General features: G+C 31.2%; 2 protein-coding genes and 2 long non-coding RNA genes across 4 annotated transcripts; all 4 read right to left on the reverse strand.

Moving 5' to 3' along the window:
- Positions 1-7,870: 7,870 nt before the first annotated feature.
- LOC139906978 (uncharacterized) lies at positions 7,871-9,557 on the reverse strand. The gene is made up of 2 exons (XR_011783261.1): positions 9,350-9,557; positions 7,871-8,383 (listed from the first exon to the last, which is right to left on the reverse strand). It is a non-coding gene; the product is annotated as an uncharacterized lncRNA (long non-coding RNA).
- Positions 9,558-19,825: 10,268 nt separating this feature from the next.
- LOC121127714 (uncharacterized) lies at positions 19,826-22,667 on the reverse strand. The gene is made up of 2 exons (XR_005867897.2): positions 20,841-22,667; positions 19,826-20,783 (listed from the first exon to the last, which is right to left on the reverse strand). It is a non-coding gene; the product is annotated as an uncharacterized lncRNA (long non-coding RNA).
- Positions 22,668-34,988: 12,321 nt separating this feature from the next.
- Positions 34,989-36,221, reverse strand: LOC121127888 (lactosylceramide 4-alpha-galactosyltransferase-like). The gene is made up of 3 exons (XM_040723491.2): positions 36,086-36,221; positions 35,469-36,024; positions 34,989-35,411 (listed from the first exon to the last, which is right to left on the reverse strand). The coding sequence occupies exons 1-3, from the start codon at positions 36,170-36,172 to the stop codon at positions 35,008-35,010; spliced, it is 1,047 nt and encodes a 348-aa protein (XP_040579425.1). The 5' UTR covers positions 36,173-36,221; the 3' UTR covers positions 34,989-35,007.
- Positions 36,222-59,533: 23,312 nt separating this feature from the next.
- Positions 59,534-60,844, reverse strand: LOC121127713 (lactosylceramide 4-alpha-galactosyltransferase-like). The gene is made up of 3 exons (XM_040723156.2): positions 60,709-60,844; positions 60,092-60,647; positions 59,534-60,033 (listed from the first exon to the last, which is right to left on the reverse strand). Exons 1-3 carry the CDS (start codon positions 60,793-60,795, stop codon positions 59,630-59,632), a joined length of 1,047 nt encoding a protein of 348 aa, XP_040579090.1. The 5' UTR covers positions 60,796-60,844; the 3' UTR covers positions 59,534-59,629.
- Between the last annotated feature and the right edge of the window lie 11,245 nt (positions 60,845-72,089).

Here is a 72,089-nt window from a genome sequence, read left to right on the forward strand (position 1 = left end):
TTCCACTTTCCACTGGGGGGAACGTATTGAAAAATGCAGCCATATAAGAGAGAAGAACAGATTATTGTTGTGCCAGTCCTTATTTATCCGGTTCAGTCCATTTTTATGACCTGTCCTATCGGTCCTTAGGACTGTTGGTCATTGGTATCAGTCCTTGGAATCGGTCCTTAACTTTGAGTTCTTGGAATTTTTCCTAAATGAAATAAGTAATCAGAGCATTGCACATATGTAGCCAAAACTATACCTCTTCTTACTATAATACAAACATATTATATTGTTACTTAGTTATATAATTTATTTTAATTATTTAAGTGTCGACAAACGGGACTTGACTGGATTGGGCCAGACTGGACTGGGGTCCTCAATCCTAAATAAGGACTTACACAAACAAAGATTATGTGTACATCGATATGGAGGGAAGAAAAACCATCATAGCCAATTTAATCTACGCCAGGAGGACTACTTCCGACATCATAAAGACCTTAAATGTCAGCATGGCCACAGTATAAAGGGTAAAAATTGTTCGTCTGATAGGGACAACCTTAAAGGCAATCCCAAGAGTGAAAGACCCACCAACGCGGGGCCTGAAGACATCATGGAGGCCTTTAAGGAAAATTCTACGATGAAGATGTGAGAGTACACCAAGAAAAAGAAGGTGCATCGTTCTATTGTGATAAGGCCATCCGAAATGTTGAAGGAAGGTTGCTTAGATGAATTGAGAGGCCGCTCCTGTCCTAATCTCAAAAAGAACTCCGTCTTCAGCGATGTCAACAACTCTTGAAGGATCTGAAGCACTAAAGCAACCGGGTAATTTTTTCCCTCTGATGAAAAGGCCTTTACCGTTGACACCGTTTACAACAAACAAAATGATAGGTTGGTATGCATTGGCAAGGCGGACAACAGTACCAAGACATTCACCAAGACGAAACATCCGGCCTCTGTGATGATGATGGGGGCTGTGGCATCAACTGGAGGAAAAAATACAAACAATTTGGTTAACTGTGTGATAACGGTTACCCACAGCCGACTACTTGATGTTGTTGAAGGGTAATGTGGTCCCATATATCACCAAGACCATTAAGAAGTACAAAAAGGCTACGTACGTATTTCAGAATGACGGGACTCTGGCCCATACTGCTAATATTGTACAAGAGTTGATTGGTAGCCACATAAATATCTGGCCCATGAACCTTTAACCCCTCAAAGCCAGATCTCAATCCACAAGATTACTTCATTTTGTGGTAAATTGAGAAAAAGGCCTGCAATGTCCACCACTCGAATATTAATGCCCGGAAGACCTCCTTTAATCTATAGTGGAGGATCATGAAAAAGGACTACATTGCCAATGTGTGTAAGGGGTTATGGAGGCTTTCATTGAGGCTGATGGTGGCCAGATTCATAATTAATATGCATTGTTATAGTAAAAATATATCATTAAATAAAATATTCTGTACAACTTGATACTGATCAATTCTGAGTATTTTAATGAATACTTAGAGGCAGGCCTCAGTACTTTTTCTACACCCGGCAGTAGAGTGCTGACCATCCAGATTAAGACTGGACTTCTTCCTTAAGGATTATCTATCAATTATTATATATTTTATAACAATGGGTATATTTCAAGATTGAATATTTAATGCATGAAGGGATCCATTCACGGAAAACAGTAAATCATATTTCAAATATAACTTAAAATTCAAATACTTAATTATTTGAATTCATAAGATAAAATATAATATTTTCTAGGGAGGTGTGACGTCCTTTTGTAAAACATCTAATTAATTATCTACGCACATTGTCATCAACAACCATTTGAGATTAGAAAATAGGTAGGTTAACTTTCAAACTAAGTAGAAATCATCAACGCCGTAATATATATACGTATATAAATATGTTTATTTTTTAAATATATATATAGATACACTAAGCTTTTAAGGGAACTCCCCCCTTCCAAAAATTGGGACTTCTAGAGTAGAACTTGATGGATTATTTAAAGTTTATTGTTCAGTTTTCATGGAAAGAATACCAGTCGGATTTTATATTGTTACATCAAATCTTGAAGAATCACAAAGTTTGAATTTTTGAAGCCTTACAAATGATGCACTATATACATTATGCAAAATGTTTTTAATGATTGAATTTTTCTACAAATTTCGTTCCTAGTCTCTTTATACATATATATCCAATACAAAAAGTTCAAATCATGAACAAAATAAAAAACAGCACAGTTCATTTAAAATAGAGTTTTTCCTAAATTCATCATCCAATTTCAATAAAAATCAATATCAAAATAAGGCTGAATAAAAAAAATTCAACAATTATTAAATATAATCGCATTTGATGTGCATTTGATGACAGTCCTTCTAGGCAGACTGCGGCATTCCTCCTGGATACTACACATCAACTCAAATTTTGTGTTGCAGGTGAATCTGTTGCTGTGTCACTCAACTGCGCCCATCTTAAATTTCACAGTATTTGTTATTTACTAACGGGATCCCAAATTTTAAAAATGTGTTGGCCAAGAAATGAGAATACTAATGTATATTCACTTAAAATTCTGAATATTCTATTTAGATAATAATGGGTAGATAAAATAAAGAAGTAACAAAAAAAAAAGTAGGGCAAATGAAGTTGTTGTTTAAAATCTTAAGAAAAGGGGAAACAAAACTGAAATGTTTAGTAGATATGTACATATTATGTAAATATATTCAGTGAGGGGTAGAGGAGTAATTATCATTATCTTTCTTATTACTTTTTGTTTAAAAAAAAATTTTTTTTAACTTTGATACACATTTTACTGTCATCTTCAAACGTAATGATAGAAATACATACAGTCTTGCCTTTTCAAATACGAGCAACATCCGTGTTGAGGGGAAAAGCATGTTCCACATTACCCAACATTTTAGATTGGTTCCATGTCACACCGATACATCATTTACATACAAATTTATAATTAATTTTGTTTTCAGCTGTCGATGTTTTTCCTTATCCCCAACCCTTATCAGAGTAACAATATTGATTGATCAATAACTTGGGAATAATTGATTAACTAACAACTTATTTTAGGCCTTTTTCTGTTACTTGCTGGAAGAAAGGTAGGTTTTGTGATACAACAAAGGTAGTAGCCTTCAAAGGTAGTAGCCTTCAAATGTAATTACTCGAGTCTATATCGATCTCATGACACAAAAAAAATTTTTTGATAATATAATTTACAAATCAACAATAGATAAATCAAAAGAGTTAAGGGTTGTAGATGTTTGAGAGATACCATAATGTTGATGGACTCCCTAAAACTGGCTTCTCTTATAAATGAAGGAAAAAGGTTTGAAAAGGAGTTGTTCATTGGCCAGTTAAGTTGTTACTTCTCCCAATTGATGTGAAACTATTTTTATTTTTGTAATAGTGAATTATTCAGAGCATCTGGAAAAATACTTATTGGAGTTGGGTACGAAAATCAATGTTGTTCAAAGCATTTAAATATAATAAGGAACTGCTCATGGAGTCATCACAGTTGAAAAATGAATATCTCACTGTACGAGAATTTACTGTATTAAGCATTAAAACGACATGCTGGGTAAGGGAGGCGGGGGAGTGGGGAACAATGTTAGGTAATTAAAGTATTTATGACAATGGTCAAAATCTACCTTGACTAAGAAACAAAGAAAGAGAAATTATTCATCCTATTTATATATAAATAAATGATGACGTCAAAATTGTAACTAATAATTAGTTTTGACAATATATAAAGAACGATCTCATTGAAAATGACCTTCATATATGTTGTATGTTGAAAGGTTAAGCAAATAACTTCCTCTAGTATATTTAAATTCTGCGTCGACATGAACAATATAATACTAAAAACCTGTAAGCAAACGCTCAAGCGTGCCCACTACAAAAGGGGTAGAAGAACTAAGAAATTACTACAATGTAATTATACGACCATTTGTTATATTTTTAAAGAAAAAAATTATTTATTAGATTCAAATAGTCAGATGTATATCTATACCTAAAAAGAGGCCTGTAATAAGCATAATATTGAAAAACTATGATTAATGAATTTCACATATCCGTTTTTGATCATCAAATCTACTCTGAGTCCAACAGGGGCCTACACTTCATCACTGTTTCTATCCATCATTCGTGAGAGCACACATTCACGGGAGGAAGGATGGTACGCTTTATAATTAGATGCCCAATTCTCAAGAATGAAATAATCTATAAACATTATTAGAGTTGTAAAATATATGGCATTGGACGAAATCAATACTTTTTGTGGTTGCATCCTGAACTGTGATTTTTTTACTTTTAATAGCTATTATTTAATTTTTGAAGGGAGAACATAGAAGTATAAAGTAATCGTTAATGTGCATTCTCATGAAATACGGAAAGTAACACTGAGGATTTAAGTCTTTAGTGGAGTCAGATTAGAATTGAGGATTGAAATCTAAGTCATTCAAACCTTGTTGGCCTTGCTATATAAGGAGTAAGATTTGTGTTTATTTTCATAATCTTCTAGTTGCTCAATGCTAATCAATGAAACATCATGACAGCTAAGCAACTATTCTCCGAAACATTCTTCAAATTTTTCAGAATTACTATGTTAATATTCGATTACTTTTTATTAGACTACTGACAGGTCATATTTTTCACAACTCTATACATCATTGGAGTTCCATAAAATATGAGTGACCTTAACGCTTACAAGACTTTTTTCTAGTTAGCAATCTGTATTTTTTAATTTTCCATAGCTTTTATCATTATTCTTCCATTCTATAAGATTGAAGATATTAGTATAACGTAATCTTTAGTGAGCGTGCTTATGAATTATAGAGAGTACCGCTCAGAATTTGTTGGGTATTTATATATCAGTACCCGGATTGAAGCGGTAGAATTGAGGATCGACATTGGGGTAATTTCTGCTAGAATTTATATACAACTAACTCTATTTAATTGATCGTACTGATTAAGTATAAGTAAACATTGAACTACTTCAACTACTAACATCTCACTTAGCAATTTCCTTTCGTGTCCTTCTACATTCCTTCTTCTTCTTTAAAAGTGATTCTGAGTCGAATTCACGTACATTGAGTTCGAGAAAATAATTCCTCTTGAGCGCATTAACTATTGAACTCTCCATTATATTATTATTTAATGGAAACTCTTTGGCACCTATAACTCATGTATTTTGAGAAATCGTTTAAATATATTGGAAACATTTTTAACTTTACATTACTTTAAATTTGATCGCTTCTCCTATGCCCGTTATTGGTTAGATCCTAGCCAACTTTGGTCCTGTGACTTTGCTTGTACCTCTATACATTAAATGAAAAATAGGTCTTTATTTCCTTAGTCTTATAGTATATTCTAAATACAATCAAACGCAAAAACATAGCATACAATACCAATGGGTTCATTGATCTATTAAAATCTTATACAACTATTTATAAAACTTAAAAACTATTATAGAATAAGTAGAGTAATAAAAGTTAACTAATTCAACCGTTTGTCCAAATTAGCGACAAATGCTAATAAGGAATTATCTACTAACTAGAAAAAAAACTATCAATCTATCACAACGCAATTTCTTTGTTCTTTTGTTTATAAATCGATTAATTAATAGTAGCCTATCTCACTTTTCGAGAAAATCTATTTGACAAGGAGCCCGGGAAACAAACTTTTAAATTACGGGAAGGGATTATTAGATAATGAAGACTGTTATATTTAAATATTTATTTTGTATACTTTAGAAAAAACATAAGGTCTAAGGATGTTTATCCTACATTATTCTATGTCAAAATATATATATTATAATTAAACTATGGATTCCAAGTAAAGTTTTGAGTCCAAATTCTCATCTCTGACAATAATTAATCATCAATTACATATTTATTATTATGAAAATAAGTAACAAATCATAAATGTGTAAGTGAAAACTCCTCTTCTCTTTAGTGGGATATTCGAAAAAGGAAAAATTAAAGAATAGAATAATTTCTTCTTTCCCCACAGCTATTTTAGAGTGCGAGGCGTGCTTCATCAATCGACCATAATCCCACCTATTATATTCCAGTCTACGTCAGTAAAAAAATATCGGAGGACGTCTTATTAAAAGCAACATCTTGTAAAACAATGTTAAATGCTGCACCATTGTATCTCCTCAGGCTAACAGGGGCGTTTTGTTACTTGGTTTAAAACTTTAGTTTTACCAATAAATGTATTCTCAAATCTCATGCTCTTAATTTTTTTCGTTATCAGTAATTGTCTGTTTTTTTTGTGGATTTAACATAATTGAATGAAATTTATATTATGAAATAATTAAATGTAATGTTTCCTGTAGGCGTAAAACACAGGATCATGTATATTTAATCGACTTCATGATGAAAGGCTAAGAATAGTTTATTCCTGCTACTCACATATAACACATGGGCTAAAGGTTCCGGGCTTCACATATAAATGGTGCTATATATATTTTTTTTTAATTCACCTCCTTTTTTTACTAACAACCTTCAAAAGACAGCTGTAAAAATTTCATAACAATTATTTCTTTAGTTTCTGGGTTATTGTGCTAAGTGTGACACTAGTTATGATATTTTCAAAACAATGGATCAAAAGAAAAATTATTTTAATTTTTCACTGCTTCTTTATAGAAAAAAAATACCATTAAAACTAAACAATGACTTGAAAAGTGTTACAGAGACCTTTTTCATAATAGTCATCATCAAATAAAAAAATGATAGTTTTAAAAAGCCATTTTTGAACGAAGAATTTGCTTGTTTGTTAAGCCCGGGACATGTTTTAGGAATATGTGTAGCCATAACATAAAAGCAAGCTGGGATACTTTTATCAACATTGCGACAGTAAGATAAATGTATCCGTTGATATGAGTACTATAATTTATACAGGTGTGCGTGTCTAAAAAGGAACACTCCTTCAAATTTTACGCCATGCACTATTCGTGATTTTATTGAGTTGAAACCGGTTTATGCTTGGAGGCAGGGGTCTTGACTAGTTATAATCAAAACTCCAGCAAAATCTAAATAGCAACAGTGAAACAACAGCCGTTAATATGGACAGACGTCGAGTTGCAATTTTGGAACTTTCCACATGGGGAAAAAATCCCACTGAAATTGCCAAGGTTCTGAACTGCACCCGCGCCACCGTTTACAGCGTGGTAGCCAAAGGGACTCCTGAGGTGACCACAAGATCTGAGTCAATGCCTCGAAGGTTGGACGAAATGGTTGCTGCCGTGAAAAAGTATGTCGAGGACAAGAGAGGCAAGCTACAGTCAGCAGCCTCTCCAGGGAGTTCAACGTCAGCAGAAGGACCATGGACCGTCTAGTTAAGAAAGATCTTGGCCTTAAGGTCTACAAGAGAACCCCTCGTCAAGCCCTCAAGCCGTAAAATTTAAAGGAGTGTTCAGTTTTAGACGCGCACACCTGTATCAATTCAAAAAAGTGCTAAAGTCCTTAGGAGCCGCGGATTTTAAGGTTAACTGAACCTGATAAAAATTGGTTATTTGGTAACACTGATCATAAAAGACTGAGACATCATGACGTGAAAATTATTTTGAAAGAAGATATAATTCTTATTAACCACTTGTTGGACAGTTTTTCAGTGTTTTAATATTCTTGATTACTAACAAAAAATCGATGACAAATCAAAAAAAATATACATATATATTATCCCTATAAATTACCTTGGTCTTATTTTCTATGTGTCAAACATAAAAGCATACTATATCAATAGCTCACTAACTTTGTAAATTTTTTAGACGAAACATACATACACAAAAATTATATAAATAAACATTTTAGTTTATAATTAAATCTCTAAACTAAAAGACATGATTACTATAAACATGATAAACAGATAATGTATATTATTACATGTATTTTCTCTAAAATAGTGATAAAATATGTCCATATTTATAAAACAAACATTAAAATAATCCTAAGAATTCATATTAAAATATCAACAAGAAAAAAAGGGAAACAAGAGCTTAAATTTCAATGGCAATAAAAAAAAGACAACTATTGAACTTTTGAGGCGCAGAACTTCTTAAACTGTCTATGGCTGTGTATCAGGGGACGAAGAAACTTCCTATTGTCATTCGAACTTGAAGGGTAGTAGTGAATAGGATCCCCCACATATTTCGACAATAGACCATCCAGACCAGAGATTTTGATGGTGAATACTGAATACCTTGTAGCGGTCTCAATAAAAATAGCACTCAGTTCTTCCTTCCTAACTGGTTTGCCTTCAGTTAACATCCCAGCTATTCTAATCCTACAGCTGGGGAGAGAAAACTCCAAGGAACGTGTCATTGTTGGAGCAATAACGACATTTGATGTGACCCCGAATAATAGCAGAGGAGTTACGAACTTATCTAGATATGTTAAGGGAAATAAATTCATAATGCAAAGAGCAGGGCAGTCAGCAAAAGTATGTATTGCTGTATTAAATAATTTTCCACAATCTTTGCTAGGAGCATTAAAAAAAAGACATGTTTTGGAGATTTGAAATTGCAAAGTAAAACTTTTTTTATCTTTATGAAGTTAAGTAAAATCTATTTAAACAAATTAAAATAATTTCGAAACTTGGGCATTGTGGGTTACTAATTTGAATTAGTATTGTGTCAGCCTTATTTAGGACTAAAAACCGCGGTCCCATACAGTTAAATACCATTTGCCGATCCTTAAAGAAGGTAAAATGGATCCCTCGTGACGTCATAAACCGGTTTATTCTTATTCAGTTATATAATAGAAAAAATATATTGCCAAGTAAAAATATAATATTGACACTAAGAAAATTGCCCAAACAGATAAAATTTTACTGGAAGAGGGCTTTGAAATAAAATAAAAATTGAGATGCAGGTCTATTCAGCTTAGTTTTTTTCATTCTGTGCATTTTTTAAGACTCCAAAATAAAAAATTGAAACTTGTCACTATTTATGAATTTGTGAATCAAAATAAAGATAAGATGTTTTGTCCAAGGGTAAAGATAAATATGAATTTTAGCCATCCTCCTTTGTTGTCAAACAAACGCTATTCAAAAGGAAGAAAAAATATACAAACATCTTAAGAAATTGTGTGTATCTTAATACTTATTTCACTCTCTCAAAGGGAAGGTGATGATGATGCACAAATTATGAAGTTGAGTATTTTCATTTTTTTTTTTGGATTTTTTGCAATTTTTGCAATATTTTTTTAAACCTTCCCCTTAGTAAAAAAATATAATGCTTTTAATATTTTACATTATTATGCACAATAGACGTTTGCAATTTATACTATGTTTTTTTTTTCCTCTCGTTTTTGCACTCACAATATGTTATTTCATTGATGTGGAAACTTACGCTGTATTTTGTTGTTTGCTGTTGATTTTTCTGTTTTCCCCTTCTCTAATTAGTGTTTAGAACATTGATTGGTTAAATTCAAAATAAAAATGATCCACAATGAATTTTGAATATATAATTTCATAGTTTGAAATGATCTGTTTAACTACCAATTGAATTTGGAGCTTTTTCTGTTTTTTTATGAAGGAAAAGTTTGGAGCTACAATAAACGTAATTAGTTGTTGGATTGCTAATTTGTTGAACTCAGCCTATTTTTTCTCAAGCTGTGGACGATTTCCTACTATTATATACATATATCTCAGCTTCAATATGACATGTCTTCAGAACAAAAAATCCATTCGGAACCAGGGCCTTATGTGTTATAGAGTCTATCCTCCCATTTTTGTGGAGAGGAAGGAGCGGTTCAATGCAGATTCTTACATCAAACTTCAGGATAAGAAAGTGCTACTTTCGGCCAGAGAAAAGATCGAGACAACTTTGTTTTCATTCAAGACATGCCATCGCGTCGCTAAGACCCAGGCCTTCAACTTTCCGGATTTTTGGAACCTCAACATGTGCCCGTCTTCCTCTTCAGACGCGAACCCCTTGCACTACTATACGTAGACGCATCTAGAGGATAGGGTGCGTGCTACTCCTCACAGGAGTGTCCAGTCTCTCGAGGCTTCCATCAAGAAGGAGTGGATCAAGCTTGAGTCAAGGTCTACAATAGATTTAGGCCTTCGTACTGTGGCAATTATTAGAGCTGAGGGCTCAAATATCGAATAAAAGATGTGTCGAGCACTATTTTCAGATTAGTTCCAAAAATAAATGTCTTCAGAAAATCTCAAGTTGAAATTTTACTCTTGAAAAATAAAATGTGTACCGAGAGATAAGATCAACCCATTATATATATTCTAATCTTCAGAATCATCAAAATTGACCATGTCGCAATCTCGGACCACGGTACCAAAGACAATATTCCCTTTCTTATCCATATGATAGACCTACAAACAGAAAATGAAATTAGAGTCTGATTGACAACTTGCATGGGTAATGAACTCATCCTCATGGAAGTGCTGTGTTATCTCTTCTTCCCTTCCGGAAATCAACTCGGCCACCTCTTCACGTTGTTGCACCTTCGTGATTCTCAGCAAAACAGAAAAGACACAATTACAACTAGTAAATACTCTTGTTCTTCAGTTCCATAATATTATTTCACTCAACCTATCCTTCCTTCCATGAACTTAAAAACCCTATACGTGAAGTGCTGTGGACTCTCGGATTTGCTATGTTTTCTTAGGGCTCAGGCTCGTCTAAGTTTAGTGCCTCCTTCCTTCATTTTTATATTATTTATAAATGTTTATTAAGGTCCCTGTCAGCGTCGTGCAAGAGAACAAAAATTCCAACCTAGGTTAAGAAAAATAGCACTGGAGTATGTGATCATCAATGTCGAAAATGGACCTCGACTCTGAGGAAATTAGCCTTTGACGTCATATACAAATATCCTTCTATACATTTCTCGGACGTTGGTGCATTACATGCACATTAATATCAATGGCATTGTCAGAAGTGAGTGTCCAACGATTGTTCTCTACTATGAAATTCGTTTGAAGTGACCAGAGGGTATCTATGGAGAAGTATTCAATCCTTTTCTTAAGAGTAGACTGGGATATGTAAATACTTGTTTGTTGTTTTTTCTTATTATATAGTGTTTGTAAATATACATAATCGAAACGATATGTTTGTTTTGAAGATAACGTTTACTTTCAGTTTTTATGATAATCAAATTTATATTACTGAAGTTTCTATTACTCAAATACTTTTGCGTGTGAAACACATTGCAGAGTATGAGAGTGTTTTTATCAATTATCTTAGTAACTGTTTTGAAAAGTCAATCATAATACCAATGGTATAATATTTCACCATTTGGTAAGAATTAGCCTACTTTTTGAGCTTTTTAGAGGAGAGAAAATGAGAGGGATAATAGAAATTAAATTGTGATATATTTTTTTTTTATATAGTAGTGCAAAAACATATTGCTTTAGTTTTTTCCAAACAAAGTAAATTACGAAAAAAAATGTCGATTAGGGTCTTCATTTTTTTTTTTTTTTCGTTTCTCAATTTTTCCCTTCCTTCTCCCTTATCCCCCCCAAAAAAAACAAGAAGGAAGGAAGGAAAAATAAAAAGAGAAAAAGTAATTTGCAAAATAATTTAATTTATTTTCCGTTAAAAGAAAGAAGTCAAAAGTTGTTACATTCAAACTAATTGTTTTTTCACTATTTACGCCTCATTGCCCTTCTCTTTCTCACTGTTCCATATGTTTAATGTACATGGAAGAAGGATTGGAAGAAGAGGTACTCATGCTCCTATCTAAGAGACACACATTCTCGTAGTACAATGCAACTATGACAAATATGTTGAATATTTGAAGCTACATTTATAGATGACTACACATGTATATATGCCCAAGTCATTGAATCCACCTTAAATTACAGAAGCAAATACAAATAATTACACAAAACTATGTATTTATTACTTTCTACTCATACATATTTTGTGCACAAGAGAGAGAAAGAGAGAGATCGCACGGTACTTTCACTGAATGCAGAGACTGTATTCTTCGAGGCCATTCCTGGACAACAAAAAATGTGATAGGGAGAAGAAGAAGAAAAGAAAGAAAGAATTAAAATATAAAGAAGAAATAACTTAATTTTCAAATAAAAAATGCTCAAATGTAAAATGACATTATTATGTATAATTACGATAGTCTCTTAATACTCTCCCAAACCCTCATATATATATATATATATGTACAGGGTGGGTATCTTAAATTTGGAATAAGTTTAGAACTCAATAGCTTTGCAACCTCATATATATTTATGAAACTTTGCTCATTAGATTCAATACAAGATTAGATTAGAACAGTATAAGTATCGGGCCGTCAAAAAGTTTTGGAACATGACTTTAATTTTGCTTTAAGAGGTTTTGGTTAATTTTATGCAAAAGTTGCGTTTACAAAAAAGAACAACTGATGGTCTTCTTTTTGAACGCTTTATCTACCAAGTCTTTGGGATGAATATAAGAGAAAATGGAGCAAAAGAGGTAAGAGGTGGCTTTTTTAGCCAGTGCTGGATTTAGCAATTATGGTATTTTAAATCTCTCAATTTCTGTAGAACCACTATCAGGGGTAAGTTCAACAATAGTGAAGAAATCAGTTATTGTCATAAAAGCGGAAGACCGATCAAATTAAAGCCTGAAAAGCTAATTGAAGTTTTTTTGGAAAATCTGGAGATGACGATGAAGGGCTTGGCGAAGAAGCGGTCGATGAACCGTTCCACGGTGTGAAATACCATAAAGTAGCTGGTTGCAAGTCACTCCAGCATATTAAACGACCCTTGCTTACTCAACAACAACAACAACAATTACAATTTGATTGGTGCAAAAATATTTACAATAACCTGATGCATCATAGAAACCGAATTTTGTACTTATCGGACGAGGACACATTTACTGAAGATCCCGTGTACAATAGACAAAATGACCGGATCGTATGTTTTGGAGAAGTTAACTGCAATCTTCGTGAATTGTATACCACCTTACATCCGGCCTCAGTAATTATTCTCAGCATTGTTTCATCAAAAGTTCTCAAAATGAAGCCAATTTTTTTACCCGTTGGATACAGATTGACTAGGATTACTTGATGATTTGTCAAATAAAAATGTTTTCCTAAGTTCGTAAGATCACAAAGCAATCTAGGAAAGCCGATTATGGCTTTTTCCTGCACATATCGCAAAAATAGGGAGGATTGGATTGCCCAAAAAAAAAAAATTAATGATGTTCTGACCGAAGGACTTCTGGTCACCGCAGAGCCCGATGTGAGTCCCCTCAATTATAGCACCTAGTGAAGAATTGAAACCAAGACATGTAGACAACGTGACAGCAGTATTAAGTCCTTAAAGAAATTGGTTGAGAAAGAGTGGCGATCAATGTCGAAGCACTACGTTGTCAACGTGTTAAAAGCAGTTTGGGATCGCATGGAGCTTGTGATTTAGACTGAAGTTACTCAAATTCATAGATATTGTTCTCTAATGAATCATAAACAAGTTTTTTTTTTTTTTTTTTAATTCTCTACAATTCTATTTAAAGTCGCTATGTGTTAAGTAATTGTTCATCATTCACTATGTTCCAAGACTTCCTGACGGCCCGGTAAGTATACAAAATACTTGAAATGTTTTCCGAAAACGAACGCTGTACAGTTATTATTGTTTATTTTTGTGCCGATCGTACGCTCAAGGTGATTATTGAGTTTAGAAATCTGCCCAAATCAACTGTATACGATGTTGACAATGCTTTCAAGGAGTCTGATGGGTCGGGAAATCCTGCAAGAAAGACTCATGAGAGTAAAAAACTGCACTCCAGACTTCCTGAAGGCCCTGCAGGACATGAAATGTGGCCTCTTGGTTCGCCGAGTATGAAACCCTTGGACTATTACTCGTGGTTCGTCTTGGAAAGAGAGACCAATATACGTGCACATAACACTGTTGACTACTTGTAGACTTCCATTCTCGAGACAGAGTCCAACAAGGAATTCCTCATCAAGTCCTGTGCCAGGTTCGAGTCAAGTTGGAAAATGTGGTTGAAAATGGAAGTGATTGGTTCCGTGGGATTGACTTCACTATGGAACACTACTAGTCAGAGCAAAGATTTGTGAATTGCTAATATTTTTGGAAATTACTTTGAAATACCTTATATTATTTTTATTTTTTTGGATCCCCACCCTGTATATATGTATATATATGAGTAATTCCATGATAAACTTTCACGAGGATACGGATTTGATTAAAATTTACTCTATGGTATTATTGATCGGAGGCTACCTAAGAAAATAAATTTCAGAATTAGAAATTAATCCATCTCAGAGGTCTGAAGCCTTAAAGATGAAGAAATTATCATTTTGAGAAATATGAGAATAGTCATATGTCATAAACCAATGCCATTATAGCCAAGTATAATATTGAATTATTAAAAAACATGCAGTTGGGCGAATAAAATTTAGGATATAATTTTTTTGGATTATTTTTTTAAAATAATTAACCTATATAACTTTAATTATAACAAAAGTGTATATTGGAATGTTAATGGAATTGGGAGTAATGGTGTAATTGACTGCATTAACAAGATTTTGATTTGTATAAATCAAAACTTTAATCCCATTTCCATGAATTTTCTACTCTCCAGTTTTTTTTTTTTTGTTTTTTTAAGTAACAAGGGTTCTACTTTTAAAATTTAAAAAAGATAACAGATTCATGATTCACTTCTCTTTCTTTTTTTTTTCCAGAACAATAATCTAAACAAAATATTATCTAAATTTTGATAAGCTAACTGATACTTTTTTAATGTTGTATTATACTTGCCTATAATAGCTTAGGGCTAAAATATATCACAAATCAAAAATTTATCAAAATACCAGTTTCTTTATAAATAAAGTTATGATTTTTATAAATCATAACTATATGAATAACATTATTATTGTTTATACTTTCAATTGTACCCCAGTATTGCACAGAGTAATTAGAGGTCGGTTAAAATACATATTTTGCTGTAATAATATATAAAACAACTCTTCCATAAATCCTCTTAGTATTTCATAACTACTCAATACTTATATCCATTCATATGACGTGTTATATCCACAACAATGAAAGAATCATAATAAGAGTCAATTTATGATAATTAGTTGGAAATGATATTAAATTTATTGATATATACGCTTGCATTTTTTAATTCAATTTAGGATGATATTATAATAAATAGGTATTCTTCATATGCTATAGATATATAATATAGGTAAATTGCAAGACATTATCATGTACAATTTTATTGGAATTTATATTATATTTCGACAATAAAATTATTGAATGATGAATAAACTTGCAATGAAATGGCCCATTTAATATACCCAGCCTACAGGTTGTACAGGTGAAGTGCTGGGCCCAAATCAATTTAAACTCTACCGTCACCGCATTTCTAAGCATATATACCCCTTTTATAATATGCTAAACACACCTGTGCAGGTGAATAGCTGGGCCTTTATGTAGGTCAAATTCTTTCGTCGCAGATTATCTCAGCATTAAACAAAGCAAATTTATATCCTTAGAAATAAAATAGGTATGTTATATACTTGTATTCATTATCATTTATTGGACTAATTAAGTAATATATACAGTATGTCCAAAAATTGATGGGGGTTTTTTACAAAAATCATGAAATAACCTAAACAAGTGATTTTTTTGGTGAAAAACTTTATTTACTTCCAAATATGACGGCATTTAAGCTTAATACATTTTTTATGCGTTTTGGCATCCCTTCATACAGATTATTCAAAGTATCTGGATAAATTTTTTCTCAAGCTTTTGACAGTTTTTTTTATTCCTCCTATGAAGTTGTGTATACATCCGGGATATATAAGGGATGGATTGTGCATAGTTCGTAAACTATTTAGCTGATGGATGTAGATAACACAAGGGAACAATTAGAGGGGGAAATTGTGTACAAGGAAATTAAAACAAATAAAACTGCACTTTGAGTGCAGAATCCAAAACTGATCTCAGTTTTTCTTTCAGTTGTCTAAATCTTGACATATCTGGAACTATAATAATTCAGAATTATTTTCGTGGAGAGTCATTTTTTACCCATAAGACAATCATTAAATTAAAAATACGATTAATAAAAGTAATTTAAAGTGTTTTATAATTACAAAAGTATTTTTATTGATTCTTTATCTTGTTCTGAACTTGATATATTTCCTTTTTTAATGTAATAAATGATAAAAAATGAAACTCTTTGCTAGATTCTTATAATTCCTTCTTCTTCTTTTTTTTTTTTGTGCAAAATTTCCACTCTAATTGCTCCCTTGTGTTATTTACATCCATCAGTGAAGTTGTTTACGAACTACAATCTAAAACGCACAGGTCTTTCAGACAATTTTTGATCAAATTCATCATGAAATAGAGTTCAAAACTCACAGTATCTGAAATTTCATTTTTGAGTTTTCTTATAATAAATGATTTGAGATACAACATTTTATTCCAATCGGATAAATAGAAAAAAATAAAGAGCAAATATTCCATGGAATAACCGATTTACACAAATGTACAATACATGCAACAGCTTACATAAAATTCTGTGATAGCTACACTCTCAAACAATCTATATTTATCTATGATTTATAACTTGTAAATGATTAGCGTTAAACAAATCAAGCTTTTTAAATCACTAATAAGAGACACACACTATGACCATATGACTATCCCATGATTTATATATAACACTCCGAAATCGACTATAGAAGAATATATTTGTCTAATTCTTCCAAACTATTGAACTATTCTATTTCATTTAATACTTAGGAGGGGAAAGTGACGAAACGTGGCTGCTAGCGAGATAAAATCTTTTTACTTTATGAATCTACACATTTTTCTTTATGATCTAGCTTTTTAAGTTGATTACAAACACAAAGTGTGTGACATTTTCATTAGGTAAATTCATAAAGAGTGTGTATTTAATTTCAACAATTCACCTAGCCTACAAAAGAGTCAACTTGTAGCCATGAAATTTTTGAAGTACTTTTTCATATGGCTAAAGTAGGAAATTATTAAATTTAAGAAACTCTCACTAGGTATCCCCAACCTCAAAATTACCTTCTTAACTATGGTATTGAGTTAAATTATTCCTAGTAAGGCTATGAGGTTTTTTTTTGTTTTTTTTTGGCAGAAAAGTTGAGAGATAAAATGAAAATTGATTTATGATCTAAAGAAATTAACGGCTAGCAAATCACTTTCAATATAATTCATTTGTATTATAATATCGAAATATTTTTATGTATTAAGTTCATTCTTCGTTTGCATCATACTATTCAATTTTTGTAATTGAAATTGCATATAATGATTCACTTAAATGTAAGACAGAGGGTTTTCACGTTACGTGACCATTTTTGATGTCAGCCATATGGTGGTTCTAAACATCAAAGTTTTATTAATATTAAGGAAAATAATAATCTATTAGATGTGAAAATGGGACCAACAAATAAGATGACTTAAACCTGTCTATTGATATTTGTTGTTCACTGTTGTTGGTGGAATAATATTACTATTGTTTTTCTAATAGGTAACCATTAGTAAAAAAACAAGAATTGGCTTTGAAAGGAAATAAAATTATTTATTTAATTATTATTGGATCGGAATTAAGTAAAAGTATTGAATACTTGAATGGACACTCAGTTGACCGCAAACCTACGCCTATGATATTTTTTCCTAAATCAAATATATTTTCTTTCTCTATGTTAATGTCAAAAATTTGTTATGCTGAATTTAATGAAATTTCATATCTATTCCATTCATACTTTAATATGTGTTATATATGTATTGTGTCCCACAAAGAGATAATTTCAGCCCTATATCCTAATTTCTTCAAAAGTGATGGTAGATTATGCGCTTTGACCTTTTGTGAGACTTTGACCTGAAATCTTGATCTTGATTTTTTTGATCAAGATTAAACATTTGGTGTCAAACTACATACTGAAAACCAATTTGAGCCCCTGTAACTCAGTATGTTCTAAAAATTATTGTTGAATGTGTATTTTTAACGTTTTGTGCTACCTTGACCTCCCAAAATATAATGGCCTCTTACTGTATCAGGTTAAATCAAAATCAATTAGTAACATTTGATACAGAAGTATCCTTCGTTCCTCAATAAAGACCACTATGAAGGAGTGATCACTGATCCTCTTGAGTAACAGAGACATATGCTTCACTACAACGTGGAAGATCCTTAATGGGTTGGTATGTCTCTCATAGATTGAAGAGGTTGCCATAATTTTGTAATTAAAAATGAAGAAGCAGAAACAGACTCAGGGGAGAAGGTTTTCAATTCTTTGAAATTAAGGAGATTTAACTTTAATACTAATTATATGAGAACCTACTCCAGGAAACTAATGCCATTCACTTTATTTGTGGAAAAACGGATTCTTAATGTCCCAAAACATAGTGTGGATGAGAAAGATGATTGACCGAATAGAAGTAGACATGGACAGCTGATACTTTTTCTTTAGTCATTATCGTAGAGTAAGTCCCCCTTTTTATATCTTCCATATTAAGCCATTTTTCAAAAACTTACTTTTAAACTTTCTAGTAAAAAGCAAACCTTATTTAATTTGGGGAGGGATACAACCCATCCAGCCCACCAACTGCAGACCCCCTTGATAGTAGATCATATATATTGATCTAAGAAATAACAATCACAATGTAGTTATATTTATGGAATATTGCAGGTGTGTGAATGTATACAAGGATAAGTTGTTTCTGTTTGTTTTTGTTATTGCACTCTGATTTATATGCATTTACATACATTTAGTATATGTTAAGATTTGAATAAAATAGAATCACTGCTATGTAAAAATGAATAAACACTTGCATGCATTTATATTTACAATACGGGGTGCAATGAAATGTTTGTTTTTGTTGGTGAGTATTCTAGAGACTAAAGTAGTCATTTCATCGTACTAATCTTTTTCCTCAAACTCATATTTTTATTTTTTCATTCTTGACAAGAGAACACATATCAATTAATATAAATATTGAGTAGTTAAGCGTGAGTTTGTTCATAAAAAAACTGAGAGTAACATTCGATATTTTAAAACATTTTTTTTTTAGCTGACGCTTAATTACTCCGAGCAATGCCAATTACTATCGGTAGTGCATCTAAATATTGCCATGGAATTCTAGACACACGCGATAATCAAGCATGCAGCTTAGTCTGCTGTTCTTTTAATTTTTTCTCCTTGAGGAAAAATGAAGTTGACTCATCTTTTCCTTATTTTTCAACCAATCACTCCTTCTATATTACATCATATAGGATGCTTAAGTTTGTCTGGAATTCCACAAAATTGTCTATCTTTTTATTCTGATAAACAAATTTTGGCTATCATGTACAAATAAAAATATAGTGCTACGCTTTTAATAAAATGCCCCTTTACATATTAAAATTCAGTATCGAATAAAAAACTATGTAGGATTTTAATATTATAGAATATATATATATATATAGGGTAAGTTACGCATCGTCAGACACATCGAAGAGGTGTTTACGGTCACGTACTTTACAAAGACATCGTCCATTAGATTTTTTTTAACTAAACACATTGGCAAATATATTAAAAAGAAGTGTGAATCCGAATAGTTTCATTGGAACATCAAATAAAGGGGTTATTAAAGATTTAAAAATTCAATCAAAAAATGTCAAAGTTCATAAATTCGGACAAGCTTCAAATTATATTTCTAAATTTGAGAAATTATCTGATATAAAAAAATATAAATACAAGTGCAAATGCTACTTCGAATATTTATTTATTGGATAAAAAAATCAAAATACAGGGTATCTACTCTTGTACGCAGGGCAATTCCTGATTATTAAGTAATCCGTGAGATGAAGGATCGCATAATACTTTATCTGTTTTATTATATGACGAAAATGTAGCGAATAAATAAAACATTTATATCAAAACTCTTATTGAAGTGGAAAATAGCAATTTTTTTCTAATATAACCAAATGGAGGCAAAATCATCGCATATTTGAAAACATACAGGGTAGGACAGCAATACGTGGACTCGAGAGATTGATTTAGAAATACATCAATAATTTTATGCTTTCAATTATAGGAAAAAAATTATGTTAACAAACATCTAAATAATGTTTTTGAAAAACTTTTTTTCACTCAATATGGCCACTTTCATTATCAATCACATCCTTAACATGTCGCATGAAGGCCATGTTGTAGTAGTTGATGAAAAAATCATCTGACAAGTTGTTCCATCCAGCCACTATGGAGGACTTCAGTGAGTCCACATTTTGGTGTGATGTCCGATTGGTTTCTTTCTCCAAAGTGACTTATATAGAAAAGTCCAGTGGGTTCAAATCTGGTGAGGAAGGGTGCCATATCTCCAGAATAAATCCATATTATCTGCACATAGCTTTTGGCACTTAGCTGACGTGTGAGAGGTGGCGCCATCCTGAGTCTACACGTAGTTACCCTCCGGGTAGTTGGTCTTCAGCTATGGCAAGATGGTGTACGTAATCGTAGTCTCGAAAAAAACAACTGAGGCATCTTCTTTCCATCGGAGGCCACAACTCTGAGGACCATTGTTAGGGCCAGATATTTCGTGTGTTAGACCCCTTGGACCTCTTCTTTTGATTTTGCGAGCAATAAGACCTTCCGGATGTTGTGAAAATCTTCTTGTCCGAGAAAATTTTAACAATTGACCCATTTGCCTTGATCCATGTTAGGATTTTCTTGCACCTCTCGAGCCTCCTGGCTATCATGTTCTCTATCAAAAAGTGATGTGGGGCCATTTTAATATAAATTAATCCCAAGTTGTGCTATATAGTCCTTCTGATGGTCCTAGGAGAAACAGAGAAATAGTTGGCGAGGCGATTCATCGACTTAGTAGGATCTTACTTTATAATCTTCTCTAAACTTAACAAAAACTTCGCATCCCTCTTTAAATTATGCCTCCACTTCCTGACATCCTGGAGAGATCTTTTTCATTTTTTTTCATCTTGGCCAACCTAAGAACCAGTCTCCTAGAACACTTAACAATGTCCTTAATCTTGATCAAATCCCCTCCATCAGCACCAATGAGATCTGAGATGCGCTGCATTTTTGTTTGTTGCTCGCTCATGATGATGAAATGGCTAAATGATTAGTTTGTTTATGTAAAAAGGACAACAGAACAGGATATCAAAAAATAATCAGGGAACCTTTTCATAGCAATGAGAAAATAAGCATTAAATAACAGTTTACGTTTTTCTGCCCTACCCTGTAGAAGTGTTGAATTTTAACTGTATATTATTAGAGCCTGCAACTTTCAAATTCTGTTACTCAAAAAATACAGCACTAATCGATTTGAAATTTTACAGGATTATTTGAAAATGTGTGAAGATTACATAAAAATCTATTTTGATATCCTAGGTTGAAGTACAAAATAATTGTTGCGTCATCCAACGATGCGTAACTTACCCTAATTCATTTTAGAAATTGTTGAGAAATAGGGTGGCAATTATAGTCTTGGAATACTTAACTCTCATGTCGTCATACGAGTCAAATTTATCCATTTTCAACTTGAAACAACGAAACAGCTCTTATTGATTTGTTTAAAACTCGAAATTTCTTTATTATTTCTAAATAAATTTTCACTTTTGAGAACATAAAAAATTATTGATAAATATTATCGAGTAAATTAAATATGCCCGTTTTAATATGTAGATATATGTAGATCTCCAGAATATGAGTACTTTAATTGAAGAAACAGTATAAATTAAAGACCATAGGTGTTAATAGGTTAAAAGATAAATAGCACTTGGTATGATTGACTTATTCGGATTATTATATCTACATACAATATGTATTAGGGTAAATAATTGAACTTCGGGCACCATTTGAATAGTATTAAACTTGGAACAAATCACTTTAAAATAAAAAAATGTTGGGCAAGTGTTTTCTTTTAGATATATAAATATGTAGAAAACCTGTATAGTCAACAAGGTAATAAGTACATGATATTAAAGCAAGTAGAATAATAACAACAGAGTCATTAAATGTTCAAAATATTTCCACAAGACAAACGAAAAAAAAGGCCAAAAGTTGTAGCACTATTTATTTTTATAAATAATTATTTTTCTCTTGTGAAAATATGCCTTTATTGAAAAAAAAGAAAAGAATAAGAAGCAATGAATAGTGGATATGTTTAAGGTAGTTAGTTAATCCTAAGCATTTCAGTAAGTAAAAAATAAAAGAAACCGAAAATAAACATGTTAAGTTCGATGATTTTAAGAATGTTTGAAAGGAAAGGATCTTAACTGTCCTGACGTTTTATCAAATCAATATCAAGAAGTTGGGAGAGGAAGGAAATAAACATAAATCACACTCCGTATCAAGCAAGGGCATATGTAGGAATAACTCCGTTTTCAATCCTCAAGTATATTTTAAGTCCAACAAGGACTTAGATCTATAACTAGGGATTTATAATATATGTATGTCCCAACGGTATGTAAAAATAAAAGAAACAAATGAACATGGTCAACCGGACAATTTTAAGAATTTTTTTTGAGGAGAACAGCTTATCAGTCATAACACTTCAATAAATCAGCTGCGAGCAGCTGTGAAATGGAGAAAATAAGCGCATATATCAATGCCATTATAAGAAGGACATATAGGCTGGAATTACTGCAATGTTGATCCGCAATTCTACTCCTAGTCCAACAAAGACTTACACCTATAACTCCCGAGGAAATCCTCATTGTTACTTTTCCTCTTTCAAGAGCAAATGCACTAATTATTACTTCATACATAGATGTTCTGTCTTAAATAATTAAATAATAATGACAATAAAAAATCCCGTTTAGATTGCCAACTATGTAGAAAATGTCGCTCCCGCTATTTACGACGTGTTTTATACACCTATGCTGATCAGCATTAATCTTCATCATTAATAAGTCAACACACTCGGGGTTACACTCAAATGTTCTCTCCTCAAAGCTACAGCTTTAGAGAATATTAAACACTGTTCGGGTTGCCAAAGAAAAACTAACACGCTAAAAAATACTTACCATTTAAAACCTTGTGTATATAGTAACTACTACATTAATATACGCTATATTTTTTAGTCGACTATCGTATTTTGAAATGAATTTTGCAACAATTCTGCACCAATTCTTCCCGACTATAGAATTATTACTTAATAACTATTTACATGCGTTCACTGAATAACAGAAGATAATTGTAATCCAACCAATCAAAACTTATTTAATTAAACCTATTTTTTTATATTTATTATTTAAGTTAAATCAATTAAGCTGTGATTATAAAAAGTTTACTTCAGTAATCAAATAATAAATTATATTCTCTTTTTACTCTGAATTTATTCATTAATATTAACTTTCTAAGTGAATTCATTTATTAGCTTACATAATTAAACGAAATATTAAAATATTCTTCATTGTTAATTTCTACATATTAATAATTGTGCAATAAATTAAAGAAGAATATCATTTTTAATTTTTTAAAGTGGCGTCCACAAACTTCATGCTGATAACATACTTTTTAGTTATTTCTAAAGTACTCAAGGGAAAGAGCGGACAACCAAAAAAAAATCTACAACAATTAAAAAAAATTTAAGGGAAAGAATTAAGTCATAAATCTATAGCTATTGCACTGACTTATATATAGTTGTATAGTTATATTCTCTCATGATTCATGATTAAAAATTGTTAATTTTCTATTAAATATTTGTTAATACTTTGTTTTATTATCTTTATTAAAGAATTCATTTAAAAACTTAATTCAATTAACTTAAAATCAATATAAAGTTAAAAAAGTACCGAATTTACTTTTTTAAATATTAAATACTCAAATGAATTTTATACTATAATTGTAAATAATATTTGTTGGAAATAATACATTTAAATAATTAATTATAATTAAATGAAGCCAATAATCAATACATGTGTTGCACAATTTTATGCATACTTCCAACTTTTAATTGTTTCGGTTATAAAGAAGCTTTCGTTGTTTTTTATTCCGTCTTTGAGGACAAAATTTATACAATCATGTATTCATACTTTTTATAAAATATAATTTCCCAAATGTATTTTTTTAAATAAAGGGTAGGTCTTAAAACATTCAGAATTTTTTCTGGTCTCATCCCACCCCCTACAAAACGGTTTATTATAACACAGTCAAATAGAGAGTAACGCATTTTTGTCTCAATTGGTCAGGTGCACCATTCTATTCGTCCAAAAAATAATTTAAGGTGTCGGGCAGGATGGTCAAACCCAATCTTAATGATTTCCCAGAAGCCTTATTACCTGCAAACAGCCAAAATCGTCTGAAGTCATTCTGTGTTGAGAAAATGAATTTTGAAGAATCCAGGGCAATCGATAAAGACGATCGACGTAGAGTCCCGTCTAACCATCCATCACCTCAAATCATCATCATGACAAAAATTAAAAAAAAACCACACATTTTGGTGTCGAAAGGGATACTCAATCAAACCACAGCTGTCTCATTTTTCAAATTAAAGCATAATAAATAAAATAATTAATAATGTTTTGGAAATGATTTACCTTCAAATTTGTACATTTTAATAAATTTATTAAGATATCATTATTATTAAATTTCCGAGTAGTAAACATCCTTTCCTAAATAGATTCAATTATATTCCAAACTTGATTGAACATGCGTGTGTGATCATAAATATTTGTTGCAGATATTTAATTGAAAATCCTTTTTGGAATCAGAGTAGAATCAAGATGGGAGTTTATATCATTTTCTCCTTTCTTCCTTGTCCCAGCTGATTGTAGCTCATCTAATTAAACTCCATGAGCATTATTCTTTGTCTCCTCAAAAACATTCTTTAAATTGTCAGGGTTATCACGTTGATTTTCAGTTTCCTTTTTTTACGTGTCCATTCTACACTGGACTTTTATTTTAACTAATAAGTATATTAGGAATTATAAAGATAAAGAAAATAAAAATATAAAAGACATACAAGGGATTTTTTTTTGATCGGAGCAGCTCATTCTTACAACAAAAATGGGTCGAAATCGGTTGACCAAAAATCTCTTAAGACTGATCCTTTAAAAATAGATATTGGCCGAGTCTTATCAATATTGTTTATCTCATTCCTCAATTCATAGGCATCTAAAATTAATCCAAATTTAATTTATAATGAACTAACTGTTTATTATAATGTTATAAATTTATCTTTGAAAAAAACTGAATATGAAAAACTTTTATTTACTTTTATCTATTATACGATAGATTTATGTTACAAAAATTATTCTTGCTTTGGAAATTCCCATTTCAGGGTCTGCTTTATTTATCAGGGTTAAAATAGCCTTCACAAATTTATTATCGTTTCATATTCCTTTCTGACCAGTATTGTCTTGCAGAATTCCCTTGAGTTTCTTAATTACCCCCTCTATTCTTCCATTAGACTTTGCAAAATAAGCAGAGAACTGAGACTGAAAATGAAAAAGCTGGAATAAATATTTAGTTGACATTTATAAATAAAAAAAAAGGAATATTTAGACGTTTGGATTTGGCGAATTGCATATTCTCAGATATAAATTAATATACAGGTTAGGCTCTCCATAAATTAGTATAGCATGGGCTGAGCCCGTCTAGGCTCGTTATACTTTTTGCTCAAATGATAAATTAAGTTTGCTGTTTGATAAGGCCAAGTAACTAGAAGAGACAACTAATAAGGAGTGTGAATAAAGAGAAAACGTTTATTTTACATTCATATTTAAATGTAAATATTAGTTTCCCTAGTTATTAAGTTCAATTTTGTTGGTTGACAATTTGACAAGAGATTATAATCTAAGGGTCTTTTTTTATGTAAATGGTTTAGATTAAGAAATGTTTCCTAATTGTGCAAAAACCTTGAAAAAAAGTTTGAACAGTTTGAAAAATATTAAAGCTTTTTTGTGAAACAATAAATTGAGCTTACAAAATTAGAAATAAAATAAATTTTATAATTGTATCAATAAACAAAATATACATATATGTTCAATGTAACGTCAATTGAAGTTGATTTAAATTGAGGTAATGCCCCTTTTATTTCTCCTTTAGCATATTGCAACCCAAAAAATGAATTGATAAATATCAAATTTTACAATTACGTTTAATTCACATTAAATTGAACGAAAAAAATTAGCATGACCTTAGTGACCTTTTTGGAGAGATGTTTGTTCTTTTTTCTAGATGATGTAGCAAATAAATTATGAGTGAGTTTTAAATTAAACAAAGTGTGTATACATATTTAGTAAAACAAACCGAAAAAAATATATGCGTTGTATTAAGAAATACTTTTACAAATGAGTTTTCTATCCATCAGTTGCAAACAATAATAATGGCTACCTCTATGTACATGATCCATATCTACATTTTATCACTTTTGGCAAACGCCATTGAATGGAATTAATATTATTGGAACTGTTTTCCAAGAGTGTATGTGTGCCACGCCGTTAGCAGGTGTTCCTTTGTTCAAAAGATTCAAAGAAAAAACAAAACTAACTATACATCTGGAACTGCATGTGGCCACTCTTTTGGTAGGCACACGAGATAGTAATATTGAAATTGCAAAAGATAATTTTTAAAAAATTATTCAAGATACAAAAATTGAGAATTATTAGAAGTATTATTCATATTTCTTGACGATGCCCCTGAGTGTGGAGTTAAGTTCATGTCACCTTGGGCAATGCAACACACCCGTTGGCTTTCAAAAGTGCAACAGCATAGACGGAAGAAAGTCCCAACTACTTGGAGTGTGGGAATGGAAATTCGTTAATCCCGTTCAAGTGTCATTTTCTCGACTTCAACGTATGTTAGAGAGCTCAGGTTGGTTTTATTTTGTAACTAATTTTTTATGCTTTAATCAATCGAAATATGAATTAATTTCAGCCTTTATTAAAACTCAGTGTCCTTTGGAGGTTAGGAATGAATGATGGGTCTAATAGGCTACAAAAGGTAGCAAGAACTTTCTTGGACGACATCAATTCGTCCTGGAAAAGATCAATGACTCTTCCTCAGATTAGATGCACCATTGTTTCATACGAAGAAGTCAAATCCACAGGAGGTACACCTCTTAGGAAGGTAGTGAAGGTAGTACAATTATGACAATGTTTAGCTTGTCAGAACACTCCTTTACCTAATGAGATTTGAAAATGAACTCTGCCCTCCAGATCCTCCCCGTCGAACGTTGGAAGTTGCACGTCGGAGCATCGCACGGTGTGCACTTCACTGGCGGGAGGACTGCGCTGGGAAATCGTGAGACAATCACGGTCAGAGAAGAGATCTTTTGAAAGGGTATAAGGCATGTTGCAGCTAAAATCCGCGTCACCAATGAAGGAATAGCCCACGTAGACTTACTACCATCAACTTAATGTATTTCAATGAGGTAAACGATGGCTAAAAACAAAATATATAGGATATTTTTGTGCTAGCAAAGTAATGCTGTTGCAGCGTAAATAATTTAGTTTAGTTATAAATTTGCTTCACCAATAAAGAAAAATTCCATCATTTGATTTTAAAATGTCCTTCATAGATCTTACAATATACAATATTATATTGTATTCTTTTTTTAAGTTCATATTTCGTTCACTAAGAAAAATATTGAAAAAATATGGACTAAGGTGTTTCTTATTTTTATTTTGTTGAAATGTACGGGTCACCGGGTCAAAATCGGTTCCTATTGAACAAAAAAATAGAATAGGCAAAAATTCAGCGATTTGGTAAAATATTTAGAGGTAGCTCAATGGCCTCAAAGTTTTGAAAATTGCTAATTTTTTCAATAAAAGTGATTTTTTCTTCAATTACCATGAAAACAGTTTAAGATACAGCTTTTTATATTCTGTAATTTTTAAAAGATGACTTAATTTACTATATGATATATTTATGTTTTTATTTTGAATTATAATGCAAAATAATTGAAGAAGAAAATAATCATAAAGAACGTATTTGGCATGTTTTTAATTTTTATTTCTTGTTTTCCCCTACAAGCCATACAAATTTCATGACATTTTTTTATTTGGTTGAATTGTTAGATTTTTAGAGTGAGAATTAGTTGTTATTTTTTTGCAATAAAAAAAATACCATTGGTAAAGTATATGTATGTTTAAAGCGGTCTTTTTATTGATATATTTTCTTCTCGTATATCTTCAGTGTGACATGTTTTTTTAACTATTTACAGTTCCAGGCTCGTAATTAGTTTTGTCTATCATTTGCCACATTTTTTGGTATCTTCTGAAGAGTCAAACCTGGGTTCCCATGCATGCATTAAAAACTGATCTAATTATTAATTCTATAATGTGATGTCTACATGCAAACGGTAATAACTTTTTATCAAGCATTTTCTCTAATGAAACAACAGTTCCATGTTTCTATGTTTGAGGTATTTGTATTAAAACAAACAACCTTAATATAATCTGCTATTCCCCAATCTTGAACGGCATATAAAATTACAGTATTTTTCTTAATATTATTTGATCTATATTCAATTCTCTTACTATAAATAGTACTTTGGTTAAGAGCAAACTCAGTAATGTTTGTCTGATACTCTTGGCTGCTTCTGCTAATATAAAAACGGCTTTTCGATTAGACGCTTTAGTGCGATCAAGAACTGATGCAACTTCTTGAGAAATTAAAGTGTTTCTTCATATTTTAATATTTGATTGAGTAGATCCTAGTTTTTCTCCCTAGTTAATATTTTCTTTGTATAAATATAATACGAGGAGAATTACGTCCCAAATGGATTAGAATTGTTAACAAAAGTACTTCAGATATGCGTATCAGAATTTATGCTTTTTAGAGGGTGCTTTGATATTAAGGACACCATTGTAGGACTGATAAATGTGACTAATTTAACATCCCAAATTAAGGATCAATTCAATTAAAATAAAAAATCATGTTTTGCAGAAGGAAAACAGTAAAAACGTAGAAACATTGTAGCAACAAGTTATTTATATATTAGTTATGTCCTCAGCTATTTTATATTGTAATTTATATTATGAATTTTTTTTTCTCAGAATAGCAAAAAATATATCTTAGAATAAATTGCGTCATCTTTAAAAAATTTTAAAACATAAAAATCTGTATTGTGAACTTTTTTCACAATAATCAAGGAAGAAGTAAATTTTTATAAAAAAATTGGCAATTTTCAAAACGTTGAGGCCATTGAGGTACCTATAAATATTTCCCAATTTAGCTGAAATTTTACCAAATTTATTTGTTTATCAATTTGGATTTTGACTCGGCAACCCGGACTTTTCAAAAAAAAAGAAGAATAAGGAACATCCTAATATGGACTGGTAAACTAGGCTTCAGCATAACAGGTTTAGTAATATATCTATTCAACTGTTGTTCAAGCATTAATTATTATAGTTGTTCAAAAGATGACGCCACATTCAAAAAGTTTAAGACTTGAAATGATAATCAGATATTCGAATAGGAGTCTACGATAGTGAAAAGGTCAATTATATTTTTTTCTCTAAAAAACATAATCACTTATAACTGTTTGTATGAATATAATAAAAGAATTAAAATAATAGGGGCATTATCTTTAAGAGTCCGGAATTATCTTTAACTGGTTTTCCAAAAGTAAACAATACTCTCAAGTAAAAAAAAAATCTGGGGTGAGCTTGAAATGTCCCAATTTTATATATTCCTATATAATGATGAGGCCATCACAAGAAATCAATTCCTTAAAAATATGTGAAAACGAGAAAAAGAGGTTTTTATATTTCTAGCAATTTTTGTTTCATAAGAAAAGGAAAGACTATTCTTGTAACATGAAATTGAATGCTAAGAATCTTTAGTTTAATTTGAATGCACTTTTTAAAAGGATAATGCTTCAGAGGAGCAGCAATGGCCTCTTAAAGACGGTACATCATAAAATTTATATTATAAGGTTGAATAAAAATTTACGTTGGTAAGAATAGGTTCTTAACCAACTCATCTGAAATAAAATTACTTTGTGTATTGTTATATTTTAAATCCTTTGATACCATTATTATTATATCGATATAAATAATATATTTTCGTCGGGAATTCTGTGATTTGTTCTTCATCTATTAACAATATCTCGGATATCCGAACTTTGGAGCATAGAAACGTCACATTTCATGATGTTGATGTAGAAGAAAGACGTAGAATTGAAAATTATCTCGAAAATGGTTGTCCCTGTTCTCTAGGGCCATCGGTTAATTGGTTTGATTATGAATGTAGTTCTTTTTGGCGAGATCCATGCCGAGAAATGTCTTCTATTTCTCCATTGAGTCATGAAGCCTATGTGTTCTTACATTTTGGTGCCATGGATAGGGAAGATGAAAAGATAAAACTCCAAATGAGTGGACGGAGAGTTTGTCTGACACAACTTTTTCTTTCTTCATGCCTATGGAGAAATCTACAGTTCATTATTTGAAAATGGGTTCACTCATAAGCAACGTAAGTTAACTTAAAATCCATCTAATAACCCGTACAATCGAACTATTCATGAAAAAAGAGGAGGTATTAAAAATTTTCTGGAGAACTTAATGAAAGATAAGATCATCATATTTTTGTACCACAAAGATTTGCTTGCATCTCCTTATTATCTTAAAGCAATTCATTTCCAAAGTTAACTATAATAAATATCAACAATCATGTTTGGATCAAGGATACGATAAATATTGCAGTATGCTATATCCACTTTTATTCGTCATTGGAAGACTGTGTGTCCCAAATTAGAGATTGACCATTGAGAAAAATAATTTTCCCTCAAACTTTCTTCATTAGGTGTGTATAGATTTTTAAATTTTATATCCATAGTCTAATTGTTGCTCAAGGTCTTTACAGAATAAATCTTCTTATTAAAACTTACCTAATAAAGTTCAAATTATTTTTATAGTATAAATTTTATACAATAACTAAAGAAACTCTTTTTCAGAAGGTTTAGTATGATTTTTAATAAATAAATAAACATTTTTGAAAAATTATAAATTATGTGACACCTTTTTGAAATTTCTTGCGATTTCTGTAATTTTTTTAAACATTAATTTGTACATTTAACTCCTTAATTCTTATGAATGTCCTTAATCGAGCATACTTTTTAATGACTTCAAGAGGAAAGTGGGGAGCTGACGTTTGCAGTACATATATCAACGATTGAATGACTTGAGGATGGCCTAATATTTTCGGACTATGAAAGGTCTCAAACATTGTTTCAAACTTTCTTATTTATTTTTAAAAAGACTCGGTTGGCTTAGTTAAGCCCCCTCTTGACGAGGTTGATATTCATGGAGTATAATCGGAATCTGTACTTCAATACTCCGATGTCTTGCATCCAAATTAAGGATATTTAAACTTAATTTGTTTGGCCAAATATCCGGCAATGTACCCGAGACCTTGAATTCTGCAGTCCAGAGTAGAAGAGGAGGAAAATATTGATGCTTCATATTCCAAATTTGGGTGCAAAGATAATTCATTTGCAAATAAAAAACATCCTCATATTCCTCCTAATCAATCCTTGACACGTTTGTCTCGGGCTCCAGATCATTCACAAGAAAACTAAGGAAATTATTTGACTCATTAGTTTCCATTCTCAAAGTCAAAATATGTTGGCATTTTCCATGAATAACAAAGTCCACGTAACATTGCCACCTGAACCTTCTTGTTAGGGCCAAATACTTGATCGAAAGAGTGTGAGTAATTGATCCTTCCTCTGATGTATGCATATATAAAATGATCAATGTGACTTTAGATGAGATTCAGCAAAAAGTATGGGTGTGTAGCTATAGCTCAGCAAGGGAGCGCTATAGAGACTAAAGTACTCCTTAGATCATCACAATCAATTTCAAAAAAAGAAAAGAAGAGAAAATATGTTTAGTTTTGTAAATTCTAAGCATTTTTTAGAACGTGTTTTCTACATACAAGTTTTGTTTTTGGTAAACTGAAGGGTGTTTTTTTTATTTTTCCAAGCTGTTATTATTATTCTTTCAGTCGTGAGGAGAGAACATTTAAGTATTGTATAACTACGTGTAAGTATGATCATGAAAAACAGAGATATCTATATTAAATTAAATGACATATACAAATGTAATAGGTTGGGTGATATTGAATTTACATAACATTCCGATAATATAACTTCAAAATACAGAGTGCAGTTTTACAATTAAGATTTTTTTTAAATTGGGTTTTCTTGGGAAACCTTAGTTGTACAGCTTTAAAAACCAGTTCTTCAGATTTAACAGACAGTTTTGTATAAGTTGAATTTACAAAGCGTTGAAAATGTCCTCCGAGTACGACCATAGTGCAGCTATCATTGTCGCCCTTCGTGCAGGTCGTCCGCTCAAAGAGATCATCGACTTTTCTCAATTTGTCCTCTGCCACCGTGTACAAAGTCACAAAGGAGTTCAAGGAGTCTTGAGGGATGGGAAGAAGGCAAACCGATCTGTGTACAAAATTGGCTGAGACATATTGGAGGATGTGCATACGAATGGGGTTGCAAGAAGAATATTAATAAGAGCTGTATGTGTAAAAAAAAAAAAAATTCACACGAATGAGATCAAGGACCGAAGATTAAGAAAATTGAGAGAATGTTAATTATCTAAAATTGATAAATTTTATAAATGACGGTTTTGGAAATAATATCAAAATCTCCCTGAAGAATTAAAACTCTACTGGAATTTGAGAGATAGTCTATCGATTTATGAGGGTTTGATCATCGTCAATAATAAAAGAATTGTTATACCAAGAGTAGCTTGGAAAGAAATATTTAAAAATCTGCATGTATCTCATCAAGGCATAGTGAAGACTAAGCAGTGTGCCAGAGAGTTAATTTATAGGCCAGGAATAGACATAAACATCAAGATATCCTCTTGACAGCCCCTTCAGCTGCCCTGAAAACGCCCCTGGTACATTTATAATTTATAAATGGCTTTAAGTTTTGATTGGATCTGAAGACATTTGTGTTTCTATAGAAATCTTTATTAATCATTTAATTGACATGAATTTGTCATATTGATACAAGATCCAATCTTTAAATAACTACTAGATATGCTTGAAATGAGAACTCTAAACTTTATTTTTCACAATTTATGATTAATATGTCCACTCTCTTGTCTTGAAAATATAAATTTGTAAGCTTGAATTTTTAACAATGTTTAATAATTTCGACAGATAACTTCAAATAAAAATCATCAATTTTTTTATCTCATTTGACTAAACTCCAATTATATTATTATATAGAATAATTTATCAATATTTGATGTAATGTCGAATATATGAGAAAGAAGTTGTGTTATGTCATATAAGTATCGCTAGAGCGGTAGTATGTTTTTTTAATTGATTATCCAATTTCCAACTGTTTGGTACTTTAACGTATAAAACTTGAAGCAAAAATGTACAAATTCCATTTACATATTATGAATTGTTACAAAATAAATAGATATATAAGGTTAATTTCATCAATATTTTAACGAATGTGAACATCCAATGTTAAAGATTTAGATGAAATAAGAACAAAAAATGGATCTATATTTAATTATTATAAGTTTTAATATAGGACTTTAATTGGTGGATAGGAAGTTTTTTTTTTCTTCTTTCAACAGAGAATAAGAGAGGTTGCTGAATTTTTGTATAAAACTAACTTCCCAAAAAAATAGGAAAGCTTTATCGTGATTACTCATACTATCATTTCAACTTTAGTACTACTATTTTCATTTAAATAAAAATTACTACTTTTTTTTGGTCATTTACGAAAGTCTATAAACTGTACTTTAAACTGATTTTTATACACACGGAGATTATTGCTATGAACGTTTAATAAATGGGATCAATGATCCGGATCAGGTTACGTTATTACTCATATTGATCCTCAGACAATTTGTTACAAATAAAAATATAGTATGTCATATATAATTTTGATGTTCTTTATATATCTATGTCAACACAACTAAAATATGTTCATACGAAATAGGTTGGCGATATTGAGTTAACATTATATGCCCCTTTCCTTTTATGATAATTAATCTATAAACATTAATATAAGTTCTATGATACATCATTTATATTTAGTCTAATCGGAACAACTATTCTTCTTCCATATAAAACAATTCCATCCTGAATATAGCCTTCTTATTTTAGGCATTTGAGTTCCATAGATATCTTTTTTCCTGTCTTAAGCATTGTATCAACTTTTGAAGTTCTTTATCTTTTTCTGTATCCTCCCAAATCCTTTGGAATTGAAAATTTGTTTCATTTTTGAACCTGAGAATTCCATTCACTGAAGTTTGCATGATTCTACATTCATCAAGTCTTGTTCTGTTGGTTCTTCTACTGGCGATCTTGATAGGGGATCTGGAGCGATGTGAGTGGATCCTTTCTCCCAAATTGTATGGAAATGGTACGGCGACGTTTTCTCCTTCACTCTTAAAATAAGAGGGTTCTCAACCTTATCAAGAGTTTGATTGTTGAGAATAGTAACTAATGGTTGACGGTCAAATTCCTTACCTAATAAGTAGTACTTCAATTTTTTCATTGCCCATAGAACACTCAAAAGCTCTATCTCAAACGTAGCCTAATGATACTCTGTTTTGTAATGAACCTTGAACCAGCTTGTATGAGTCTCCAATTTTATTTATGCTTTTGTTGTAAAATGAATCCTAGTCTATTTCTCCTTGATACATCCGTGAGAAGACCAATTTCTTATTTATGGTCGAAAATGGGCAAACAGGATTGATTGAAGCAACTTCTTATCTTTGAGCACTTGAAGTATTCACATTTCAATAATTTCATTTTTCCCTTTCTGTTTACAAATATTAACTTTCATATAATTTTAATTATAGTTTGAGTTTTATGTTATAAATTAACACAGTATGAGACTATATAGATCATTCAATTCGGGTAGCTTATTTTTAAGAAATTAGCTTGTATTTTAAAACGAATTTTCCATAAGATAATATGTTAATGGAATATACAATATGGAAAATGATCCATGTATTTAATACTTTAATGTCTTTCTTTATACCTTTCGGTAAAATATTATACAATCTTCTATTGAATAAATAATTAATTAGATTAACATCATTTATTTAAAGTACTTGGCAGTAAGGGAGCATTTTTCCAGAGCCAAGTCATGAATAGGCATTCCTGACTTTATTTTTGTTTTTGATGACAATTTTCCCCAATAGTGCGCTATTAAACTATTATTAAGTCTCTTTTTTACAATTTCCCTTGAGCTAGTATCAAAATACAATTTCCAGGATGGATAATAAATGGAGAAAAATGTATTTGGAGGAAGGAGTTGAATATTATGGCATTTGGCATCATTGATTGTTTTCATGGTTTTGCCTTTACAAAGTTTGATGAGATTGGATGTAACCATTAGAGGTCCATTTTTGGCCCATGCGCTTCCATCATAATTTTGGGAAATATCAGCTACAATCATTTTTAGGAGTTTGTGATGATGAGTGAAATGCAAGACACCATTCGCTGGAGTAGAGAAAAAAATGATACATACAGCTTATGACATAAAAAGATTTGTCTTGCCAACTAATAATGGCTCCATGTTCTCAACTCCAGCATAATTATAGTGGAGAGGCAATTCCTTAAGAACAATAATATCCGTGTCCAAATAAGTGCCACCATAATTATACACAAACCAATATCTTAAAATATCACTCATGTGGGCGTTAAAGTAAACGCTATTTTGAATTTTGTTTTTCAGCCAAAGACTCTCTATGACCGTTCCTTTAAAAACGTAGGTTAAATCAATGCTAAGGATTTGAATATTAGAATATTTTTCCATGATCTCAAGAATAGGTGCACTTCTTTCGTAAGCTTTATTAGTCATTAAGCAAAAGATGTTTCGTTTAGGATGTAACTTAGCTACACTCTCAAGAGCACATAATTCTTTTAATGTTAAGTAGGCTCTTCCAGATGTTTCCAAAAAGAAAAAACTCGTGTCTTTTGGAATATTTACTTCGTAAAACATGGTGTGATTTTTGATTGTTTTAACAAACAAGGGTATTTGAGAATCATTTGGGAAGGAGAGTTCTTTGTTTAAAAGATTAGAAATGGATTTCAGATTGTCATATTTGTTGAACTGTACAAATTAAATTGTGTGTTATATCATTAGTAATAATAAATAAATGAATAAAACTTACTTTAGTACTGAAGAATATGTACCAATTGACTATTAATAAAATAGAGATAATTACAACCGTAAAACTAGTTTTTATCAATTGGAGCATGTTTACACCTTCTCCAGAATGTTTATATATTGTTTAAATTGTATCAATCATTTTTTGATCTTTATATATATATGTATATAAATATTGAATGACATCTGTTTCACTGCACCTATTTCAATTGCATGGATCACAAAAAAGAAGCAGAGAAAAGGAGAAAAATATTTTTATACGTGTTATGCATTAGAGGTAAAAACATTCCCCTTATATTTTCTATAACACTGGGATATACAGTATAGCATCACTTAAATGTACGCGTAATTTCTAACTTTTTATTATTTTTATTCTTCAGTCTATCTTAATATTAGTTCCAATAATTTCCAGAACTTAGGATTTCTCCTCATTTTTACCCCCCAAAAAATATATAAAAAGTTAGGGGACCAGCTGTAAAAACGACACCATCTCTACCTTAAACAAGTTTTGGGTCTTGCAGACCTTCTGAGAGGGGGCCAAGTGTTGTTGAAACAGGAACTCCACGCCATTGACCTCAGCTTTCATCCAAGGTATCATTTTGTCAAACAGGAGTTCAGAGTACCTGTCGGCACCACCCTCTCCTTCGGCTCAATGAAGATGGAGGGAATGACACTGACAGTTAATTATGATTATGTTCTTGATCTTCATTCTCAGGAAATGAGTGAAAAGAAACCTTCAGCTTAGGGATAAAAGAATTGGGTCCATTTTGACTACTTTTTAACTCACGGTAGCCACTTTTATAGCCAAGGTAGCAACACATATTATGTCTAAGAAGTATTGAGTATTGATTATTTGGAGCTTGGAAGTACTCCGATAGTTAATCAGGCATAGCTTCAATATGAGGAGGAAAATTATTAGAGCCGTACAATTAAAACTTACCCACTCTCTTGGACTAATTAACACCAATAAGGAACTTAGAACTAAACACTTACTCTTTCACAAATAAAAAATAAACCGGACTAAAGGAAATATTAGCCCCTAGTATGTAAGCGCGCCAAAACTAAACACCTTCCATGTACTCTAGTATTCCTTGAGCAATATAAGTATAGATCCGGTGGTAAACATTGTGAGATCATCAGCATATAATAATCATTCTATAAAGAAAAGTATTCAAGAAAAAGTATAAAACTTTAAAGATATCAAGTCTTATTGATAATATGTAAAATGTTACACAATGTGGAACATTAAAACATATATTTGAGATTTTTTCAGGTTATTTTCATATTTTGTGAATTAAAAGTTATCTCAGGAACACATCTTCCAAGACTAAATTTATAGCTTATTGTAATTATACAATAGTACTTTTTTCTTGAAGCCAGTCATTTACAATTTTGATGGCGGCTTGATTCATCTCCCATTTTCGTTTTAAGATATTGATATATACGTGAAATTGTTGATAAGTTATTTTTTTCTTTATAAACTCGAAAACCTGTAAATATACATACAATGAAGAATGCATTTCAAGTATGGATATAACTGAGTAACAGTTTGCAAGTATTTACCTTATCAAGTAGATTCTTGTTATCAGAGAGTTGCAAAACTTTCAAAATTGTGCCTACCAACCCATGTTTGAACTTTTTACTAGAATGAACAATAAATTTATGCAATAATAAGATCTAGTTGAAAAGAATAATGTATTTAAAAGTTTTGAACCTCATTGTGAATTAGATTTATAATAATGTCGGGGGGAATTCCAGATTCTTAAGCATTAATTCTAAAGTAAATACTTGAGTGAAATATAAATTGGGATTAGGATTAAAATAAATAATTGGCTGAAATACAAATTTTGATTAAGATTTTTCATTAAGTTAGGAAGGGAGGGTAGTTTTTGACTGAATAGCTCAGAATAACTATTAAAAGTTTTTTTTTATGTTTAGAGCCATTCAACCCTTTACCACCTGAATTTTATCTTATGAATAAAAAAGAAAAATTATCAGTTGTATAAGCTTTTATAGGGACCCAGGATATAATATAAATGAAAAGAGATCAAAAATATTTTTTGATAAGAAAAATATACTAACTAGACTTTGAGATACACTTAGTCACAATTATTTAAAAAATATTTATATTTAAATTGATGTACCATGGCTTTGGACATACATTCAGGCGAATGACTTTAAATGATAGCAATAGAAATTCATTAAAAATAATAAAAATATTATATACATACAAAAATATATATATAATTTCCTTTAAAAACATAATCCATAAATATAAACATATTCCTTATACTTATCATAAACTAGCTTTTATCACAATTACGTAGAGGACATAGACTATGAAATAAATGCTACACCTGTATATTTAAAAAGAAACTTTGAAGTACATCCATAATTTGAATCTTATTTATGTTTGATTAAATTATCCTAAGTTAGATAAATTTATCATTTTTGTTTTTTTCGTAGGTGTTTCATTTTTTAATTCTCAATTCCTCACAATGCAATCAAAATATAAAAAGGTGAAAAAAGGCTATGGACAAGATTAAGGAAGAAACATTTTAAGAGAAAAGATGACAGTTTGACTTTATAAATAGATACTATATATGTTACTGGCAATATGTACATATAATACATGTATGGTTTGAGATTCGACCCCGGTTTTATTGACAAAATTGGGAAACTATCAAGTTTCAAATTCTCATAAGTAATACATGTTTTCTAAATTAAAATTTTATCTAAACTTCAAATCTGAAGTCAAAAATACAAAATATGCAATGGTTTTTTTAGATATACTCATTTTTGTAAATGTTTGTTTAATCTGACGGAAATAAAATGATGTCTTCAGCATTTTCAAGTTAAACAAATAAATCAATTAGTCTAACACCTGTGGTTTTGAGTACCTAGAGTTGTTTTTTGACAAATTTGACCTTGATTTAGTCAATACCAAGTAGCTGCTGGTCATATGATTGTGCAATATCACGCGTTCCGAAATATGGATATTTTACTCAAAAATTGAGTTTCTGTTGCTGTGTATTTTTTTTTTCAGAAGTATTAAGTCGTTTAACTCAAATTGGGCATCATTTTCATAAAGAAGTATATTTTGGGCATAATCAATTAACTTTTCAATAATATCGCTCATTCTGTATTTTTGTCACGGCCTCCCGTAATGCGAAAATCGCATAAAATTTTAAATGCGTAAATCGTATTTTAAAAAATCTGAAATGTTACAACTGGTAGGAGAAAATTAAACGCATCAGCCTAAATTATACTATTTGAGGTACAAGTGATCAAATTTTCAAGTATAATGCTCCAAACGTTTTTATTTATGTCATTTTTTATGACGGACGGTGTTTTTTCAATAAGATTAAGGAGTAGGCATAATATTTTTTTTTTTTTTTAATGTTCCGGTACAAGAAATAGTATAAATTAGGTATCACTTTAAAGCTTATTAAATTTTAAATAAAATGATATGTATATCAACCCTGTGGTATTTTTATGAGTAGATATGGCTACCTAAAACCAGGAATTTATCAAAAAGTGTGAATTTTCGATTCCGTTTGTCACTTGATATACATTTTTGAAATGGCCATTGCACAAAAGTTATGTAAGAAACAATTAAACAAACAGTTTTATTTTAAGGTCCTGGCCACTATCTATCATTTGAACATAAATAATGGTTATTTTAATGTACATTGTACATTCTATAGGTCTACAAAATTGGGATTTCAAAAATTTTGTCACGCAAAAATTGTTATTTTTAAAAAATTGGTAACAAATTCAAATTTCTTGGCTAAACGACAAAAAATACAGGATTGAAACTTAAAAATCATAATCTTTAGACATTTTACACTATAAAAGACTAATTAAACAATTGTCAATGTTTATTTTCTACCTTAAATATTTTTTTCGCACTTTTGGCCGTGAAAACGTGGTTGTATCTGAAACCATATCATAATTAGGCATTATATAGAATACCTACGTAATGTTAATAATGGCTGAGGGAATCAGGCAAACAATAAATATTCGATTTAATACCAAGGTGCTATATATAATGACGAGTAACTGTATAGGCAAAGTATTAAATATTGAAAAGATGGGATTATAAAATTTTATTATGAATTAGGTATTTAAAATAATAAACCTTAAAAACAGACGTTATTTTCAGAAAAAAATGATAGCAAAACTGAGACTGAAAATGGAAAATCTGGAATGGCACTAGTTATAATATTATTCGGAAAAAACTATTCTGACACTCTGATGTTACACACACATACATCTTTCGATTAAAAAATCTTATTACATTCGGATAAACAGACATATAGCTGATAAGGAAATAAAGCAGATTCCAGCCCGAATTACCTAGCTTGCCCATATAAATAAACCTCAATTTGTTCGTTTGATAATTATACTATATTTTAATAGGACCCAGCATGCATTATTTTGTATTTTGTGATCGTGGTTAAATGATTTCTAAAACAAAATAATAATTTATGGTTTAGATATTTTAAAAATTATTTCTTAGTAGATTAATTAAAGCTCAAACTTGAGAAATATGAATATTTCGATGTTCAAAATTTGGAGACACGTTTAAGAAAAATAATAATAATAACATTTATAAAAGATGTCAAGATGCATTACAGTTTTGTAGTCATATTATCAGTATCGAAACATTCATTCCCATATAAAAAATTATAATTGATCTAGCAATTTTTATTGTATTTCTCTATCTTTTTTTAAAATATATATGTATTTAATCCCAATGTAACTTAATCAATAAAATAAACAAAAATACCATAGGGAACCCAAACTATGCAAAGTCCCAGTGTCTTGGTCCTGAGCGCTATCGTAAAGCCAAGGAAGAATTCAACGCTCTCCTGCACAAGGGATCATACGTCCAAGCTTTAGTTGTTGATCCTCTGCTCTTCATGTTGTGCCAAAGAAAATTGGAGAGTTACGCCCCTGTGGAGACTTTAGAGTACTTCATACTAAAACAGATTTAGATCGTTACCCCAAACAATCGTCAAAGAGTTCACGTCACAACTCGCTGGCTGCAGGATATTTTCACACATGGACCTGGTCAAGGCCCGTCATCATATACCAGTACGTCCTGACGACATCCCAAAGACTACTCCTTTTGGACTGTAGGAATACCTCTGGATACCCTTTGGACTAAAGAATGCTGCACACACCTTTCAGAAGTTTATCGACCAGATACGCTTAGGATTTACAGCCCTACCGAAAAGTATAGCCTGGATTTTTTGAATTGTATTTCTTTACATACTAAGTATATAATATATACATGTTTAAAAAGTAAATTTTTTACAAATATCTTAGAATCAGAGACTCTCTATCAATATATGAATATTAAACATGACGCATAATATGAATCATAGCCGTAACTACTTTACAATATATGACTACATCCTTACAAGTGTTACATTTTAAGTCTCAAGTGTAATAACTTTTGTTACTTTGTTTTAGTCATCCAATATTTATCCTCATACATCTAAAATGGCAGAGAAAGATGGACTTGCCGACTTGATCTCAACATCAAAAATTAGAGACTTGATTTTTACTCAAAAGCTAAGACTCGTGCTTTGATTTGGACTACGAAGCTAAGACTCACAATCAAAAACTCGTCAAGTCACTGGTACTCAAATATTACACCTAGAGATTTTGTTGTATTTTCGACATTTTTCCAACAAATGTTGTCTTCAATCTTCATGGCTCTCACATATGCCAACGCTTTTTTCAGTCCTCGAAACACTTTTTATAATTTGAAATGTCAACCAATTCAAAGTCATCAGACTTTGAATTGGTTGACATCTATGACACTTTTTGGCATGGCATATAGCTCCTTCAACATTTTTTTTATTCATCGTTCCTTTTATATTTACAAAGCAATAACGTAAATAAATATACATAAATAAACATTATAGTTTAAAATTATTGCTTCATAAAAGAAGTTCCAAAAATTTTTATCAAAAAGGCCAGTTGAAAAAGAAATCACGAAATAGCCTATTTCAATCAAGCAGGGTATTCTAGTGGGGGAAGTTAAGTGTCATTGATTAAAAAATATATATATATGAAGCACATCAATAATAATAATAAAAAAACATCATTAGTAAAACACATTGATAATTGTTACTATATCAAAATAAATTCTAGCAATTAAGAGTCCGGATTATTAATTCTAAGACTTCTGAGGATTGACTTTAGTAGCTTCTTATGTTGGAGTGATACCGATGGATATAATTTTACTTCTTTTGCCCCCAGGATACAGGACGTGTCATCAGCATTGGGGATTTTCAAGGAAAGGGTGGTATATCTAGCAGCAGATACCATAAAAAATGTTCTAAGTTCGTAAGGGCTCAAAGGATGTAAGCTTTACTGCAATTAATGCCTTCGAGTTTAATCAATCAGAGTCAATGGATTCTGTGGAGATTGTTTCTTCCTTTGAGATAATCCAAAGAGTATAGAAGCTTTGATTAAGTTTAAAGGTCCATTTTCTAGACCCTTGATGTTTGATCCACAAAGGCATTCAGTGTATTGTTAAAAAAAATTTCCCACAATCTTTGCCTGGCTTATAAAATTTGATACAATTGGAAGAAATATGAAATTGTGTAGTAAATTTCCTTCCATACGAAATATACATAAGGGCAAACTAAATTATTTTTCTCCAAATTTCTCGAAGTCCCAATATATTTAAATATTAATCACAAATAGATTGAATTTCGTCTGTTGGTTTAATAAAAGTCATTTTAATTTGCCATAAAAAAAAAAGGATTATTTTTTTTGTGACATTTTAGAAGACAGTTGAAAAGATTTTCAAAATTTTACTATATACAAACTCAAATTGTTAGAGATATTGTATTGGGGCTTTACCGGGGGGTTGCGTTCGGCTTTCCTTGTTTTGTTTGTAATTATACTACCGTTTTTGTTCCTCTAATTGTTGTTTTTATTCTTTTTATTGGTATTGCTAATTTAAACCTTATCGTGAATACTCACGTGTTTCAACTGCCACAACTTGGGAAAAAGTATTGGGGTTCTTACATATGGTCCTTTGAGCTGGATATTATTGGGATATTTTTAATAATAATTAATTTGTCAATTTCGGCAAAAATGATGCCTCAAATTTCTCTAAGAACTCTAAAAGGGTTTAAGCAAAGTTTTGAACGAGGATTTAACCAATGAAATAGATGTTGAAAAAATCTGTTAGCATGACCCCTATGCAGTCCACATTGCAGTCCTTGGCCAGCCTAGCAATTGGTGTGTCTAGATGAGTGTCAATTGATCGTTTCAAGCCAGCTATGAGCTTTTATCTCTGGATTTTATCAGACCTTGTTGAATTATCTTCAAAGGTATTAATCACGTCATAAACTGTTGATTTTGGATATTTGAAGAAGGAAATTATCTCCTGTGCGGAGTGTCCCGTGCGTCCAGCTTCGATGATAGAAATTACCCTTACTATTTACATACTTGAACGACGATTTACTAAAAAAATAGGTTATTATATTCGACAGCTAACACATTTAGCTTGTCACAAGTATTAAATTTTTTATCGCATAATCTATACAATTTTTAAGATTAGCTGTTAAAGATATTCTGGATTTACGTTGTCCACCCTGTATACCCTAAAACTTCATATATGTACTTAAAGGACGTCCAGTAATTATAAAACTGTAATTTTGCATCAATAATCTTTTATTTCTGTAACTATTTAGACCAAGAGTCACTGAGATTCATGAAAACTATTTGTTTGCTGCTTCGAGAAAAGTTCCAGGCACGAAAAAATATCGGAAATATGGTTTCAATCACATCACAATAATCCACTTACAGTTTGCATGCTTCCTACAATATATCCTTGCTGATTGCAAGATCTGGTAAGGCTTACACGATGAGAAAGATTATGCACATAGTTGTAAATAAGTCACCAGGCCAAATTAAGAAGTATGTATATACCTCTCAATAATAGCTAAGTCCAAGGAAAAATAGAACAAATGGCTGAAAACATAGATCATAAATTATGCAGCAATATTTCTGCAACATAATTTACCTTGGAGCTAGATGAGTCAATTTTAATAGGAAATAAATATGTGCTTCTTGCTTGCGTGTATTTTTCTCAAAAATGAAAAATTGGTTCAGAAATGATTTTTGTAATAAGTTTTATCATACAACCTAAAGGACAGACAGTATTTGATATTATTGACAATTTTTTTCCAAGAGAAAAACTATCTCCTTTGTAACATTCTTGGGGGCAAAATTGATGTTGCACCATCCGTGATAGATCGTCATCGTTCCTTGATCAGTTTTTTGAAAAGCCGTTCCTGGTGTACTTGCAGTGTTTTGTGTAATCTACAGGGAGAGTCTGGTAACATAAAAATCTTAATGGTCGGATCACAAATCAATCAATGCTGGTATCAGAGAAGTAAATAAGATCTCGGCACCTTCCCTCAACATTCCAGATTGTCTTGACAGCTTGACATTGATAATGATGAACAGTTTTAACGTTTATTCTAACAGAAGTTACATGACCATCAAAGGAAAACTTCCTGAAACTTTTTCACAATTTTTTCGACTCTAAAACTGGGCTTTGTTATGATCTTAAAAACATCCAAAATGACATTACTTATTCCCAGATATATTAACCCAATTCAATTCAATTAATTTGCAGTTGCAAGGAAATTAGACCAATTATTTCTAAGTTAGATTAGTTCCGATCTAAGTGTGAGTTATTCAAACGACATTTAGCCCTCAATGAACTTGACCAGTTTCCAAGGTGCCCAAAGAATTGGTCAGATCCAAAATTTGGATTAAGACACCCACGTGGTTATCTCTGTCTTCACATAAATGGGAGATTTCTTGGCAAGGGGTAAGCTAGAATGACAAGATTGAATTAGACAGAGAGGAAAAGAAGGTGGTGTTAAATACTATTTTAAAGAATTAACCGTATGGTCTGGATAAACTAGTTAGTAGTGTTTCTAATTGAAATATGTGGTAAGAGATACTGTTTGGATTACACATTTTATTTTTTGGTTCAAAGTAAAGAGGACCATTTTTAATGAAGTATTGTCTTTGGAGGAAATAGAACTTACTTCTAGATGTTTGATATGTCTTGAGCAGATTCGTTATATGGGAGATATTACTAAAAAGGTCCAATCAGATGAAGAATTGGATATTAAATGTAAGCTTGCTGCTTTAATCCCTCATTGTGATATGGACGACTTGCATTTAACTGTTGCATTTATCTACTGTGACTAACCCAATATTATTTTTCACCTTTGCAGGTAGATATATGGTAATCAGCTCATTTCCTTTCATTGGAGCCTCTGAGCCTATAGCTCGCAAGTATGATCTTCGAGATTTCATCGGAACACTATTCCTTTCTCTAATAGGCGACCACTGGAAACTACATGAATTCTTTTTAACTTCAGTTTTTAGTATCCCCCTCTTCCAGGGGACCCCTACATGTGGGGCCTCCTCCTCCAAGAATATAAAAGAAGATGCCATTGTCATTTTATGTCAAGCATTCCCAAGCCTCCGTAGATCTTTAGAGTGAACAAACGGCTCGTCCCAACCGTTTTTTGGACCCAATCGAAATCAATCCCTTACTGTGCACATCAAGTAATTAGAAATTAATCTTGGGTCTCTCTTCTATCCGTAGTCCACCTACCACACAAAGTCTGTTCCGATTCAAAGCAGGAATCCGTTCAAACTTCAACCTTTGATTTAAATTTAATAATAATTAATATTTGTATTATCTTTCTTTTCTCATCTTGTTTTTCCCTTTTAGGAAAAAACGGTTCGAACTTCTAATTTTATCCAAATAGTCCACAGTCTCCATAAGGTCTTTGAACGGACTATATTCAAGTAATTCAAAAGTAAATAAAGTTTATAGGATGTCTTTATAGAGTCCGCTATCTCTGTAAAAGTCCAGCTACCGAACTTAAACTCCATAATAATTTATCCAGTTCCACAAAATTCCTCCACACTATGTTTTACTGTCCTTCCAGCCAATCTGGTCTCTCAAGTACGGAGGAAAAGGGTAGGAAAGGATACTCTTATAAGGAACTCAAGGATCCAGTACTTGGTTATTACGAAAAAACGACTCAACACTTCTCATACGAAAAGAAACATTAAAAAAGTCCCCAAATCTTTTTGTAGTTATTGAATTTTGCAACAATTCTGCACCAATTCTTCCCGACTATAGAATTATTACTTAATAACTATTTACAAGCGTTCACTGAATAACAGAAGATAATTGTAATCCAACCAATCAAAACTTATTTAATTACACCTATTTTTTTATATTTATTATTTAAGTTAAATCAATTAAGTTGTGATTATAAAAAGATTACTTCAGTATTCAAATAATAAATTATATTCTCTTTTTACTCTGAATTTATTCATTAATATTAACTTTCTAAGTGAATTCATTTATTAACTTACATAATTAAACGAAATATTAAAATATTCTTCATTGTTAATTTCTACATATTAATAATTGTGCAATAAATTAAAGAAGAATATCATTTTTAATTTTTTAAAGTGGCGTCCACAAACTGTATACTGTAACAACTTCATGCTGATAACATATTTTTTAGTTATTTCTAAAGTACTCAAGGGAAAGAGCGGACAACCAAAAATCTACAACAATTAAAAAAAATATAAGGGAAAGAAATAAGTCATAAATCTATAGCTATTGCACTGACTTATATATAGTTGTATAGTTATATTCTCTCATGATTCATGATTAAAAATTGTTAATTTTTTATTAAATATTTGTTAATACTTTGTTTTATTATGTTTATTAAAGAATTCATTTAAAAACTTAATTCAATTAACTTAAAATCAATATAAAGTTAAAAAGTACCGAATTTACTTTTTTAAATATTAAATACTCAAATAAATTTTATACTATAATTGTTAATAATATTTGTTGGAAATAATACATTTAAATAATTAATTATAATTAAATGAAGCCAATAATCAATACATGTGTTGCACAATTTTATGCATACTTCCAACTTTTAATTGTTTCGGTTATAAAGAAGCTTTCGTTGTTTTTTATTCCGTCTTTGAGGACAAAATTTATACAATCATGTATTCATACTTTTTATAAAATATAATTTCCCAAATGTATTTTTTTTTTTTTATAAAGCGTAGGTCTTAAAACATTCAGAATTTTTTCTGGTCTCATCCCACCCCCTACAAACTGGTTTATTATAACACAGTCAAATAGAGAGTAACGCATTTTTGTCTCAATCGGTCAGGTACACCATTCCATTCGTCCAAAAAATAATTTAAGGTGTCGGGCAGGATGGTCACACCCAATATTAATGATTTCCCAGAAGCCTTATTACCTGCAAACGGCCAAAATCGTCTGAAGTCATTCTGTGTTGAGAAAAATAAGCAAATGAATTTTGAAGAATCCAGGGCAATCGATAAAGACGATCGACGTAGAGTCCCGTCTAACCATCCAGCGTCTCATAAATGAAGAACTACGGTATCACAGATATGCACGTCGCAAGAAACAGCGTCTACCCCTCAAACAGGGAGAAAAGAGTCCCCAAACCAAAGCTTTGATCAAGCTAAAACAAAATTATCCCGTTAAAGATTTTGTCTGCTTCTTCTCAGATGAAATTTTTTTGTCAAACACAGAAGTATAACTCAGGGAAGAAAAGATCGGAAACAAAAAGTCCTTATAACAAGGTCACTAGGACTATGAAGCCCAGATATTCATAGCCCGTTATAGTTTTGAAGCGTTGTTAGCAGTGAAGGTCATGGCTTCCCCTTCAAGCAGAGCATGAAGGTCAACACCAACATAGACATGACATCAATGTTTTGCACACGAAAGTCTTCTGCTGGATCTGCAGCATAATGAAATACCAAGCTAAGATCTGGTAGCAAGGCTTATCATCCTTTCAAATCAGCAAAATAACCCTCGTTTTTCTTGATTTTGATAATGTGAAGTACTTTTAGCAGAGTCTTTGGCCTCCTAACTATCTGGAATCGAGCACTTTAGACTATTTTGTCTTGGGGAAATGTTGAACATCTTTCCAATGAAAGTCATCACAGAACTACAAGATTCTTGAGAGCTAGGGTAAGGAGAACATTCTGGACTTTACACTGTGGGACGGTCAATAAGGGAGTGGGACGTTTTTGGAGACGTAGGGAAACTGTGGTCCAAGATAACGGCAATTCTATTAATCGAATATCAAATTTGTTTAATAATGTTGATTTTGGTGAAAATTTTAATAAAATCAGTTAAGAAATAAAAAGACACCAGTGTTTTACATTTTTTTCTCATCTTCCCAACGTTTAAATGAACCACCATTAATATTATTAAATAATGACCTTACTCATTGTTTTAAATAATTTGATATTAAACATGACTCATTTTTTAATATAAGTTCTGTAGTATATTGTATACCTAAAATATATAATTTTTGTAAAAAAAATAGAGGTCTAGAAAATCGTAAATATTGCCACATAAATTGTCCCATTTTACTTAAAGTATATTTGTTAATCCGATATTTGTATTTTTTTAAATAAATATACTTTTAGAAATTGGAAAGGATAATAATAATAAATATTTAATTGTGTCAAATAAGTTAAAATTCATAAAATAATTATCAAAACTCAACTACTAACTATAAACTGCAAAAATGAAAAACAGAATCTCTCAAAAAAAGCTTGACAAATATTAAAAAAAACCCACACATTTTGGTGTCGAAAGGGATACTTAATCAAACCACAGCTGTCTCATTTTTCAAATTAAAGCATAATAAATAAAATAATTAATAATGTTTTGGAAATGCTTTACCTTCAAATTTGTACATTTTAATAAATTTATTAAGATATCATTATTATTAAATTTTTGAGTAGTAAACATCCTTTCCTAAATAGATTCAATTATATTCCAAACTTGATTGAACATGCGTGTGTGCTCATAAAAATTTGTTGCAGATATTTAATTGAAAATCCTTTTTGGAATCAGAGTAGAATCAAGATGGGAGTTTATATCATTTTCTCCTTTCTTCCTTGTCCCAGCTGATTGTAGCTCATCTAATTAAACCCCATGAGTATTATTCTTTTTCTCCTCAAAAATATTCTTCAAATTGTCAGAGTTACCACGTTGATTTTCAGTTTCCTTTTTTTACGTGTCCATTCTACACTGGACTTTCATTTTAACTAATAAGTATATTAGGAATTATAAAGATAAAGAAAATAAAAATATAAAAAACATACAAGGGATTTTTTTTTTTTTTTTGATCGGAGCAGCTCATTCTTACAACAAAAATGGGTCGAAATCGGTTTACCAAAAATATCTTAAGACTGATCCTTTAAAAATAGATATTGGCAGAGTCTTATCAATATTGTTTATCTCATTCCTCAATTCATAGGCATCTAAAATTAATCCAAATTTAATTTATAATGAACTAACTGTTTATTATAATGTTATAAATTTATCTTTGAAAAAAACTGAATATGAAAAACTTTTATTTACTTTTATCTATTATACGATAGATTTATGTTACAAAAATTATTCTTGCTTGGGAAATTCCCATTTCAGGGTCTGCTTTATTTATCAGGGTTAAAATAGCCTTCACAAATTTATTATTGTTTCATATTCATTTCTGACCAGTATTGTCTTGCAGAATTCCCTTGACTTTCTTAATTACCACCTCTATTCTTCCATTAGACTTTGTAAAATAAGCAAAGAACTGAGACTGAAAATGAAAAAGCTGGAATAAATATTAAGTTGATATTTATAAATAAAAAAAAGGAGTATTTATATTTCCTTTTATCTATCAGGCAGATAATATCTGGGAAGCCGATTGAATGTAATAAATAAATACTTTTGCGACCGTTGTACATTCGAAATATAATTGATATTGAAGGGAAATAGAGAAGTCCTCGGGCTCTGAGGTTTAGGATTTTATAAATTTTGTATTTATGTCGCAGCTCTATTTTTATCCCTTGGGAAGGAATGTCTCCTCCCGGCTGGACTGACTCGATTTGGATTCATGAGGCTTGAACGACAGTCCTTTTATCGTGCTTTTCATCTAAGACTACCACTGTATCCACTTGCTTACATTCACCAATGCTTTGTTGTTCTAATTGTTCTGTGCCATTACTTTTGAGGCTATATTTACTTATTTTTGAAGGTTTTTTCAATTCGTTTATTTTCCATCTTTCAGAGACAGGAGATCTCTGTCTTTTATATTTTGTATCTTCTTTTTTAGGTAATATTAGTATTTTCTTTCAACTGCACTCCTCCATTGCATTTACTGCTATGGATGTTAAGAAGAGGACCATATCCTAGATATTCTATATTCGACTCCTCCAACTTGAAAGTGGAATATTCCTTGATTTTATCTTCGACACTGACCTCTTCATTTTGACAAAGAGAGTTGTTGATGTTTAAAAATTACAGTAGGTCAAGTTATGAGTAGTACATTGCTTTACACAACTACTTTTACACGTATGGTAGATGTGATAATCCGGGTTAAGGGGTCTTGAAAGTAAATATATAAAACTCTACTATTCAAATAATCTTAACTCGAATTGACGTTCATATAGTATTTTACAAAATATTGCCTATTTCAAACAGATATGTTTTTTTATCTTTATAACGTAGAACTCTAACCTACAAAATTCTTTTAACCTCTTTCTCTCCAAACTTAAAGTATTGGGTCATATTTTTCTTTTAAGTAGTTCTTTGTCAGGGATTATTACTCTTCATTTGTTTATTTATACCGAAATACTTCCATGGCCTGTAATTTTGATCAGGATTTAGCTCTTGGGGACAAATTAAATAAGCTTGACGTCATAGTCATATAATTCAACAGTTTTAATATACACTTAGTCTAAAAAAGTGAAGCTGCTGTAAAAATACTATACAGAACTACAAGATGAAATATGCACCCTCCTTTTGTTTTTACAATATCCGTAATTTTTCATATTTTTATTTGAAATAGAAAGTAAATATATGTCATATGTCTTGAGCCTTGCTCGATATAATCACATCCTTGAATGGGTCTCTGAACTGGGAGCATGCCTTGATGACGAAGTCCCTGGGAATGAATGTTAAGTGATCCTTGATTGCAGCTACCAGAATTTCCATAGTTGTGCAGGGACTCCTCTTAGTGCGTGCCTCAAGGTAGCTTCAGACAAAAAAAAAATAGATTAGATAAAAGATCAGAGTAAAGTTCGTCCAAAAAGAGAAAAAAATATCAATATGATTTACTTATCATTAATCAATCATTGCTTAATGTATTATATAGTGATCCCTGTTCTTTTTTTAATTGTATGTATTCAGTCGATACATCCTTTCTGTGGGATTTTAAATATTATCCCAAAATGAAAGAGTAGCTTAAATTACCACTTGATTTTGATATAAGATAAAAAAAAACACTTTATGTTATAGTTTTAACAAATAAGACAAAGCAATGCCTGGGTACTCCGACTTGTTCTCAAATAAAACTACTATGAAATGATCCCAGGTGTAGTAGTAAACTACTTTATTCTAACCTCTAAATATAAATCTTATTTCCAACATTTGATTTTAAAACGTCAGTCATATTTATATTATATTGTCTTCTTCTTTTAAGTTCATATTGAGTTCACTATAAAAAACAAAATACAATAAAACATATGGACTAAGGTGGAGCTAATTTTTTAAATTAGATAAATGTTGACCTTGGAGGGCCGCAAATTTTTCCTCTTAGGTGAAAGAGACCTAAATATCAGCTAATCACTTCGTGTTACAAAAAACCTTGTCATACGATAAATTTAGCTGTAAATTTGCACTCGAAAACATTTAAGAATTTTCGAATTACGTTTGATTCTAATTGGTCAAATAGAGGAAATATTCCCATAACTTGCACTTTTTGTGCTTTCGTAATAGAAATGATATCCATATTTACAATTTATGTGTCCCAAATTAGTAGTAATTTTTAATTGATTACTCAAAACAGAATAAAGAGGCTATGTTAGGATAAATTTGTCCTTTTTCTAACCTTTTAATTACCTTTTTTCGAATAAAAATACTTTGTAAGCTAAATACATTTTATAAAGCGTAATTGCGTATAGAGAAATACTCATTGTAAAGACGTTAATTTTTATTTGGTTGAATTGTTGGATTTTTAAAGTGACAATTCGTTTTTTTTATTTTATTAAGAAGAGTACCAATGGTAAAGTATGTATGTTTAAAGCGGTCTTTTTATTGATATATTTTTTTTTAAATGATACTCAATTATCCGTAACAATTATTTATTTTGCTTTGTGTAATATATATTTTACTAGTTTAAAACTTTATTAACGTAAGATAATTTATACTCTATAGAGCATTATTATACAATTAGCATATAAATAAATAGTTAGTCTGAGTAATATGTCTAATATACTAAGGTACCCCAGATACATGTGTTGTTGTTTTTTCGAGTCCAAATACATATTTCGATGCTCTTCAACAACTTGTAATAAGAATTGAAGCTGTGCTTCTTCAGTTGTTAACGAGTCACTGTATTCTTTAATAAGTGCCGCTCCTCGTTCTGCTTGGGCATTACCAACTTGAAGAGAATCAATTATTCCAGGGGATTTCTTCTATTCATCGTTACCTGGCCACAATTTTGGATCAACTTTTAAAAATTCTTAATGGAGTTTCAGAATTTTCATGATTGTTTTTTTTTTCCTTGTTGTAACAAAGTCTTCTAAAACCACTCGACGATCAAATATGGGCAAACCAAGTAGCTCTTCAGATAAATATCATAAATGGTTTGAAAAATTTTGAGATGTCGTTTTTGAAATAAGAATATTGATTTTGGAATAATTATTCAGTAATTTCATCATATTCAAATAATTCACAGAAGCATCTGCAACTGTAGAAGAAGAAATCCATGGGTCCAAATATATTTACACAATAAAGATACAAATATCGTGGAATTCTGGTTCCTCTTTCGAAGTTAATTTAAATATTGACTTAAATAACCAAATTTTTAAACAATACTTTAGACAACCAACGAGCGTTTTGTATTTGACCCGGAGACATCAATTTTATTCCACGTTTTGGAGTACGACCAAGAAATATTATTGCGAGTTCCAAAAATTCTTTATAATCATTTCTTGGAAGACTCCGTTGAAGATTATTGTTGGGAAAATGGATAATTTATTCTCGTATATCTTCAGTGTGACATGTTTTTTTAACTATTCACAGTTCCAGGCTCGTAATTAGTTTTGTCTATCATTTGCCCCATTTTTTGGTATCTTCTGAAGAGTCAAACCTGGGTTCCCATGCATGCATTAAAAACTAATCTAATTATTAATTCTATAATGTGATGTCTACATGCAAACGGTAATAACTTTTTATCAAGCATTTTCTCTAATAAAACAAAAGGTCCATGTTTCTATGTTTGAACTATTTGTATTAAAACAAACAACCTTAATATAATCTGACATTCCCCAATCTTGAACGTCATATAAAATTTCAGTATTTTTTCTTAATATTATTTGATCTATATTCAATTCTCTTACTATAAATAGTACTTTGGTTAAGAGCAAACTCAGTAATGTTTTCTCTGATACTCTTGGCTGCTTCTGCTAATATAAAAACGGCTTTTCGATTAGACGCTTTAGTGCCATCAAGAACTGATGCAACTTCTTGAGAAATTAAAGTGTTTCTTCATATTTTAATATTTGATTGAGTAGATCCTAGTTTTATTTCCCTGGTTAATTTTTTCGTTGTATAAATATAATACGAGGAGAATTACGTCCCAAATGGATTAGAATTGTTAACAAAAGTACTTCAGATATGCGTATCAGAATTTATGTTTTATTAGAGGGTGCTTTGATATTAAGGCCACCATTGTAGGACTGATAAATGTGACTAATTTAACATCCCAAATTAAGGATCAATTCAATTAAAATAAAAAATCATGTTTTGCAGAAGGAAAACAGTAAAAACGTAGAAACATTGTAGCAACAAGTTATTTATATATTAGTTATGTCCTCAGCTATTTTATATTGTAATTTATATTATGAATTTTTTTTTCTCAGAATAGCAAAAAATATATCTTAGAATAAATTGCGTCATCTTTAAAAAATTTTAAAACATAAAAATCTGTATTGTGAACTTTTTTCACAATAATCAAGGAAGAAGTAAATTTTTATAAAAAAATTGGCAATTTTCAAAACGTTGAGGCCATTGAGGTACCTATAAATATTTCCCAATTTAGCTGAAATTTTACCAAATGTATTTGTTTATCAATTTGGATTTTGACTCGGCAACCCGGACTTTTCAACAAAAAAGAAGAATAAGGAACATCCTAATATGGACTGGTAAACTAGGCTTCAGCATAACAGGTTTAGTAATATATCTATTCAACTGTTGTTCAAGCATTAATTATTATAGTTGTTCAAAAGATGACGCCACATTCAAAAAGTTTAAGACTTGAAATGATAATCAGATATTCGAATAGGAGTCTACGATAGTGAAAAGGTCAATTATATTTTTTTCTCTAAAAACATAATCACTTATAACTGTTTGTATGAATATAATAAAAGAATTAAAATAATAGGGGCATTATCTTTAAGAGTCCGGAATTATCTTTAACTGGTTTTCCAAAAGTAAACAATACTCTCAAGTAAAAAAAAAAAAAAATCTGGGGTGAGCTTGAAATGTCCCAATTTTATATATTCCTATATAATGATGAGGCCATCACAAGAAATCAATTCCTTAAAAAATATGTGAAAACGAGAAAAAGAGGTTTTTATATTTCTAGCAATTTTTGTTTCATAAGAAAAGGAAAGACTATTCTTGTAACATGAAATTGAATGCTAAGAATCTTTAGTTTAATTTGAATGCATTTTTTAAAAGGATAATGCTTCAGAGGAGCAGCAATGGCCTCTTAAAGACGGTACATCATAAAATTTATATTATAAGGTTGAATAAAAATTTACGTTGGTAAGAATAGGTTCTTAACCAACTCATCTGAAATAAAATTACTTTGTGTATTGTTATATTTTAAATCCTTTGATACCATTATTATTATATCGATATAAATAATATATTTTCGTCGGGAATTCTGTGATTTGTTCTTCATCTATTAACAATATCTCGGATATCCGAACTTTGGAGCATAGAAACGTCACATTTCATGATGTTGATGTAGAAGAAAGACGTAGAATTGAAAATTATCTCGAAAATGGTTGTCCCTGTTCTCTAGGGCCATCGGTTAATTGGTTTGATTATGAATGTAGTTCTTTTTGGCGAGATCCATGCCGAGAAATGTCTTCTATTTCTCCATTGAGTCATGAAGCCTATGTGTTCTTACATTTTGGTGCCATGGATAGGGAAGATGAAAAGATAAAACTCCAAATGAGTGGACGGAGAGTTTGTCTGACACAACTTTTCTTTCTTCATGCCTATGGAGAAATCTACAGTTCATTATTTGAAAATGGGTTCACTCATAAGCAACGTAAGTTAACTTAAAATCCATCTAATAACCCGTACAATCGAACTATTCATGAAAAAAGAGGAGGTATTAAAAATTTTCTGGAGAACTTAATGAAAGATAAGATCATCATATTTTTGTACCACAAAGATTTGCTTGCATCTCCTTATTATCTTAAAGCAATTCATTTCCAAAGTTAACTATAATAAATATCAACAATCATGTTTGGATCAAGGATACGATAAATATTGCAGTATGCTATATCCACTTTTATTCGTCATTGGAAGACTGTGTGTCCCAAATTAGAGATTGACCATTGAGAAAAATAATTTTCCCTCAAACTTTCTTCATTAGGTGTGTATAGATTTTTAAATTTTATATCCATAGTCTAATTGTTGCTCAAGGTCTTTACAGAATAAATCTTCTTATTAAAACTTACCTAATAAAGTTCAAATTATTTTTATAGTATAAATTTTATACAATAACTAAAGAAACTCTTTTTCAGAAGGTTTAGTATGATTTTTAATAAATAAATAAACATTTTTGAAAAATTATAAATTATGTGACACCTTTTTGAAATTTCTTGCGATTTCTGTAATTTTTTTAAACATTAATTTGTACATTTAACTCCTTAATTCTTATGAATGTCCTTAATCGAGCATACTTTTTAATGACCTCAAGAGGAAAGTGGGGAGCTGACGTTTGCAGTACATATATCAACGATTGAATGACTTGAGGATGGCCTAATATTTTCGGACTATGAAAGGTCTCAAACATTGTTTCAAACTTTCTTATTTATTTTTAAAAAGACTCGGTTGGCTTAGTTAAGCCCCCTCTTGACGAGGTTGATATTCATGGAGTATAATCGGAATCTGTACTTCAATACTCCGATGTCTTGCATCCAAATTAAGGATATTTAAACTTAATTTGTTTGGCCAAATATCCGGCAATGTACCCGAGACCTTGAATTCTGCAGTCCAGAGTAGAAGAGGAGGAAAATGTTGATGCTTCATATTCCAAATTTGGGTGCAAAGATAATTCATTTGCAAATAAAAAACATCCTCATATTCCTCCTAATCAATCCTTGACACGTTTGTCTCGGGCTCCAGATCATTCACAAGAAAACTAAGGAAATTATTTGACTCATTAGTTTCCATTCTCAAAGTCAAAATATGTTGGCATTTTCCATGAATAACAAAGTCCACGTAACATTGACAACTGAACCTTCTTGTTAGGGCCAAATACTTGATCGAAAGAGTGTGAGTAATTGATCCTTCCTCTGATGTATGCATATATAAAATGATCAATGTGACTTTAGATGAGATTCAGCAAAAAGTATGGGTGTGTAGCTATAGCTCAGCAAGGGAGCGCTATAGAGACTAAAGTACTCCTTAGATCATCACAATCCATTTCAAAAAAGAAAAGAAGAGAAAATATGTTTAGTTTTGTAAATTCTAAGCATTTTTTAGAACGTGTTTTCTACATACAAGTTTTGTTTTTGGTAAACTGAAGGGTGTTTTTTTTATTTTTCCAAGCTGTTATTATTATTCTTTCAGTCGTGAGGAGAGAACATTTAAGTATTGAATAACTACGTGTAAGTATGATCATGAAAAACAGAGATATCTATATTAAATTAAATGACATATACAAATGTAATAGGTTGGGTGATATTGAATTTACATAACATTCCGATAATATAACTTCAAAATACAGAGTGCAGTTTTACAATTAAGATTTTTTTTAAATTGGGTTTTCTTGGGAAACCTTAGTTGTACAGCTTTAAAAACCAGTTCTTCAGATTTAACAGACAGTTTTGTATAAGTTGAATTTACAAAGCGTTGAAAATGTCCTCCGAGTACGACCATAGTGCAGCTATCATTGTCGCCCTTCGTGCAGGTCGTCCGCTCAAAGAGATCATCGACTTTTCTCAATTTGTCCTCTGCCACCGTGTACAAAGTCACAAAGGAGTTCAAGGAGTCTGGAGGGATGGGAAGAAGGCAGATCGTACAAAATTGGCTGAGACATATTGGAGGATGTGCATACGAATGGGGTTGCAAGAAGAATATTAATAAGAGCTGTATGTGTAAAAAAAAAAAAAAAATTCACACGAATGAGATCAAGGACCGAAGATTAAGAAAATTGAGAGAATGTTAATTATCTAAAATTGATAAATTTTATTAATGACGGTTTTGGAAATAATATCAAAATCTCCCTGAAGAATTAAAACTCTACTGGAATTTGAGAGATAGTCTATCGATTTATGAGGGTTTGATCATCGTCAATAATAAAAGAATTGTTATACCAAGAGTAGCTTGGAAAGAAATATTTAAAAATCTGCATGTATCTCATCAAGGCATAGTGAAGACTAAGCAGTGTGCCAGAGAGTTAATTTATAGGCCAGGAATAGACATAAACATCAAGATATCCTCTTGACAGCCCCTTCAGCTGCCCTGAAAACGCCCCTGGTACATTTATAATTTATAAATGGCTTTAAGTTTTGATTGGATCTGAAGACATTTGTGTTTCTATAGAAATCTTTATTAATCATTTAATTGACATGAATTTGTCATATTGATACAAGATCCAATCTTTAAATAACTACTAGATATGCTTGAAATGAGAACTCTAAACTTTATTTTTCACAATTTATGATTAATATGTCCACTCTCTTGTCTTGAAAATATAAATTTGTAAGCTTGAATTCAGCTCGCCCATCCGAACGATATCTCAATGGAATTCCAAACATAGAAAATGTCTGTACGATTGCTTTAAAAACTTTTTTTGGCTTTGGTCATCTATCAAATGAGTACAAAAAGGGATACCCAGAATAACGGCCAACAGGCAAATAATATTTCTTCCCGATTTGAAATATATCTTACGACACTTCTTCAAACGTGCGATTGGTTGACTCATTTTTACTCCATATGTCTTCTTTGGCTTGTGATGATTGATATCGTTGGTATAAATAAATGATTTTGCTTAATTTCATCCATTTTAGTAATACAAATTAACTTTTTAATCTATGTCCTTGTCAATCTTGGCCTATACACCGTTTGACGATCTGTTTGTTTGGTTCGTACGATCACTTGATGACTGTCGTGTAAAACATTTAATATAGACTTACGTAGTCTAATCGGAACAACTATTCTGATTCCATATAAAACATTTCCATCCTGAATATAGCCTTCTTATTCTAGGCATTTGAGTTCCATAGGTATCTTTTTTCCTCTCTTAAGCATTGTATCAACTTTTGAAGTTCTTTATCTTTTTCTGTATCCTCCCAAATCCTTTGGAATTGAAAATTTGTTTCATTTTTGAACCTGAGAATTCCATTCACTGAAGTTTGCATGATTCTACATTCATCAAGTCTTGTTCTGTTGGTTCTTCTACTGGCGATCTTGATAGGGGATCTGGAGCGATGTGAGTGGATCCTTTCTCCCAAATTGTATGGAAATGGTACGGCGACGTTTTCTCCTTCACTCTTAAAATAAGAGGGTTCTCAACCTTATCAAGAGTTTGATTGTTGAGAATAGTAACTAATGGTTGACGGTCAAATTCCTTACCTAATAAGTAGTACTTCAATTTTTTCATTGCCCATAGAACACTCAAAAGCTCTATCTCAAACGTAGCCTAATGATACTCTGTTTTGTAATGAACCTTGAACCAGCTTGTATGAGTCTCCAATTTTATTTATGCTTTTGTTGTAAAATGAATCCTAGTCTATTTCTCCTTGATACATCCGTGAGAAGACCAATTTCTTTTTTATGGTCGAAAATGGGCAAACAGGATTGATTGAACCAACTTTTTATCTTTGAGCACTTGAAGTATTCACATTTCAATAATTTATAGTTTGAGTTTTATGTTATACATTAACCCAGTATGAGACTATATAGATCATTCAATTCGGGTAGCTTATTTTTAAGAAATTAGCTTGTATTTTAAAACGAATTTTCCATAAGATAATATGTTAATGGAATATACAATATGCAAAATGATCCATGTATTTAATACTTTAATGTCTTTCTTTATACCTTTCGGTAAAATATTATACAATCTTCTATTGAATAAATAATTAATTAGATTAACATCATTTATTTAAAGTACTTGGCAGTAAGGGAGCATTTTTCCAGAGCCAAGTCATGAATGGGCATTCCTGACTTTATTTTTGTCTTTGATGACAATTTTCCCCAATAGTGGGCTATTAAACTATTATTAAGTCTCTTTTTTACAATTTCCCTTGAGCCAGTATCAAAATACAATTGCCATGATGGATAATAAATGGAGAAAAATGTATTTGGAGGAAGGAGTTGAATATTATGGCATTTGGCATCATTGATTGTTTTCATGGTTTTGCCTTTACAAAGTTTGATGAGATTGGATGTAACCATTAGAGGTCCATTTTTGGCCCATGCACTTCCATCATAATTTTGGGAAATATCAGCTACAATCATTTTTAGGAGTTTGTGATGATGAGTGAAATGCAAGACACCATTCGCTGGAGTAGAGAAAAAAAATGATACATACAGCTTATGACATAAAAAGATTTGTCTTGCCAACTAATAATGGCTCCATGTTCTCAACTCCAGCATAATTATAGTGGAGAGGCAATTCCTTAAGAACAATAATATCTGTGTCCAAATAAGTGCCACCATAATTATATACAAACCAATATCTTAAAATATCACTCATGTGGGCGTTAAAGTAAACGCTATTTTGAATTTTGTTTTTCAGCCAAAGACTCTCTATGACCGTTCCTTTAAAAACGTAGGTTAAATCAATGCTAAGGAGTTGAATATTAGAATATTTTTCCATGATCTCAAGAACAGGTGCACTTCTTTCGTAAGCTTTATTAGTCATTAAGCAAAAGATGTTTCGTTTAGGATGTAACTTAGCTACACTTTCAAGAGCACATAATTCTTTTAATGTTAAGTAGGCTCTTCCAGATGTTTCCAAAAAGAAAAAACTCGTGTCTTTTGGAATATTTACTTCGTAAAACATGGTGTGATTTTTGATTGTTTTAACAAACAAGGGTATTTGAGAATCATTTGGGAAGGAGAGTTCTTTGTTTAAAAGATTAGAAATGGATTTCAGATTGTCATATTTGTTGAACTGTACAAATTAAATTGTGTGTTATATCATTAGTAATAATAAATAAATGAATTAAACTTACTTTAGTACTGAAGAATATGTACCAATTGACTATTAATAAAATAGAGATAATTACAACCGTAAAACTAGTTTTTATCAATTGGAGCATGTTTACACCTTCTCCAGAATGTTTATATATTGTTTAAATTGTATCAATCATTTTTTGATCTTTATATATATATGTATATAAATATTGAATGACATCTGTTTCACTGCACCTGTTTCAATTGCATGGATCACAAAAAAGAAGCAGAGAAAAGGAGAAAAATATTTTTATACGTGTTATGCTTTAGAGGTAAAAACATTCCCCTTATATTTTCTATAACACTGGGATATACAATATAGCATCACTTAATTGCAAATGTACGCGTAATTTCTAACTTTTTATTATTTTTATTCTTCAGTCTATCTTAATATTAGTTCCAATAATTTCCAGAACTTAGGATTTCTCCTCATTTTTAACCCCCCAAAAAAAAAAAAAAAAAATATATAAAAGTTAGGGGACCAGCTGTAAAAACGACACCTTCTCTACTTTAAACAAGTTTTGGGTCTTGCAGACCTTCTGAGAGGGGGCCAAGTCTTGTTGAAACAGGAACTCCACACCATTGACCTCAGCTTTCATCCAAGGTATCATTTTGTCAAACAGGAGTTCAGAGTACCTGTCGGCACCCACCCTCTCCTTCGGCTCAATGAAGATGGAGGGAATGACACTGACAGTTAATTATGATTATGTTCTTCTCTTCTGTGTACCCCCGCATATATATGAACAAGAAGCAGAGTTGAAACATGCAAGGGAACGTTTTTATGGTAAAAGCAGATGGGTTATCAACGAGCTCGTTCAAGAATTCATTGATTTACTTACTTGTAAGAATAACTAAAGAGATCTTAGTCAGTTTTATAACATTTTATCATCTGTAAAAAGATTTTTAGAAATAAATAACGTACTCATCGATGAAGAGATCACCAGATGATTTATGATCTCAATTATTGAAAATAAGACTACCAAGAACATTGAGAGAAGGGTGGGAGCATTTTTTTGTGAGCTCCAATGATTGTTCTTGTTTTGCCATAAATAAAATTAATGAATATTTGGAGATTGCAGTCAGAGTAGCTGGGACTGGAGTCAAACTTGAACATTCGTCGAAAAGGAACGTATTACAAGTCAGTGTAAATGATAAAGTTTGTTTTTTATGCTCGGGCGGGTCTCATCATCTTTGGAAATGTAGTTCATTTAAGAGTACATCTTTAAAAGAGCCTCTTAAGTCTGGTGACGTTAACGAGGGAAAGGTGTGGAGGAGACTAACTATGTGTAACACTTTATTACAAAGGTCATACTACCTAGCCTGTCAGCGTATGAATATATAAATACAACTATCACAGTACATACATTATTTAACTAGTTGAGATAGTAAGGACATTGAGAGGGGGAGAAACTGACTTAGTGATAATACACAGCATCGTTTTGGAAATCTTTGATACAATTGTCTTCATACATGTCACAGATATGATGATTGTAAGTTGGGCTTTTGTAAAAATCTTGGGAAATCGATGCGGAAAATTGCACAGGAAACTGATCTTGGCCGAGTAACAGTGCGCAAAATTATCAAATTAAGGGCACGTTATGTCTCCCTATTTCTTTGCAAAGATTCTGAAAGTCAATTCAGATGTTAATATCAACGTGCTGAACACTGATGTGAAGCCGTGGATGGATAACGTGGCAGGGGGAGTGACAGCAGGACGGAGCACCGGTCTACATGGCCAAGACAACCCAAGACTGATGCCATTGGAATTTGCCCAATTTGTGGCCAAGTGAAATGTGGTCACCCTTGTCACCTGACCTCAATCCCCTTACTATTATTTCTGGCCCGGAGTTGAAGCTGATGCAAATACCATGCTGCACAGCATACTAGACTCGCTGAAACGTACCATCAGACGTGCCTTTGCCCAAAGTGACGAGGACACCCTTCAACGTGCGTGTGCCCGTTTCCAGATATGATTGGAGCAGTGTATTGAAGAGGCCCGGGGGACTATTTTGAGTAAAACGTGTTCCTAATATCATTGTAAAAATTATCTGTGTAAGTTTTAAGTTTGTATCTTATTACGTGTTCATTTTATGTAAATTTTTGTCCGAAGCCGATTTTGTCCACGGGTAGCATCCCCCCCCCCTGTAGATAGAATATCAGATTATACTGACTCAGTACCCGTAGATATACATATTTAAGCCCACAAATCCTGGAGTGATAAAAAAACGAAATCCCAGATTCCTTATAGGTTAACCGGGCTGTGAAGGCATCTCCAGGGACTCTGATTAACCTTATTTCCAAAAAGCGCCACGTAAGCCTTGCAACAGTCTCCAGTCCCTTATTTATTGCACTGAGAATGAAGCCATACGGGCTCTACAAAAGACATATTCTAGCAGAAAAAAATGACGGTCACTTGGCCTGACCACGTAAAGAAAACTGCTGAACAATTTGAAGTCTCATAGTAACCGAATCAATTTTTATTCGGATGAGAAGCAATGTACTGTCAACAAACCCCACAATATCCTGGACGACAGATCTAATGTCCCTGCGTCTTTCAAACCAAGTTTCCGGCCAGCATGGTTACCCTTGGATCATTGGGAGCAACACGTCAGTGTTGCTTCCACATAAAGCACAGCCCAACAATACGGGACAAATAAAATTAAACACTTATATTTTAATTATACGCGACAACAACGTGTCTTTATTTCTTCGAATACAAGAATACGATGAATCTACTTTTTATAATAAGATATACCAAAAAAAACATATTAACGAAAAAATACAAATATGTATGTGGGGGTACACAGAAAGAGAATAGCATAGTAATAGCTAACAATCTCCCTAAGAATGGCTTAATTAAAATATGCATATCAATTTATTCAATCAATACTCTTTTGGAAAGCAAGCCCAAGGGTCGTGTAAATGTTCAACCATTAGAGCCTCGAATAAAAACGCTTCTAACTTACTACCCTTACCCTCATTAACACTCATAACTATCCCTAGAGGCCACTCTGGTTACCTTAATACTTCATCTTAGAAGATTTCTTTGTGGATTGCTCCACTTCCATCTCCTCTGTTGTTCCTCACTTCTCACTTTAAAATTGAAATACATTTAAATTGTTACACTTTCCTTATTGTTCAGGATGGACTAAACGATAGTCCAGATTTACTTGTACGACCCTTTAAATAAATAGAGAGTACATGCATGTTCAGGGAATATATAGGTGGGGGGCCTCAAATATTTTCTTTGCAACCATTCGTTCTAAATAGGCGTTTATTTGTATTTATGGGGTAAAATAAACCTTTCTATTCTAAACCCCTTCTGTTTTATGCCGTGGATAGCTTAGTATTTACAGGTATCAATTTATTATCATAACATTTTGATATTTACACGTGATTTAAATATCATATTGAGATTTGAAATATTATTTTCAGTATAAAAGTGGAATTAACAAAGCGACCCCTTTCGTGCAATCATTTTTGATAACTTTAGACGTAAGTTATCAAGGCAAAAGTGTATTAATGAACTGAATTCCTTATATAGAAATCTTGCAAAATCCTATAGTATAATAAAAAACTGGTAGGAATTCGATTGAGGTCGGAGTTAGCCTCACGACAAATTTCGTGAAGGACGTTTAAAATCAGTTGTAGTTCCAAAATACATCAATATTATGCATGAGTTAATTAAACGAGATCGTGATGTGTCTTACTAGGAGATCGGGGCATTTTTGAAGATAAGCTTGGCTTATATTTACAGGATATTGTATGTAAATTTGGCTGTAAACAACATTTATTCACGCTCGATAACATGCAACTTGAAAAATGAAGACTCGTGTCAATTTGTGCCGGAAAAAGTTTATTTGAGGAACATCAAAATGTATTTGTAATATTTGCACAGGTGACGAAAGATGGATCTATACATATGAACCTCAAACAACATAGCAATCGACTATCTGGGCCTTCAAAAACATTGTATATACCCAATGATATAATGATTCATGCTATGTTTAATGAATGTAATTTCACCAAGTGTGAAAATGAACATGAATCAATCTAATAATTTTCATTTATTTATTTTTTCTCATTGGACCAGTAGAGAGACAAGTTCTCTTAATTATTTATTATTTATCTGTTTACCAAAATAATTTCAAGGTAAATTTAATTACTTTATAACAATGGTAACGAGAGAAAATACATAATTATATTGTAACAAATGACAAAGTTAGTTAAACTGTTAGTTTATGAATATTTCATTAGCTAAACTTTTTTTTCCATAATAATTTCAATTCAGTTGTACAATTGTGATGCAAATAGGAGTGGGGTGTATGACGCAAAATTTTATTGTAATTTAAGCTGTTTTTTTTTAGGTTCCAGTTAGCCTATGTAGATTTATTATGAGGAAAAAATGCCATTTGTCTCATAACTAAGGTGAACAATCCCATTTTAGTCGACCACGTCCCTTTTTTACTAGTGATACAGTATTATCTATATATCAACTTCTAAAATGGGTAAATACTTTATATAAAAACTTTATCTGGTGGGTTTTAAATAATTTAAGACACATTTTGGAATGCTTAATTCGATTTTAGTACATAAATCTTTCAAAAACTATCGTTTCCTAGCTGCTGAGTCCATTATTTTGCCCAACTCTAGAAAAGTTAGGATAGTATAATCAATATAAATAATTGAAAACAGTGTCATTGTCGGATGACTTCGATCAAATTTTAGAGGAGTAAGGAGTTCACAAGTCATTGGGCTTCTACAAAGAAAATCAATTCACTCGACTTCATTACCAGTTAGGAGCTGCACATGATTGCCTTCCCTATTTCAAAGAGCTCTTAGAGGAGACGCACTTAAACAATGTTTTTGTTCGTACATGCAGAATATACCAGGGCAACGATTTTATAAGATCAGCATTCAAGACTCTCGCCATTTTAACATACGGCATTCCTTCACTGTGTAAAATTTTCAAATCAGACAGAACTCTTAAAATATTTTCCGAATTTTTTAAAGGCTTACAAGAGGATAAGATGTATAAACATAAAGAATACCATGTAGAAAGGAATCCTGTAATCATAGTTTACAAACATCCATCTTCAGAACATGGTATACTTCTTCTAAAACAGATGTATACAAATTAGGTAAAAAGGGACTAGTGTAGTGTTAGTGTAGCAGGGAATAATAGGAATACAGAGAGAATAATGTGTGAGCTACACATATTCATAAATTTTCAGACAAGAAACGAAAACAACTGCCAACTAATAATCTGAATTGTGAGAGATAACTAGCTATGTTTGGTTTTTGGTTTGGTTTGGTAGTCTGTAACAAATAAGATAATTACTGTTAGAAGAATTTACCGTGAGCTTATTGATATGTCTTTGTGATTATAGGATTTCCTACAAGTTGTAGTGCAGTTCAGGAATGGTGCATGAATCTAACATCACATAAAAAATATCATGCCATTGTGTTTTAAAATGGGCTGAAACGTCCCAGACTTTACTCATAGATGGGGTTACTTTTTTATTATTATCATCATTTTCAGTTAGTACCAACCTTCAAAGAACAGCTATCAAAATTTCATGACAATCTGTTCTTTAGTTTTTGAGTGATTGTGCTAAGTGTTTTCAAAACAATGGATGAAAAACAATTTCGTGTTTTCATTTTACATTGCTTCTTGATGGTAAAAAATACCTTTCAACCCTAAACAATGACTTGAAAAGTTTTATGCGAACTCTACATAAGCAAGCAAATACAAAAATAATAGAGAACTAATAATATTAATTTAAGAAAAAACAATTTTGAAGGAACAGAAACCTGTATTCTATCTAAAGCTCAAAACTTTTCAACCCATGTGCTACTGAAATTTCATTTTTGAGTTTCCCAATAATTAGATGGTTTGACATACAAAATTTTATTCAAATTATATGAAGCAATAAAATGGAATATAAATTTTCTATCGAATATAATCCGTAAATATCTTATTGGTGATATTTTATTCAAGTTTTCTCATTAGCAAAAGACTGTAACTATAAATAGATACAAAGAAACATTATAATTGCATCTCTCTCAAAATGATTTCCTACCTATTTTTAACTTTAACTAAGGATGAATCTTGGAAAAACATTTGCAATCTCTCATTGAAATAACAATTGTTAGTAATATAATTAAGCATTTTTAATATTCATAAATTAATAGAGGTACTTGGAGAAGCTTATTAATAGTCAAAGTCAATACAAATACGAGGTTAAACAATCATGTAATCGAACTTGCTAGAATTTTCAATTTGATGTAACGTACCGACTACTGGGCAGGAAATAGAGATTTTGACAAAACATGCAACTACTCATCTACTCTGACATCTATATCATAAAGCGTGGTGGAAGTCCTTCACCCCTTATGGTATAACCTTGTATTTCTATTAACTTTTTTAATAATTATATCTATATGATTAAATTAAGTAAACATCGATAATATATTATTTTTTATGTACATATATAATATGTAACACGAAAAATGTGTCGTCAAATCAAATTTGATTATAGAAATATCTTACTTTTTTACATTCTTTTTATAAACCCCATAATAAAAATGTTTTGTTTCATACATGTTTAGAAATGGCAATTGTACTAGAGGTAAACGTTAGCCAAATTTGCTTAAGTTTTGTACTTGTGTTCTACTTACCTAGATGCAGTACCAAAATTAAATTATGCTGATAATGTTGGGGCAACTGTATCGTCCTAGTGTACATCCTTATGCAGGTTGCCACAATCTCATATTATATTTTTTTCCCCGAATATATTAAGGACCCACACACTCCTCTCCGACCTGATACCACTGCCGTACCAGTATAACAAACAAAATTAGTCTATAGAATTACATAGAAGAAAATCAAAACTGCAAAAAATAGGAAACAATTGGAAAGTAAAATTCACTAATAAAAGATCTTAATATTTAATGAAATCCTATTCTTAATAAAAGCAAATTATTATATCAGTGCAAAAATATGTTAAACAAAGAGTTTATGCGTTTAAATTGTTTCACTTCTACGGTACGACATACATTTCATTTCAAAATTGTTCTTATTTTGTATAACGAGTTACTATTTAAAATTGTAACTTTAGTATGCCGCTATAAGTCATTTCAACCAATTACGATTTCCATCGATCCATTATATTTATTAATTTCCATAATTTAACCGAAAAATAAACCTTTAAAATTACCTGATACTAGTTTTTCATTCTAAATCCAGAATCAAGGTTATTCTGCAAATTTGAATACTATTTTGTATACTAGGATAAGTAATAAAGTTCACGAAGGGATGAAGACATTTGTTCTCATGTTTCTATTTCGATTCTAAATTGTTCCGACAGAAAAGACCATTTAATACTTTTTATAGTAATAAACATTACATATTTAGATTCATAAGTTCAAAGGAAACATCACTTTCAAACAAAAAAAATAATAACGACAAATAATACTCATTTAATTATATATTATGGCTAAATATCCTGAGGCAAAGTGGTTTAAGGCTAAATGCCCCGTGGCAAAATAATTTAAGGTAAAAGTACTTAGCGCCGTATCTTTGTTAGGTGGAAACTGTTCTGGCCAACCTCGTATATAAAGAGAAATACGGAGGTGGGAAAAGTAACAGGGACTTCAGTATAATTTTTTTTTTTTTTTGGTAGTTTTTTTTTTTTTTTTTTTTTTTTTAATTTCAATGTGTGTTTGTTCACGTGGGTATCAATTTAATCAATTGGACTTCTTTTTTTTTCGAAAATAAATCCTTTCAAAAAAAATTCCCATTAATTTTTTTTTAATTTTAAAGGAAGATGCTCTTAATGTTGTACCAAAGAAAATTGGAGAGTTCCGTCCCTGTGGAGACTTTAGAGTCTAAACTAAAACAGATTTAGATCGTTACCACATTCCAATCGTCGAAGGTTCACGTCACAACTCGCTGGTTGCAGGAAATTTTCAAACATGGACCTGGTCAAGGCCCCTCATCATATACCAGTACGTCCTGACGACATCCCAAAGATTACTCCTTTTGGACGGTAGGAATACCTCTGGATGCCCTTTGGACTAAATAATGCTGCACAAACATTTCAGAAGTTTATCGACCAGATACGCTTAGGATTTACAGCCCTACCGAAAAGTATAGCCTGCATTTTTTGAATTGTATTTCTTTACATACTAAGTATATAATATATACATGTTTAAAAAGTAAATTTTTTACAAATATCTTAGAATCAGAGACTCTCTATCAATATATGAATATTAAACATGACGCATAATATGAATCATAGCCGTAACTACTTTACAATATATGACTACATCCTTACAAGTGTTACATTTTAAGTCTCAAGTGTAATAACTTTTGTTACTTTGTTTTAGTCATCCAATATTTATCCTCATACATCTAAAATGGCAGAGAAAGATGGACTTGCCGACTTGATCTCAACATCAAAAATTAGACACTTGATTTTTACTCAAAAGCTAAGACTCGTGCTTTGATTTGGACTAGGAAGCTAAGACTCACAATCAAAAACTCGTCAAGTCACTGGTACTCAAATATTACACCTAGAGATTTTGTTGTTTTTTCGACATTTTTCCAACAAATGTTGTCTTCAATCTTCATGGCTCTCACATATGCCAACGCTTTTTTCAGTCCTCGAAACACTTTTTATAATTTGAAATGTCAACCAATTCAAAGTCTGATGACTTTGAATTGGTTGACATCTATGACACTTTTTGGCATGGCCTATAGCTCCTTCAACATTTTTTTTATTCATCGTTCCTTTTATATTTACAAAGCAATAACGTAAATAAATATACATAAATAAACATTTTTGGATCAACGAGATAATTTTTCATAACATTACACAAGAGGAAAAGAAGAAAGTATATTATTGTTGTACATTAGTACAGCTTTGAGGCTTGTCTTGGCAGAGTCAATAAATAAACACCACGAATTGATTTGAAAATCAGGGCAAAGCTCCTTCATTGCGGAATTGATTTCATTACAATAAACAATGCCCTCTTCAATTGAGGATTTATTTTTTTGGAAATCCGAATCTCGATTTCTGTAAAAACTGATTTTAGTCTCATTTTCAGAATATTCCATCCTTTCGCCTTGAAGCTAAAATTTGGAAAGACTGTTTTGTTAGATCAATTAGCTCTTCCTGGCCCAATAAATCAGGTTTCTGTGAACAGTTTAAGTGGATTTTTTTTATTCATCTTATATGTCCTCCCTTGAATGGTCAATTATTTCAATTTGATTCGGAGAAACAGGTACTGGATATTATTCATAGTGAGGAACTAGTCTACCTGCTACTTTTGTTATGAAAAAGTACAATCATTGCTATGGTTTGCTGGCTCTCTCCATGTCATAGGTTAGCCAAAATACAGATGACAAGAACCATAATTTAGCCAAATAGTGAGATTATTGACGCAGGATCTACAACATGCATCTGTAGCCCAGCTTTTATCCTAATCTCCAACTTTAAAACCAAAATAATACTTTGAACATGTTTCGAATAATGGCGTAATACGTCATTTCTGTTAATGGATGTCAATTCAACACAAACAAAACAAAAATTGTATGGATTGTTTAAGCAGGTTTTTTTCATGTTGAATATGTATTTTACAGAAGTTATACAAAATTATTCTTCGTCTGTATATAAGCCAAGCACTATTTTTGAATTTATTTATCATAATTTAAAAAATTGGCAGCATTTGCTTTGAGGGTTATAAGTAAAGTGCATATGTACAATATTTTCACCATGATATAACTTTTTTTTTTTTTGTATTTTTCTCAGCAGGGTATGATAGTATAAGGATAAAAGTATCGAAAACTAAAGTAAATTTGTGCACAAATGTTTATATGACATGTTTCCTCGACTACAAGGTTCATATTATAATCTTATGATCATATACATATGTTGTTCAATACAAATGTAAGTGGATGTCATAGTTATTTAGTAATTTATAATATTCATGTGAGACTGAATTATTTACCTATGTTATCATTGGTAATCTGGAAGGGACAAGGTATCGTATAACCATCGTATTTGATATAATTTAAACTCTTGTTAATTCGATTATTAAAAAAACTTGTTTAAGAGTAACTTTTTTCTAAGATAGACCCAAAGTTTTACTCCAGTTTAGTTTCACAATCAAGCAACATTACGTTAAACAATTCGGATTATAACAACTTTCACTTACATATTTATATGGACGTAGATGCAAACTTGGATATATAAGCAGATCAAACGAATTCACACCTTTTTAATAAAGATGCATCGAAAAATGACTGGCAATAAATTCAACATGACGAAATATTGACAGGATAAATCCTTATTACGATTGACACAATTCATACATTAGGCGTCGTAATCCCACTGCTGAGGAACTCTATTAAAAAAATATCAATTTAATCTATTTTATCTGATATATGAAAAATATGATATTTTAGGCACTTTCTTAGTCAAAGCAACATTTTTCTCTTTCTTTCTCTCTCTTGCTCTTTCTCTCTCGCTCTTTTAGCTAGGACATGCAAATATATTGACTTTTTTTATGGGATCAATTCCAAAATGAGTTTCATCCTTGAGATATTGACGTGATCTGATCTCAAATTGACAAAAATATAGAGTGTTTTTGGGGAGTCTTTATAAAAATAATTAAAGTGCAGGCTTTCAACTATCAAATAAGATACTTTTAAACTTTTCGAATATATTCTTGTTGAAGCTATGAGCCTCTGAACAAAATCATCTATTTTCAACTTTTAAACAATGATAACTCAAGTTATAAGTATGATAGAGACATTTTAAAAATAGTCTTAATATTTTTCAACATTGGGCTTTCAAATATATTCATATAATGTCTTTATCTTCAACACCAAGCGCTTACAAAAGTTTTGACCCTTAAAAAAAGAGTGGTATTTTTATGAAGGTTACAACGCTAACAGAGAAAAAATAAAGTTATATTTGGAATCAGTGGATCGAACTCTATTAAATTGAGCACATACTGCTCTAGTGCTTAAAAAAGTTTTTATTTTGTTGGATAATGTAATTTAAGTTACAATTAAATTTTAGCTCTACTCTTTTAATTGGGTTGAAATCGATATTTACTTTGAACTCCTGATCCAACGACAGATACTATTGCACCACTGTCAAATGTAGCACTTATAGTCTTGAATAATTTCCATGGACATTCATCACATCGATGATTAATTTATTCAGTTCGAATTATTTATAGATTTATGATCCAAATAGAGTTTTATTCAAGGGACCTGCACACTCATGCATAGTAGCCCCTATTACTACATCTTACGCATTCGACACTTTCCCATTCTCATGAAGGAATTGGAAACTACCGTCTACCG

This window comes from Lepeophtheirus salmonis, chromosome 1 (assembly GCF_016086655.4).
Source record: "Lepeophtheirus salmonis chromosome 1, UVic_Lsal_1.4, whole genome shotgun sequence".
NCBI lineage: Eukaryota > Metazoa > Arthropoda > Copepoda > Siphonostomatoida > Caligidae > Lepeophtheirus > Lepeophtheirus salmonis.

Bases quoted from the DNA above. Each gene is read 5' to 3' on its own strand.
- LOC121127713 (XM_040723156.2), bottom strand. From the start codon at position 60,795: ATGCTCCAATTGATAAAAACTAGTTTTACGGTTGTAATTATCTCTATT. The intron at 60,648-60,708 runs GTAAGTTTAATT...TAATTTGTACAG, and splicing joins ACATATTCTTCAGTACTAAA to TTCAACAAATATGACAATCT. The intron at 60,034-60,091 runs GCAAGACAAATC...TCTCTACTCCAG, and splicing joins CATGGAGCCATTATTAGTTG to CGAATGGTGTCTTGCATTTC.
- LOC121127888 (XM_040723491.2), bottom strand. From the start codon at position 36,172: ATGCTCCAATTGATAAAAACTAGTTTTACGGTTGTAATTATCTCTATT. The intron at 36,025-36,085 runs GTAAGTTTTATT...TAATTTGTACAG, and splicing joins ACATATTCTTCAGTACTAAA to TTCAACAAATATGACAATCT. The intron at 35,412-35,468 runs GCAAGACAAATC...TCTCTACTCCAG, and splicing joins CATGGAGCCATTATTAGTTG to CGAATGGTGTCTTGCATTTC.